Here is a 72,089-nt window from a genome sequence, read left to right on the forward strand (position 1 = left end):
ATGTACCAGGAACTGTCCATGTGATGGCTCAAGGGAAAGGAGAGTGGTGCCAGTTTGACACATGACATCTTAATGGCATTTCATTCACGCCTGTGTTCTTGTTTATCTTTCTTTATGATTCTGAAGCTGAACATTCCTCTAACTCTGGGACTAAAGGGATACTTCTTTAAAAACAAAGTTTAAACACACCCGTGCACACACACTGCAGCGCACAATTTCATGCTGTTTAAATTTTATCTTGGGATATTATCTGGAAGCTACACACACACATTTTGTATTCAGTGCTGAACCAAACATCTAGACTAATCTTGTTTTCTGAAAGAGGAGAACATCTGCATCCCGTTCAGTTGTTCTGTGGCCTTTAAGGGGACCTCTTCTCACACAGGTTTGCACAAGGCTTGCACTCCTTTTGATGGTGACCAGATCAGTTTGGTGGGAGTTGTAGTCCAACAACATCTGGAGGGCTTCATATTCCCCATCCCAGGTGTATTCTGGGATGTCTGAAGACATGAGTCTGGTATTTCCATTGGAAGGCAATACATATTGTCTATATATTGTCTTTGAGCACTAAGCCATTTTTTAAAAAAGTGACTGTATAGCACTGAGTGCTAATGACACCTAGTGGTTAAAATCCATCACTCTCTATATTTAAATTGAGATGTGGGGTTGAGAATAATCTAAAGACAGGAAGATTGAAGACAAAGATATGAAAGAAGAGAGCTCATAGGAAGTTCCTTACCTTCAAGAAAAAAAAACAAAGAAAGCAGCAGATCACATAACCCAAAAGCAAGGGCGGGTGATGCTTTATTGGACCACAAAAGAAGGGAAGGGAAGGGAAGGGAAGGGAAGGGAAGGGAAGGGAAGGGAAGGGAAGGGAAGGGAAGGGAAGGGAAGGGAAAGAAAGAAAGAAAGAAAGAAAGAAAGAAAGAAAGAAAGAAAGAAAGAAAGAAAGAAAGAAAGAAAGAAAGAAAGAAAGAAAGAAAGAAAGAAAGAAAGAAAGAAAGAAAGAAAAGAAAAGAAAGAAAAGAAAGAAAACAAACCTCAAATGGACATCTGCCATGATTTTTGGAACTTTGAGACTTGCTTCATCCTTGCTTCAAAGATCCAGAGCCGTGGTTGTTTTCTTCCATGCAGGAGAAGTCATGCAACACATACTTTTGGGTGGAAAGCCATGAGGACTTTTCAGCTCCTCTAGAGGGATCGTGTCTGTCTTCCTTTGAAGTCTCAGGCCAGTGAAGGATGCAGGAACATAGAAAGTGCATCCACTCCTCCATATATTCATGTCTATGTAATAAACATGTCATTTTTTTCTAACCTATAGGATATCCATCTTGCCTAAAGGTCAATCTAACTTCTCTCTCTCTCTCTCTTCCTTCTTTCTTTTTTGAACCAGGAAGATCTCTAGATTCACTGAAAGAAAGAAAAACCCACTGCAGCTTTTTCTATATTGCAGGCTCCTCTCCGACCTGTTGAAAGTCCTTTTACGGTTAGCCATTTATGGGAAAACATGACACAGCCCTGATGACATCCGACAGCCCCATCCCCCAACACAGGAAGGCACATGGTGTCCTCTTTATTTTTTGGAAAAAGGAAACTCACAGCAGCACAAGGATTCTTTCAGCCCACAGTGGCTTCTGTGAAGTGTGAAACTCCCTTTGTTCTGTTTATTCCCAATGGAGACAGATGTAGTGATATTGCTATTTCAAAGAGGCTTGGTGGCTTTCATACTGCACTCTTCTGATGCCGATGGACACCTGTGTAGAGCTTTAAGCATAAAGATTAAATCATTCTATTTTCCAAAAGTCAGCCATAAAAATAAAAGCAAAAAGAGTATGCATAGGAGAAAATGTAAGTCTGTAGCATGAACATCCATTAAATAGTATTTAACACAAAAGGAAGTTGGGGGAGGGGGAAATAAGAAAAAAGGAGCATTAAAAAGACCTCTCAAAATTACTCTTCAATAATGGCCAAAATCCTGTTGCTTAACATAGTCAATTGCACTAGAGTAGGCCTGTTGAATCGTTGGGGATTTGGTGAGTCAATTCCTTCATAGGTCCCATTGATCCAAACAAGCCTATGACTTATTTGAGCAGTCACAGTTAGAGCAGACCCATCTGAATCAATAAAACTTATAGAAATGTTGAGTCCCAAATCCCTATTGATTATTTGGGCCTATTCTAGTGCAGCCCACTTTGCAAAGCAACAGAATTTTGGCCAATGTGCAAGAAATGCAAAACGTGAGCATTTCCATTATCCTGCCTAAAACTTCTTTTCTCATGAGTAATTGGATTTGGCTTGTTTGTTCCAGCCTGCCAGTGCACAACTACTAACAGATTCATAATTGTTAAATTCCAACTGACTACATGTTCCTCAAAGATGCATAAAATCTGCTCTGTTTGGGTTTTCACTAGTCATGTCTTAACTTCCTCCAACTTGATTCCTGCCAAATGTGCTGGCCTAGAACTCCGTCACTTCCCGCTAGGGCATAATACAAGGGATGTGCTGTTTCAAAGAATATTTATGTTGTAGCTATATTTAGCCAGACAGAGGCAGCTGCTTTCTGTAGAGGTGTTAGTTCTTCTTGCAAGATAAAACAATGTCAATCACGTTTCTCATTTAGTAAGAAGTTTTCAACAATGGTATGATTACTGATTAATATGGCATTAATCTTCAGACACAATCTTTTCCTCCCCAGAGAATTAATCATCTCTGTGGATGTTTACTATTTCTGTTTGCTTGATTTTAGGATCTTTTTCCTTTACTGAATAACTTGTGCTCTTTTTCATGATATTGTTGATTGATTGATGGTATGCATAAGCAGTGCACTTTTCCTTATCTGCTGATTGCTGGTTCTTTTTATAACAAAAAGCAAATATTAAAAAAGTGAACATGAGAAAACAAAAATCGGTTCTGTGTATGTTTTGCCTGACATGCTCTGGTCCATGGGGTCACGAAGAGTCAGACATGACTTAACGACTAGACAACAGCAATGCTTTGCATAGGGAAGCGCACTGAAAAGGATGATCTGACTTCCATAAAGAACAGGTATCATCTTTCCCCACTTCTAAAATCTCTAATAGCCTCATGGCTCCCATTTTTCTACTAAAATGAATTTTGGCAACACAACTGCCATTGTTAATACTACACAGCAAGCATAGTTATGAATATTGCTAGATGGTGGACAGGAGGTATATAAAATATTGAAAAAGTAAAACGTGACATACTGCTTTTAGAGTTAAATATAAGCTTCAGCATTAAATATAAAAATTGAACTTTCAAATGTTGATTTCTGTTTCTTTTGTTCCCTATTGTCTTCCTGCCCTAAGAAGGACACTCAGTGGGGTTCACAATACAGTAGTTACATTACAATATGCTTTTTAAAAAGAGAATCAAAGTCAGAGTAAAATAGTTAGAATGAAAATAAAATTAGATTCACTAAAACCTAAGCACAATAAACACATCTTAAATGCCAATTTCAAATACAACCAAGAAGGATGCAGTTAACCGTCCCTTGGAAGAGAATTCCATAGTTGGGGTAAAAAAATGAGAAAAAAACAATACAAATGCAAGAGCAGGTGATCACTAGACATTTAATCCAACAGCTATCTTTTGATGACAAATTCATCTTCCTCAGGCTGAACACCAAGATCTTGTGGGTAATTCAGAAAATTATACCGTATATTGGAGTCCCAAAGTTTCACAGCTACTGTTCTGAATATGAATTCAGAAGGATCTTGGGGTACTCCGACTAAAAAGGCCTTGTGCTGTGTGCCTAGTCACCATACATCTTTTGGAAGCATTATACAGAGAAAGATCTCTGGCAATGACCAGAATGTTAGAACTCAACCATTTGATTTGGGCTTGAAACTAATTAAAAGTCTGGGCAATTTAGTATCCTTAGCACCAGACAGCACAGCCTAAACTTAAGGATAATTCTCAGTGACCACCCTCCTCCATTAAATTTCAGAGGCAAACTGAGGCATCTTGGACTTTTGGTTTAGGACAATTTCCTCCAGGCTACACCACTTCCCATAATGGAAGGAACCTTAAACTTCTCCAGGATTTTTTTCTCTTCCAGACTGTTCAGGAGCCATGCTTCCAAAAGGTTATTGTAGACATGGGGACCTCAGGTTAAGAGATATTGTTGAGTCTAATTCCAGGGTGTCCGTCCTCTCAGCCTCAGAAGAAGAGGGCCTAGATAGCTTAGAAGTGGGTTCGAGGCTAGAAGTCCAGAATCTAATGCTTGTGAAACTCCTTTGTCATGACAAAATGAATTTAGTGTGATATTGTCAGGAAACTGGACATCAGAAATCATCTTAGCATCAACATTCTGCACCTCTAGCAGTTCCTAAACCCTTCCCACCTTTTCAGATAAATAGTATATAGCAGTAATTTGATCTGAATGTCACTTAAGCCCTGTTCAGGTGCTGTGCCTGCATTTGTGAGAGGCTAAAAGGGTGGTGGGGATAAATACACATAAACCCTACCCCTACCCGATCCTATCAATGGTCAGCAAGATCTTGGTGTGTTTAACATACAGGACTGCAAAAACAAACAAGCAAACACATTCAATTCAACAGGCTTTAAGTGCTCACATGATCAAAAGTCGTGCCTGCATATAAGTGTGGCTGCGTCCACTTTCTCCAGCCAAAGTATTTCTAGCCATAGGGGCCACTTGCCCATGCGGAGCAAAACTGGGTTCAAGGCAGTCCTCAGACTACCAATTTGGCCCTTCACAGATAGCTCAGCCTCATCTAAACCAGGTTGTACTTCCAGCCTGGAGCAGCATTTTGCTGACAAGGAATACCTCACCCTTTCTGGACACATTATACAGTATATTCTAAGAAATCAGCTGCAAGATTGCATCTGAGTTCCTCTTTAAACGCCCAAGGAATCAATAATGAAAACAAGGTCATGAACTGAATATCCCAGTCATTTTGTTTGTTAGTTTTTTAAGTTGGCAGCCAAATATATAACTAAACAAAGAATACTTCTTTCTCTCCTCCACATTCCAAGTGGACATTATATGGGAGGACAATCCAGAATATTATTGATCCTGAGTATGGCCACCCATCCTTTTTCTTGATGTGTACTAGCTCATTGCTGTACACCCCAATCTTTGACTCTAGGATGAGTTTGGCCAAAGCAAAAGAACTGAAAGCCAAAGTCTGTCTGCAATTCCTGAATATGCTCTTCATCAGGATTATAGCAGAATCAAAGTACCCTTTTGAATGAAGCCAGATGGGGTACAAAAATATTACTCACAGTAAATTCTTTAGCCCTGGGTAAACTATTGACTTCCCCCCTTCTTTTTGCCAATAAAAGGGCAGATGTGCAAAGCAGCAATCTGAGGCTGAAACAACACCTCAGCAGCAAACCAAGGAGAGTGTAGATGCTGTGGCTTCATGTGCCCTGCTTGTAACACATACCCAGCACAGCAGTCACTGTGGGTGACGGTGTCAGTGGCCTGGCACAATATCACATGATGGAAATGTCACACCACACTCCCTTTTTGATTTTTTTAAAATTGCAAAAAAAATTTTAAAGGGAAACAGCCACATTTATAAATGGAGGTGCAAAGGAGAACAAAAAATCAAAACGGGAAGATGGTTGAGGGAAGAGCAGGGGGGAGTGAATGGGGGAGATGAGGAAGAAGCAGGCAGAGAAGCAGGTGGGAAAGGGGGTAGCCTTGTACCATCCAAAACAATGGGGTATCTGTAAAACTGAGAGCGAGGAAAAAAGGACTGGGTGCCATTTCAAACTGCTGTAGGGCTTGCTATCATGTGCTATGACAGGGGTCACCGTAGATTCAATCCAGTTTTTTCTAGACAACATAGTTTCAGCTTAAATTTTAATTATACCATCAGTTTGGCCCTTATCTTCCTATGGTCTGCCTACTTCACTTTGTCTCGTAAAACTGCTGCATGATTCAGTTCAGTTTTCAGTTCACTGATTTTTTTAAAAAAACTGTAGTTACTCCAGAGATGTACAGGGCAGGCTTCCTAATAACATCAAGAGGGGTCAGTCAATAAGGACTGTACTCTGACTGCTTGGGCAACATTATTTGAGGCTGATATTGTCAACTCCAGCTAGCAGCAGAACTCCAGGTTTCAGGGAAAGATTCCCGGTATTCCTAGTAGTCTCCCATGCAAACATTAGCCATGCTCAATCCTGTTTAGCTTCTAAAACCAGACAGTGGCAGGTACACTCAGAGTGGGATGGTGATTCTGCAGCCTCATGCTTGCAACAAGCCTGTGTTTCAGAGCTTGATCCTAGAGAGGACAGGGGTGGGCATAGACGGAAACATGGGAGAATATGGAATATGGGAGACTACTGTCCCAAGAAATGATGTTTGGAAACTCTGGATGAAATATAGTGGGGAAATGCATTTGGTTTGGTTTGGTTTGTTTTTTAAATGCTTCTCACAAGACAAAGACTATTTGGTTTATTCCCTCCCAGCCCCAGCCACACATTTAAGTCAGTAATTATCTGCTTGTTGTGGTCTCTGCTGCAAGAAGTAACGGTCATGCTGAGCATGTTTCCACCCTAGTTCAGTTGTCTCAGCTTGCTGTCTTCATTGAATCTCTTACATGGATGAACACAGAGGAAGAAAGGTCAGCTTCATAGATCTGCCTCCAGTCACAAGTCAGAAGCGATGCAAAGGAGGACAGAGGGAAGAAGGAGAGAGAGAGAGAGAGAGAGAGAGAAAGCATGAAAGCAAGAAAGCTTACTTGTGCTGAGAGAGGGGACACCTTTTTCCCCTCCCCCAGAGCAGCTGTCCTAGTTGTTCAAGCCCCTCTGCACATTTGGCAATTAGCTGATTGCCCTGACAGAAATGAATATGCTCTTTTCTCAGCTGTAATTCAGACTAATTTAATTTATCACAGAGGAACCCATTATTTACTCAAAGCCTACTGGATCTGAGTGGCTAAGGGTGGGAAAGCGACACATTAGCCCAAGAAATACATGCTCCAGTTTTGATGAGGTAATCCAAATGTCTGAGTTCAGCCTCTGAAGGCAGCCTTTGGCAGGTGAAAAAAAGTGATGCTTAGCCCTTCCAATACAACCAGTTATCTTGTCAAATGCCCCCCTTCCTGAGTCTTAAAGCCCTGGCTGACAGCTGAGTGTGGGGAGAGGTCTAAGGACCTTGATGGTGCATTTTAAAGAGGAAATCTTCAAGGGGGAAAGAGTTAAGTATATTGGCCACAGTCTTCCAGGCAAACATAGCCCATACTTCTGCATTAATGTTAAATTAAGTCCAAAGTCCTAAAGCTGTCCGGTTGATCTCACAGTTCATCTACACATCCTGCTTGTGCCTGTTAAAGAGGTGGTTCCATCATCCATTGATCTGGATCTACATGATATTACTGGAGACTCAAATGGATTCCATCCACTTCCCTTCTACTTCTTATTTTCCTTCACTTGGGAACTTTTCTCTCTCTCTGCATCTGTTTCTTTGTCCTAAACGAGCAATGTTCATGACTCAGACTCTCATGAAATCAGGTGTTATGTCATCTGTGGGAGAGCCATGCCTTTACAGTACCTATCCCTGTGGGAGAGTAAGAGACAAGGGGTGGATACAGGGCAAAGAATGACAAGGTTATGAGAGGCAAAGAGGGGGAGAGATGGGAGGAAGAAGGGGATATCTTATGGCAGTGGTTTCCAACCTTTTTTCACTTGTGTAACCCTTGGCGGCCCATTTCCATAAATTGTACTATTCATATTGGGGGTGGGACCCCACTCTCTGATCTTCAGGCTGCTTTCTCATCACCTTTGGTAGCGGGCACAAACATGCCAGCAAAGGCATTAAAATCAGTAAGAATGTTGTCCCATACAAACTGCCATTGATAGGAAAGGAGCAGGCGACACAAGTCCCTAGGTTAGTGGTAGAACAAGGACACAGATCACCTTGAAGTGAAAGAATGAAGAAGCTGAGGGGTTTCTCACTGCTCAGGAGTGAGTTTACAAGTGACTTACACTGTTGACATATGTTCCATTTCCCACCATCATTCACTACTTTGTGTGACCCCTAAGTGTCCTGGTTCGTACCCCTGGGGGTAAGTGCCCCAGATAATCATTATCTTAAGGTGTAATTTCAAATTGGAAAAGTCTAGATGACATTCAAGGAATATAGTAATTAAAACTTTTATGGAAACTTGGTGTGAGTGATTCCGGGTCTATTGATGAAAAGAGACCACTCTTCCTACTTGCCTTTATCCAAGCCACATCACTTATGTGGATGAGCTATCAACTAGAGTAGACCCACTGAATCAATGGCTGACTGTATGTAGAAGGGATACCTATGGCAAAGTGCTCATGAGCAGTGATGCAAACTGTAGCGGAATCCAAAAAGGTGATGTCATTCCTGCCCGTCCATCACAGCAAAAAAGGGGGAGGAGCCAAGGATAGAGCAGGAGGGGCAGAGCTGGAGTGACAGTTAGGGACAGTTGGAGTTAGGGAGAGGTAGAAAGAGTGAGGGACCAGAAGATGTATAGAGTGTTAGGTTTTAGGAATAGATCAGAGGGGGTTTAGGAGAGGAAATTGAAAGTATAACACATGGAACCAGAAGGAATGAATGTATAAGCATAACAAGAGAGATATAAAATTGATAGTAAAGTGATTGACTGCATGATCCTAAAAGTATTAACACCTGGACCAACTCATATATGATTTTCCTGTTGAATAATAATAAAAGAATACTTAATCATAAACCCTGCTTCCTAAAGTATATGACCTTTTGGGGTGGCAGCTCCTGTGTGGGACTTGAAGTGGTATTAGAGAATACCTGGTGGCACCGAAAAGGGCGTGTGTTCCTTTGTGAGGCCCAAAGAAATAGGGGCAGAAAAGGGGGATTGCCACACAAACCATTCCCCCAAAATATTGAGACCATTTAAAATAATCATTTGTGGCCTCGTGTTACAGATGCAGTAAATGAAGCTGAGGAGTTGACTAGATGTCACAACAGGGGGCATGTGTGAGGGAGATTCCTGGGCAAAACATCCTGGGGGACACTTCTGAGAGGAGAAGGGGTCACCAAGGTTTCATGGCTGTTGGATGCTGGGAGTTGTGGTCCAAAAAAATTGTTTTTTTTTTTTCAATTTTGACTGAGAATTAGCACAATGATGGAAGTTTTTAGAAAGAATGGAAGTCATGCATTTGAACATATATACCTACCTAAGTCCCAGAGATCCTGGTTTGGGCTGCAAAGGTACAATGAAAGAAGCATAAGCAGAGTGGTTTATTGTTGTATGTATGGATAGGATTAATACAAATTTCTCACTACTTTAGGGCCAAAACTGTGTACCAATTGACTTAAAAGAAGCAAGGAGTCCTCAAATGCCAGTCCTCCAGGCTGTGGGTACTTGATGAAAAGGGGGCTTTCATCCCCATTGGGCAACCTGGATAATTACAGATCATGAATGGAGAACGTATGGCCCTCCATAAGTTGCTGGACTGCAATTTCTATCTTTTCTTTCTTAGCCTGCTGTTTTTAACTATATATTTAGTCAGTTTTAATAGCTTTAGTGCATTTCAGTGATTTTAATGGTTTTTATAGTGGGGGTTGGTTTTATTTGATGTTATATGATCTATAGCTAAAGTTGGTTTTTCTTGTTTTCATTCTTTTATGAAGACAATAACCACCCTGAGTGCTGCTTTATAGTGAAAAGGCAGGACATAAACAAACAAACAAAAATTTCCATCATCTGCATTTTTGGCTGTTCTGGCTAGAATGGACAGGAGCTCTGTTCCTACATCTGGAAGAGTGGACCTCTGCTTTAGAAACAGAGGCACGTAAAGAAAATAATGAGTCACCCTTGAAAGTTCTGCTGTGATACTCCAGGTGCTTGCTCAATTGGCTCTCATTGCTTGTTCCTGGTTTGATAATAGACTAGACTGTATTATGCCTGTGCATATTATGCCACCTTCCCTCCCAACCAGGGCATTAATCTTTCCATGTCAATTAAATTGAAACCTCTAATACCTGTTTAGCATTACACTGGAACCAAATTTGATAGATGGAGCTGGAAATCTGTTCTCTTTCTCTTTCATCATTTTCATTGTCAAATTACTCAGTGCATCTTGCATGTTGAAGTGTCTGGGGATATGTTTTCTCTGGAAGATAAATGGCATCCATTTTATCTTAATTTACACCTAGTTAATTTATGGCATATGAAAGCTCTGAAGTCCCATGAAAAACAGGAATACACTCTATCACAACACTCTATTCTACCTATGGTTTCCCACCTTTCTGCAAAATGGATGTATACAGTACTTCCTATCCTTTGTTCACTTACAGTGAAACTGGACCACTTAAAGAGTTCAGTAGTCTTAATCTATTAAGTGATAAGAGTTGGTTCAAAGTCCCAAGTGAGAATACCAAATGCTGGCAAAAGGTGGTAAAGTGAGGGAACACAATCCAGAAGCAGCCAGGGTCAGAGTTCAGTAGGAGAGGCACCAGGACCCCGTCCAGGGCAAGACTAGAGGAACAAGGTAGAGCCAACCCAACAGAGACCAACCAGCTGGGGTTTTGAGTCCAGACAGTAGCCAGGTAGAAGGATGATGCAAATTGTGGTCAGACAGTCCAGGAATCAAAGCTGGGAGGAACCGTATCAAGGCATCAGGGGCTAGGGATGTGGGAGAGGCAAGGCAGGAACCACCAGGCAGGCAAGGCCCCAGTCCTGACAGCCAGGTTTTTCATCTATAGTATGTGTGTGTGTGTGTGTGTGTGTGTGTGTGTGTGTGTGCGTGCGTGCGTGCGTGCGTGCATGCGTGCGTGTGTGTGTGTGTGTGTGTGTGTGTGTGTGTGTGTGTGTGTGTCCAAAAAAGCTAGTTTTCCAAGCTTGGGTACTTCACTTTATCAAGATAGGAACTTTTGTGTGCATAGAGTACTAAAATAATTAAGGGTGATATTGAAAAAAAATGTGGTCCTAAAAGTATACATTGGGCTTTAAAAATTATGTTTGAACAGCAGTTTACTAAGTCATTGTGAAATAATCAGCTAGCTTTCCAGCCAAGTCTGGAAACAAGGTTCATATATAATAACGTTCCTTGCAAAAGAATCTCTTTCATAGCTGACTGTTGAATGTGCAAACAAATTATAAGAAACACAAAACAGAAGAACAAATGATGAGAGGAAAACACTGCTAGAGGGGAGAAAACTCTGTTGGTGGATAGCATTTTTTTTCAACATTAAACAACATTCTTTACGAGGATGCTAAACACTGTCTTGTTTCAAGAGGCATTCAAAGACATTCTCGCTTAAGTTAACTCATATATGTTCCCTCTTTCTCCATTATTTGGGCTATTTTTATCTATTGTCTTGTTTATTTAGAGATGTTCAGTGTTGGTTTATTGGGTGGATGGGTTATTGTTGTACTGTCTTGTTTAAACTGCTTAGAGTAGTGTTTTGCAGTGGTGTATAAATGTGTGGAACAAACAAACAAACATTATAGAAATATGCTGATGTGATTCTGCAACTGCTTATGCTTTAGTCTATTAAGATACATAGATGTGACAATTGAGAAATACTTTTTTAAACTCGGGTATCGTACTTTTGTACTTTATTAGGTGTTGTAATAGGTTAATTAAGGTATTATTCCATTTTGTAAATCATATTAAGTTTTGTCATAGTGCTTACTTATAGCTTTCTTTAAGTTTTCATAGCCATATTCTCAGGACATCATATTAAGGTTTTGTAGTTACAATTTTTAGTTATTCAATAGATAAAGAACAATATTACAAATGTATATCTGCATATACCTGTACAATAAAAAGAAGAAAAAGTAGAGATTTTTCTGGACATTCAGTTTATCTGTCTTTTATGATGCAAAAGATTTTAAGGATATTCAGAAGAAGAGAGTAAATTGTACAGGGTGAAAAATATTCCTCTGATTCATACTGGAGTTAACTCTTTCTGGGATAAATGCCAGCTGTGATGAACACAAGCTTCTGATTTTTCCCCAGAGGTCTATTAAGTTCTATAGGACTCTTAGGGAGATGCTCAGGCATTAGACTCTCTGACCTGTGTCAGTGTTAAGGTGATGAAAATGATCAAGACCATGGAAGAAGAACTGATGTGACAATTCAGGTATACTCATTTATTTCTTCTCTGAATGCTGTTTTTCCAAAATGGTGTTTTGAGGTTTTAGAAAAGCCAATTTTGAGATTCAGCACATGTGCTCTCAGACTTAGTCTTAATAGGTTCCAAGAGCAGCTAGTTGACTATAAAAAGTAATGGATCCTCTTACAGTGTTTATGCACAATGTTTAGTTTATCTTGCTTTACCAACCTATCAACCATTTGAAATAAGTCACATCCACTCATAATGCATCTGTCAGTATTTTGACAGAATTCCATTTACGTCTGTGGTCCAGCTAATATAACACAATCATCTCCTGCACATCTGATCTTCACCTCAATTTATAATCACGTTACTCCTTGCTGCTTCTCTCTGACATTTATACCAGTGAACTCAGGATAACACTTTACACATGTAAGTAAATGGGCATTGATCCATGAACGATTGTGCCACAGTAAGTGTGGTACCCTTTGAGGTATCCCAGAACTCTTTGGTTGTTACCACAGCAAAATGGCAGAGACACCCCTCTTATATTTTACAGTCAAGTGAGGGCCAGGCCTGACAACAAATCTCAAATAATATTACTGCCCCCCTTGGGGTTTTGTACAAAACTGTTTATATTATTAATCTTCTGTTTCTTTGTGGTTACTACTACACACAGCCCTACTCCCTAGTGTCATCCATCCTACTAGATTGGTCTGTGAGAACAATCTGCACCCTACAGACCAAACATTTTTCTTCCCAGTACTGTATTTCAGTATGCTCCTCAGTGACTTCCATATAAAAACAAGCACAATCATTTTTTCCATATCAAATTTTCCTTGCATATTTTTATCCTCCATCCTAAAGGAGTTCTGTACCTTTTCACACATTATGCAACAAGACACATAGACTGCTCTGAAGTGCAAATTCAGCAGGGAGCTGTAGCTGATTGCGTGACCTAGACAGATTTATTTATGTACATACATACAGGCCTTTAGTTAACCTGGAAAATATCTGTCTGTATGTCAATTATACACTTTGCCATACCTTTGCTAACGAAGATTAACTGACTTAATTTAAGAGGGACATATATGCCGTGTTGGAAGAAATTGGCAGTCTGTACTGGTAATAGTAGGTCTGTGAGCTGGAATATCTGGGTCAGAGTTTGACCTCCCACTGTGCCTTGCAGAAGGAGCCTGCCTGTATGGCCTTAGACAAGCTATGCAGTCCCAGAATGCTCCAGAAGAAGAAGGAAATTCCTACTTTTGCACACTCTGTGCCTAGAAAACCCTGGAAAGGGTCACCATCATTGACAAATTATCAACATCCAATAAGCAGATGGTAAAAATAACAGTATAAATAGCCTTCAAAGACTATTCTGTTAAGTCAGAGAGGTTTGTCTCTGTTTCACCGTGTATAATAGAACCAAAACAAAAGAGTTATATCTCATGAAAGACTAATGGATTTATTTCAGGGTGAGTTTTCAGGGATTGCAGTGGATCAAAGTGGATTGTAATCTCCAAAACTCACATTGAAATAAACCAATTAATCTTTAACAGGACATAACTTTTTTGCATTTAAACTCACCAAAGTCAGTGAAGTAACTAATGAACATAGTCTAAAAATGAACATTAAGAAAATCAGGTTCATAATAGGCATGAAAGGAAGCAGCTGAAGAAATTCAGTTGAAGACCCAAAGTAAAAGAAGGTTGACAAGCAGAAGCACTTCAAAATTTAGTTGAGCGGACAGCAGAATCCTGCTACTGTAATAAAAAGCAGAATAGAGGCAGGTTGAAACTGCTTATTTAAGATGAAGGATGCAATGTGCAACAAAAATCTTATACTGCAATCCGCTTTGAGAATGTGCATAATAAAGTGATGCTCTGCTATATGTTATGGAATTATAGATTTTAATACAGGTAACTATAGAATAGACAGGAGTATCTGGAATGCGCATTTATCACAGGATATTATGAGTCTGTTGGATTGCGAGGTGGACTACAGAAGAAGTACTAAGGAGAACAAGTAAAGACCAAGAAATCCTAAAGCACCCACAACAAAGAAGGCCGTAATATTTTGGCTGCATAATAAGAAGCAAAAAGTGCAGATTGTGACAGCTGGTTTTCGAAGGCAAAATAAATGGGAAAATAGGTGTAAGAAAACTTTAGAGATTGGTTTTGGTGGAATGCAACACCATTGTTTAGATTTAGAACACCTGCATCCAAAGTAGAACAGTTGTGATGGTGTCCAAGGTCTGTTAGGAGAGGAACTAATAGAGGTAGTGGTTTGCAATTTTTAAATCTTACCAGAATATTTACTCTGAAAATTACAATTCTGATTTGAATAACTGTATAAACACCTCAATTAAAAGTAAATTTTAAAAAATCCCTCCTCTCCCTTATAGAATACTTCCCAAATGATTTGCTATTCAAATAGCTAACCAGCAGAGGGCGCAAAAGTGATAAAGTCTAAAACCCATATGCTTTAATATTCTCTGAAACATAAATCCCTAATACAGTTCTATATACAGTTGCTTGAGATGGAGTCGTCTTGGGACACAAATATTTTGTGAGCCGTTTTGACAGTAGATGTGCTGAAAAGCAGGTATTTGAAAACTGTGCTTGGAACAGTATTTCTTTAAACAATAATTGTGCATATGAATTGACAGCTATAATCTACAATGGTGTGAAGAATCTTTTCTATGTATCTCTTTTCAAACTGAGATGTCCTGCCTCTTCCTCCCGCTGAGCCCTGCCTTATTTTAAATAGAAAATTTCAAAAGAATTTTGCACATTAATATATGTGTTTGCCTGTACATTTTAATTAGTACTCTAAGAACTTCCTGTCACGACCCATTATTTGTGGAAATATCTGCTTGAATTGCAGCCACATGTTGTTAGAAATTGCAAAACCAACTTTTTTTTCACACACATGACAACTCTAGATAGCCACCAAAACCAGAGTACTGTAAAATGCCTGCGATTCACAGCACTGCTAATGAGGTAAATGTTCCCCTTGACAATTTTTGTCCAGTCGTGTTCGACTCTAGGGGGCGGTGCTCATCCCCGTTTCCAAGCCATAGAGCCAGCGTTTTGTCCGAAGACAATCTTCCGTGGTCACATGGCCAGTGCGACTTAGACACGGAACGCTGTTACCTTCCCACCGAGGTTGTCCCTATTAATCTACTTACATTTGCATGCTTTCGAACCGCTAGGTTGGCGGGAGCTGGGAAAAGTGACGGGCGCTCACTCCGTCATGTGGATTCCATCTTACGACTGCTTGGTCTTCTGACCCTGCAGCACAGGCTTCTGCGGTTTAGCCCACGGTGCCACCACGTCCCACTGCTAATGAGAGGTTGTACAAAAATGTGAAATTTTACTAAACAGCAGGCACTCACCTGAACTGCTGCCCTTCTCAGTTTACCAAGATCTATGACTTGTCATTTTGTTTATTTCATAATCTCGGAATCTTTTCTCCCTGTCTATGGTCCATTTGGTGTTGCTTAGGTCAAGGCTACAATCCTTTTCCGTACAGCTAGGCTACGCAACTCTTCGGACTTCAGAGTTGTTTAAGCAACGTAACTGTGTGCATTATTGCAATCTATGTTCCTAGGTATTGTGAGGAGTTGGAGGTATTGGTTGTTGTGGGTTTTTCGGGCTCTTTGGCCATGTTCTGAACGTTGTTCTTCCGAACGTTTCGCCAGTCTCTGTGGCCAGCATCTTCAGAGGACAGCACTCTGTGCTCTGGTGTAGTTGGCTGGGGAGTGGAGTATTTATGGCTGTGAGATGGGCTTTTGTCCTATTCAGTCGATGGGTGATTAGTGTGTCTTATTGTGGGTGTATTGTTGTGATAAGGAGAAGAGATTATCTGTTACTGTGATTGATCGGTGTCATTAGCTGGTCTTTTGTGTGTAGTGATCCCCAGTCTTTGTGGCTAGGTAGAGGTCGTTGACCTTTTGCACGCTGTATTTTCATAACTGGAAGCCAAGTTTTGTTGAATTTCAAACTTTCCTCTTTTTTGTTGAAGTTCTGCTGGTGCTTGTGGATTTCAGTGGCTTCCCTGTGCAGTCTGACACAATGATTGCTGGTGTTGTCCAGTATTTCAGCATTTTGAAATAGAATTTCATGTCCAGCTTGTTTTAGGGCATGTTCAGCAACTGCAGATTTTTCTGGTTGTTTTAGTCTGCAGTGTCTCTCATGTTCTTTGATTCTGCTTTGTTTTGTGGTTCCAATGTATACCTGGCCACAGCTGCAAGGTATGCAGTATACTCCTGCAGTGGTGAGGGGGTCCCTTCTGTCCTTTGTTGACCGTAACATTTGTTGTATTTTTGTGGTGGGCTTGAATACTGTTTATAGGTTGTGTTTTTTCAAGCACCAGCAGAACTTCAACAAAAGAGAGGCTTTTGAATTGTGGTGCTGGACTGCAAAGAGAACAAACCTATCCATTCTGAAGAAAATCAACTCCGAATGCTCACTGGAAGGACAGATCCTGACGCTGAGGCTCCAATACTTTGGCCATCTCATGAGAAGAGAAGATTCCCTGGAAAAGACCCTGATATTGGGAAAGTTTGAAGGCAAGAGGAGAAGGGGACGACAGAGGATGACATGATTGGACAGCGTCATCGAAGTGACCAGCATGAAATTGATCCAACTCCGGGAGGCAGTGGAAGACAGGAGGGCCTGGCGTGCTCTGGTCCATGGGGTCACGAAGAGTCGGACACGACTTAACGACTAAACAACAAAACATAGAGAATCAATAGGGGTCAGTCACATATAGTTACACTCCTGGGTTGTGAGAACAGGGATGTGTTAAAAAACATAAGGCAGCGGGCATGAAGCAGGTAGGGTTGGAAGGCTGCACAAAAAGGCAGAGGCAGCAGGTAGTCCAGGAAGAGCACTATGGTTCTTTGTCGTCAGGTACAAATCAAGAACTAAGAGCATGTGAGAATCCGTTTTAGCGGAGGGCAAAGTGAGCCCAAGATTTATCCACATGTCTTCTTCATACCTACTTTGGTCACACCATGAAAAGGCAGGATTTTCTGGAAAAGATGATAATGCTGATAAAGTCTGAAGGCAGCAGGAAAAGAGGAAGACTAAATATGAGATGGATTGGCTCCCTGAAAGAATCCGCAGACTTGCGTTCACAAGAGCTGAGCAAGGCTGTTGAGAACAGAGCGTTTTGGAGATTGTTCATTCATGGGGGTGCCATACGTTGGGGGCCACTTGGCAGCACATAACAGCAACAACAACAACAACTGCTGCAAACCACTCTATTCATTTGACTATGTTTGTTAAGTGGGGAAAAAGTCAGGAAGGCCCATCTCTGTTCTGAAACCATTTCCTGTGTCTGTTTTCCTTTTTGACTTTCCTTTAATGATAAACAAATAGAAAAGTACAAAGTGTCCTTCATCTAAAGCGACTGTTTCACTGCTGGCACTTTGTTCTAAGGCGTATCAGTCTGTACATATTTTCTAAATGCTCAGGTAAGTTTACAGGTTTACACGAGGAACAATGTTTTTGATTCTAATTGTGAGGCCACATGAGAGGAGAAGCCACCCTTCTCCCCACAAACTGCACTAGAGCTACCGAGTGTGCTCTGCCGAGATCTGCATGTTTGGGATGAAGAGCTGGGGGAGGGGGGGAAAGTCCCTGAGCGGAAGGACCCTGCCCTCTTCCTGTTCGTACAATTCAACGAACCTTTTAATTCAAACAAAACCGCACCACATGATATGTTGGCATTGTGATCTGGCAATAGGAAATGCAAACCCCAAAGGGCATTACTAGCCATAGGCTGAAGCCAAACCAAACATGCCACAGGAATCCAAAAATAGCATTGAGCGCCTGCTTCATCAACCTGACTCAGGCAGTGAGATAGCCAAAAGCATGCATAAAAAACAAGCTTGTTTATCTGGCCAGCATCGGAAGGGAGGGCGCATTACACAGGGAGGGAGTGGAGACAAGGAAAAACACACACACACACACACACACACACACACACACAAGAATTGCTTTGCTGGATGAAAATCTGTCTTCCCCCTAGTTCATTCCTCTTGTTTTTAACAACAGCCATTCAGAGATGGACAGCAGCCCTTCCCTGCTCTTTATGTACACAGTGTTTGATATGCTACCTCTGAATTTGAGGTATCCTGGTATCTCACATGCTGTGACTGTTCAACATCTAGCACTGGAAGGTCTTTAGAAATTTCAAGATTTTTCAAATTTACCCAAGTGTTACTCCTTTCTACCTCACCTCAATCATCTGTACAGTCTTTTATATGTTTTATATTGTCAGTCTGCTTGTGGCAATGGTCTTCGTTGCACCTGCCAAAAGAACCCCACATGGCCAACATCAGTTCATTTTCCTGGCCAACAGTTTATTTCCGGTTTATTTATTTCTCACTGGAAGGGTAATTTAAAATTGTAACAATTATGAATTGCTTCATTCCTTATCATTTTAGCAACTATGAACGTTGCTGTTAATTTATTTCCTTTGCAAAGGGGTTGGGTTTCTGGCTGCTGTGGCCACTTAATGGCCACTGCACTTGCACTCTTTTTAAAGTTATATCAATACATCAAAGCAGCCATCACACACACACAAAAAAAGGAATACATTGTCCAGAAGCGCCCTTGCAGGTGGGAAAGAGAGCTTGGCAGAATCATTTCCTGCTTGGGATTGTTTGAAGAGATAACGAAAGATGCCAGGGATGAAAAACAACAACAGGAATACATTGCTCAGGAGGAGACCACTCCAAGGAGACAGCCTTCCCTCTTCCCTTGTGGTTGAAAGAGGGCTAGAAAGAGAGATATTTCCTACTTTGAATGGTAGGGAAAGGAGCATTGCTTTAACATCTCTCTTTTTAAAGCCCTGCTCTTCACAATACTTTGCAGGTCTTTCAAAACCTGCTTCCTCCTCTGGACCCTCAGATGGACCTCTCTATCACTGTCAATGTATCACTTTTGTAATTTTTTTTAAAAAGGACAAGTAGGGGCCTGATTTACCCATGAAACAGCAGAGAAAATGAATTGATACAAAATTAAGAGTTTAGCCTGCTATACCATTTCAAATAGAAAGAAATGAATTAATATTGTTAAAAACAATGGGAAAGCCCATGCCAATATATATACGAGACCAGTGAAAAAAATGGATTGTACAACAGAGGTATGAAAAGAATTGGTGTAACTGGGATTCTTTTCTCATGTGTAATTGAGCCTAATGTTACAAAGCCAGTTCAAAAGGCACCACCCTTCTTCTGAATAGGCAAATACTTCCATGTCTGCTCAGAACGCTTCCATATGAAAAATACTAAAAGGGGTGGGACTTTTTTTTTTACAGTAATGAAAATGTTTGCAAAAAGTACTCCCCTCAGTTTCAGCTCACGACAATATAGTTTTATTTTTCCATGTAATGCTACTTTTGTGGGAATATAATTTGGCATTCACAACAGTTCGTTGCTTGCATGTTACTTGAAATTACACCGAAGTTTTTCCTCATTCTGTGAGTTTTAGTCTTAAAAAACTAACATTTCCAAGCTCTGGGTAGCAGCCAGAGTGCATTGGTTCGGTGAGAAATGAGCTTTGCTTTGTAAGCATGAGCTATAATGAAGAATTCTGACCTGGCTCAGATGTTTCTGTAGATATAGAATTCAAATTAATATACAAAATATGCTGTTGACATTATAGACATGATCAAAATCTCCGAAGGACAGGCTTGTTCTTGGGGGTACCTTAGTATCACATTTTCAAACACTTATCAACATTCACTATCAAATATATGGGAAACAGGTGTAAGATGATAAGAGGAAAAGATGGAAACAACTGGTGGAGCAGGTTCTACTTGTTCTGTGAGAGTTCCACACCTACTTTTTTACATATTGGCAGCTGAGAAGGTGAGACTGAGAGTCTTTCCTCATAAACAGCCTTGTTTGTGATTGGCACCCCAAAGACAGCACTGGCTAACTGCCAATCGCAGACTCAAGGGGCCCGTCATCCTCCTCATACTAACTTCAGATAATTTTGAATAGGCACAGAAGAGAGGTCTGTCATGGCACCAAAGCAGCAATGTGCCAGGCTTCTTTAAAGAGGCATATCCTATTTCCAATAACAATCTTTGCTTTTCCTGTTACTGTTCCTATTTCCCATCAGCTGTGGTTCATCAATCCAAAGTGTGGGTATGCCTCATATTTAATGCAAAAAATATCCTGTTTGTTTGTTTGTTTGTTTGTGTGGAGGGAGAGATTGCAGTTCCCAGAATCCCTTGGGTGTCATGGTCAGGTGCTTCATTAAACTCTGGAAGATTATCTTGCAACATGTCCTGTCTCCTAAATCTGAAGAGTCTTGTGGCAATCTGAAATCAGAGGCCAGGGTTGTACTGAGTGAAAGCCCCATTGGTGGACAAAAGCAAGGTAACACTGTTTATGCATGTGTTGCCTATTACACAAGTAGTGGTTCCCAATGAGAAAACCTGACTTACACTTGTGCAAGGAGATACTAGATGCCTCCATGTGCAAGTGATGTACATTTAACTTTCAATGGCCCATTGTACACTTGGTTTGACTGATAATATACTTAGCAGAATGGCTTAGTAAGGGTTATCAGGTATAAGCTTTTGTGGACTGTAGCTGATTTCTTCAGATACACAAAGAGTACAGCTTCAGGGGGCCAGAGATTCCTGGGTTGGTTTCAGAGTTCCATAACTCAAGTATGAGGTGTTAGATGTTAAGGTCATGCCTTCTGACCTGGAAACCATTATGCCTAATTCTAGAACAGGTCATGGTAGTGATTGTGGTTTTCAGTGACAAGAGAAAGAGGCTTTTTCTCATGCTTGAAGACATATTTTCATTACTTTACATGTGTGAGACACGAGGCGAGGGGGTAGAAGCCCTCGCCAGAGTGTCGTCCTCTCGTAAGAAAGAACAGCAGGCGCAGACAGACCCACTGGCTTAACCCGTCGCAACGGTACAGTGGGGAGTGGATATCAGGGAACTAGAAAGGTGGTTGGCTAAAGTAACCATTGTAACAGCCTCCTTATACCTCACAAAGGGGCTATTACGTCACACACAATCACTCTTCAGTACCACTGCCACCAATCATTCCCTCAAATGAAGCTTCAGGCCAAAGTATGATTTCAAAATAAAAATAAGATTTGTTGAATACAAACAAAAGGAATGGTAAATCACTTGTATGTAAATAATAAGTCAATCACTATAATAATATAACTGTCACACTCACACACTCACAGACTCTCACTATATAGCACAGTATCACCAAGCCCTAACCATTCCTATCTCTAAAACCCTATCAGACCCTATCACCAAACCCTATCTAACTCTCTCACACCATTCACTCCCCTTATATACAACAGCTCCACCCCTTAAGTCCCACCCTCTGTCACGCCATTGGTAGATGACACATAGCTTCAGCAGTGACGGGCAGGTGATGTCATAGCTGTCTGTAACAACCATAGCCACTCCGACTGAAGGAGAAACAGCGGGAAAGGGAGAGAAGGGCAGAGCCATCATAGAGGCAGGAACGGGGGCTATAAAAGGGGGGAAGAGATGATATACCGTGGAGTTGGGAGTTAATCTGGTTGGAAGATCCCTGGATCGGGAGGTATGAAAAGGTCCGGGTTCCAAGGGAGGAGGCAGACAATAGAAGGTTTGCCTCCTCGACCCTCGTATTGGGGGTAGTCCGAGGCGCGTGAGTGGCACCAGAGATTAAGGGAGGAGAAGGAAGTGATGGAGAGAGAAGAAAGGGACTGAAGAGCATGGTGACTGGAGGAAGACTGTCGGAGAGGGTACTGGCCAGACCGTGGGCTCCCCTACAACGAGATGAAGACCTCTTCGACTCCGAGGGGAGAGATGAGGAGACCATACCCTTGATTGACCCAGGACTCTTTCGACTTGGACAATAATAATTCCTTCATCAAGGGTCCTTGGAATGACTCTGAGTTTAACCCATTTAATAAGGATATTTGGATGCCCTCGTGAGACCCATTGGTAGTGAGAGATGATGTTGGAGTAGAGTTAGAAACCAAGAATCTGTTGTTCAATGTTCCAATAACACCTGGTTTGGATTTTGCAACACGAGAATCTCGGGTGTCTATGTCCAAACCTGCAGAGGCTCCATTTGAACCCTCACAACATGTTATGTGGCTAAATGTCTCAACAGAAAATAGTTTCCAAGGCAATGCTCTGATGAGCCCTGGCTGATCTACTGCTTCTGTCTATCGTAATATTGTCCTTTATTTTGGGTTAGAGAGAGCCACTCACTTCTGCACAAGCCTAGGTGGTACTTACACATAGTTCTAATTTCCACTCATACAAATAAGTTTGTTTGTTTGTTTATTTGTTTATTTATTTGTTTGTTTGTTTGTTTAACTTATATGCCGCCCACACTACCCAAAGGTCTCTGGGCGGCTTACAAAAAAGTTTACTGCACATCATTAGGGAGGGGTCAAGATTCAGTAGAATTCCCAGGATAGTTTATAGGATAGTCACAACTCAAGATGAAAAGGTCAAATGGGAATTCAAAGCCTTAAACGAAACTGTTAGTCCCAACTAGAGCAGACCCACTGAATTAATGAAACTCACATAACTGCTGACTTACCAACTTCCCACTGATTCAATGGCTGAAATCCAGTTGCTTCAACTTGTGCCATATAAGGCTGATGATATCATCAACTATGGCAGATTTTCAGAAATTAAGAACTTCTGATTCCCATCACTACCCCAGAGGTCCTGAGTCTCTCTTCAAACCCCTTTTGTCATGGGAAAGCCTTTGGGTGGTGTGGGACAAAGAGGAGGGTGTGATTTTCAGATACTGTATTAAAGACTTCCCCCTGTCCTGCAGCCGCCTAAGATGTCCCCATCATGAAAAGAACCCGAAGGAGACTTGGGGGGGGGGGCGAAATCAAATTTTTTAAAATTTCTGAAAAACTGCAGAGGCTAATTATATCCTCAGCCTTACACGGCATTAAGTTTTGATTTCAGCCAATGGGACTTCTCTGACTGGGACTTACAACTGGATTCAAGTGTGGTGGTATATAGTCAGAAACTCTGGAATGCCAAAGGTTCCCATGTTCTGACATATGGATTGACTGAGGTTTGATTTACATAGATAGTGAAGAGGTTTTTAGAATGGACTCTTATCCCTACACACTGCAGCTAGGAAAATACCATTTTTAATGATGGTTGACATTAAAAACACACACTACAGAAACAGACACATAACATGAAATTCTAGCCTATGAGAAGATTAAAAGTCACAACCTCACAAAAGCTCTATACAGAATCATGCTGCACATAATATAAGGTTTTAAGAGACATAATTTGTTTTGGTCTCCACAGCCTAATGATTATCAAACATTTATGGTATGTTTTTTTAAAAAAGTTTGTTTAATGCTCTGATCAATCAGCTTGGCAACTAGTCTTCTTGGAAGGCACCTGTGAGACATGAGTGAGGGATGGTTCTCCCCTATTCGTCCAAAAGTTTCTGAAATGAAGTGCTACTTTTTTATGCTTTAACTTCATTGTGTGTGTGTGTGTGTTGAATTAGTCCACAGGTATTGGTTGCTGATCCATGAGTGGGGTGACCATGTATAAATCACAAAAAAAGAACAAAAGTGGGCACTGATTTATATAACATTCAGTATGATGATTTATATGTACAAAGGCAAAACCAGAATGTCTATGATTTAAACAGAATACAGTGCATCTCACTCAAGTGGGAAAGACAATGAATAGGTGACTTGTGTGCCTGCTGAGTCTGCTGTCCAGGCGCTGACTGTAGATGAGCAACTTCAAAGTCCCTAATTTCCTTCCTTCCTTTTAAAAAAAAACAAAACAAAACCTATAGATCAGGCCATAGTATAGCCCTTCAAGTGAAGAGCTCATTCAAAATGAGCTTTGTCCTCTGACAGCCCTAAAATAGAATCCTTCCTAAAAGAGAGCAGGTGGCCATTCTCCCTACAAATAGAGAACGGCTCTTGCACCATGTTTTGAACACATCAAATACAAAATACTCATGGGCACTCTCAGATATGAAATGTTTGTTCCATGTATTACAGCTGCTATTTCTCTATTTCAAATGCACACAATATACATTGGAGGCAGGAATGATGGAGCTCTGCTCAGGAGTATTTGGAAGTGGGAAGCAATAAACTAAAAACTTCTTTTAATTAAAGGTCTTTTTTTTTTTACCACTCATCACTACCACCTTCACATCACAGTAAAGCTTAGAGAAGCACATTCACTTCTCCACTGGCCTAACCTGGACAAGTGTGAAGCTGTTGGCAGTAAATATCTATAGGCATCCACATACCTAAAATTTGCCATCCAAAAAGAGAACACATGGTGCATAGTAATTAGAAATCACACCAGAAAAAACCAGGGGTGAAAATCACATTGCTTGTTCCAAGTAGCATAGAATTCTTCAACCAATGGGACTTAATCCATCCCATTCATTCCATCTGATGCCCACAGATGTTGACAGCCAACAGCTTCACACTTGTCCACGTTAAGCAATGGAGAAGTGAATGTGGAGAAGTGAATGTGCATAGTTTCTAACAAATACAGACATAATAGACTGGGATAAGGCAGGGTCAAGTTTCCAAAATGAGAAGTTGCGAGTTCTGTCATCAGGTCAGGGCTGTTTGTAATCTGGTTTCCTTTATTCCAATCTGAGGGACAGTCCAGAGTTTGGACAGGTTACTTTTTGGATCACAGCTTTCATAGTGGCTGGAGGATTCTAGAACCCAGAGTCTAAAAAGAATAGATTCTCTAAGCTTTACTGTGATGTGAAGGTGGTTGTGATGGGTGGTAAAAAAAAGGCCTTTAATTAGAAGTTGTTTTATATATCTTACTATATATACTGTATATAGTACGAACCCTCTAAACTGGCTTGCTGGCTGGCTCAATGAGATGGAGTACTTGGCCAGAAGTAGGGAACTAGAGGCAAGAGCTAAATTCCCCATTACAGCTTACAGGTGAAAGGCCAGCTCATGTGGTTTTAGGCAGATTGCACAGTCCCAGAGTGTCCCCCAGAAGAAAGGAATGTAAACCATGTCTGACTACTTTATAACTAGAAAACCCTGAAATCAATTTAATAATCCTAGAACTACAGAGCTAGAAGATACTTGATGGTATGTAATTATTTAGTAATCCTTTAGGCTGAAAATAAATGGAGAAAAATGTTGTCCTATTATATGTTTCAATTTATTTCAGTTTGTCTAGGCACTAAACAGCTTGCTGTTACTTATGCTTAATCACGCTGATGAGAGATACTATCAAGTGTGCTGGGAGGATGGCATGCAAGCTGTTCCCAGCCTGGGTGTTGCAATAAACACAGAATCCTGGCTCTAAACCTGCTCCCCTCCCCCTTCAGCTTTAGTGTGTGCAGCAATTAAAGCAACACATTCCCTCTTCCTGTTAATCAGGGCAAAGCAGCCTCAGGCCTCTGTCTCTGACACACTGAGTCTCCATTGCTGGATCTGGGCCTGCAATGGTTCTGTTGTTCATCCCATGGTCATAATCCATGTCTCATTTAATTCTGCTTCGTTTCTCATCCTACATTGCACACAACACATCCTCCTTCCAACATAACCCCACAGTCTCATAGACATCCTTTAGTCTCGCAAGACCAAGGTAACATGCTCTGAATCGAGGAGTGTCCTCTCCAGAGCATGAAGCCTGGGTAAAGTAATATGGAGGATAGGCTGTTACCCAAGCAGCAGATCCCCCCTCTCCACGTTGCTGAAATGGTCCAATGGGAAAGCAAGAGCCAATACAACTGGTTCCAGCAACATTGCAAGAGTTGGCAGAACGACACGGACTGCCTTCGGGACTCCAGCTCCGGATTTTGCCTCTAGGTTAACTCCTGAAGCCTTTTCCATGAATGGATATAGCCACATGGCAGTGGAGGTTTGAAATTGGAGTTTTCCTTCCCCTAACCCCACAGTATATTGCCCTTTAAGTCAGTTTTTAGTAATTCTGATCTAACATGAATTTTTTGAGGAAAATATGGATGTGATTTCGGGCATGACGGGCCTCTTTCCAATTCTGGAGCATCTTTACAATGTTCTTTTACATTTTGTGGTTATTTTATTTTTATTAGATGGCTAGGAATAAATTTGTTACAGCAACCCTAACAGGGCTTTCAGGTTAAGCGAGATATTTAAGGAGAGGTCTTACCAGTTCCATACTCACACTGATAGAAACAGAGAGTTTCTATCACTCTATCCGCTACTCCACATCAAGTATCTAGGGATATATACACAAATGTATATATAGGTGTTACTTTTTAAAAAAAAAAAAGGTGACAGAATGAAAGAAGACTGGTGTTCGATCCAGTGTTTAATCTTATGGTGTTTACAATTTGTGTGCTACTTGGAGCTGAGAGAGGCTAGGCAAGCCTCTCACTTCAAATTATTCCTTTGTCACAGTTATTTAAATGCTAGTCTTTTTTACCCTACAGTAAATATCCCAGGAGGTCTTTGCACCATCACAGCAGCTTCTTGGATGTATCCTGTACTGCAAGGTCAGAATATGTTTTCCAGAGCCTGTTCTGAGACAACCTTCCCCAGAAATAATATATCGGCCAGTAGTCTTCTGGAAACTGCAGTCTAAAGAAAAAAACAATGTTTCTAAACTTTGCTCTTATCATTGGGGGGGAGCAGTAATCCACACTTTCAAAATAATCTGTAAATTTGGGCGGTGTGTCCTCACCTGTTTCCCAGCCAGGGGAGACAGAGAAAGCAATAATCCTGGAGGGTTTAGAGATGGGGTATTCATATTCCTAGAAATAGAGATGGGATATTCGTATCCTCAGGGATACGAATATGAACATCCTATCTCTAGTTCTACTCTTCTTGCCGAAGAGGCGCAGAGCAGGGAGCGCCCTGCCGCTAGACCGGGTGAGGGGTCGCCTCAAGAACCGGAGCGCGAAGGGGAGACCAAAGGCACCGCTTCTCTTATGACTGTCGCCGCCAGATCCCAGCGTATGTGAGGAGAAAACTGAGCAGAAGCAGAGGAACCCGCATGACTGGTCACTGCAGACGTTCTTATTTTCCGCCAACTAAGCGAACTTCGCCTGCACCCCCCTTGTTTCTTTCACTTCGTCAGGAGGCCGCGCTGTAGTCTTGCTCCCTTTCCCCTCGTACGCAGGTCTGCTCGACTCTCCCGCCGCCCCTCCCAAGACAGGAAGGGCGACCAGGCGAAGATGGCTCGTTTGGAAAAGGCGAGCGTAGGCGATGGTGGTAGCAGTACTGACGGATGGCACGCAAGGGCGTCCAAAACAACCACCCGGCCGGAGGTGGCGGCGGGGGGTCAGGCAAGCTGTACGCGTCCCGCCAAAAGCCGCGGCTGTTAAAACCAGGCCATTTCTTCGCTGCGGGCCTCCGAGAGGGGCGCCTCCCCAGCGCCAAGGCACTACGGCAAGCAGAAAACTGCCTGGCTGGGAAGCTTACGAGGCGACCCTCCCGTACTCTCGTAGCCCCAAGGAAGATGGATGCCTCGGCGCCCGACCCTAAAGAAGCCGTCTGCTCTGTATACCGAGCTGCCTTTTGGCGGGACGCGTGTAGCGTGTGAGGGAAGCGCTGCGGCCTTGGCTACGGCTGCCGGTCATCACTCGCCAGCGCCACCAGAACCCGTATTTACATCAAGTCGAGCCACTTGCTCTTGCTCCCCTTCCTCATCTTTGTCTGGTGGGGGAGGCGCTTTTTCCTCCTTTCTGAGGAAAGGGCCCTGCTTTTCGCCCGCCGCCTCTTGCTATGCCTCCCTGACCTATACGGTGCCTGGCAAGTTGTAGAGTGCGTTGGTTCCTCCCTCAGGCGGCGGGAGAAGAGTGCTCCTTCTTTTCCCTGACAGCCCATTCGCTTTTCTGCGAGGAGAGTTCCGTATACCGTAGTTGCTTCATGTAAGGCCTTGCGGTGCTTGAATAAAAGGTTGCAGCAGAGTCAGCCTCACTGAGCCCCCTGGGACTTCTTTCTGAGAGTAAGCATAGTAGGGCCCTCAAATTTGGGGAAGCGCCTTCTGAGAATCAAGAGGGTGGCACTTGTTCAGAATCAATGGGGCACTTAGTTAATATTGGCCCAGGCAGGTGTTCAGCCTTTGTCTCAGCCTTCTTCCGGGATCTCCCCGGCAACTGGGTTGGAGAGTCGTAGGGGAGAAGTGATAAGTGCTATGGATATGCTTTTGGTACAATTTACAGTAATGCTAATATTCTATCTGATCTTTTGTTGGTTATTGGTGGCTTAATGACAATTTGCTATTCTTAAAATTCTGATTTTTCTCCCTTTCATTTTGTTTTGGCCACATGGAGCATGATTTGTAAAATGGTAATCTTTAAATATGGATAAAGAAAGGGGAGCATAAGAGAAGAGAAAGTTAAATTTAAAAAATACAGCCTCAAGTAAGCCAGGTATCCAAATTAAGACAGAAGAAATGAAAATCTCAGGATGAATACACTTTGTTCTTATTTAGTGAACCGTATTTAGGATTTTTTTGACCAAACTCCAGGAGGCAGTGGAAGACAGGAGGGCCTGGCATGCTCTGATCCATGGGGTCACGAAGAGTCCCACTGAACGACTAAACAACAATTTAGGATTTTGCTCTTGCACCATTGCCAGAATGATGTAAGTAAGGTCATACCAGGGGTTTGGCCTCATGGTGACTAAACTGAAGATAATTAATCACAGTACATTTCCAGAAGGTACAGTGGACCCTCGACTTACAGACGGCTCGACTTACAGAATTTTCAATTTACAGACTTCTCTGGCTGCAAAATTTAGGTTCGACTTGCAGCCTGCGAATCAACCTACAGACCAGAAAAAAAACAAAATGGAACAAAAACAGCCGGTTACGGGATTAATCGGTTTTCAATGCATTGTAGGTCAATGGAGACTCAACCTACAGACTTTTCGACCTGCAGCTACCTTTCCAGTACGGATTAATTCCGTAAATAGAGGGTCCACTGTACACTCCTTTAATTTCCCCATATAATCCTGAGCCAGATAAGTGCTTATAGTAATAATTAGCTGTTGCTTAACTGTCATATATCATTTTGATGCTGTACATTTTGGGGCAGAAGTGTGAGAAATGTCTAGGTAATAAGCAGTATCAGAATGCATACATACATATACAAACACATACAGATTGTGGTGCAGTTTCAATGGGAGTCTGTCTGACTTCAAGACTGACCTATGAAGTCAAATAGAGCAATGGATTTATTGCCGTCTCCTCACTGCCACGTCTGCCCTGCTTGGAACAGAATTACTGGAACATAGTACTTGGTGGCATGCATGAAACATCTGCTTGGTTCAGTCATAACTGGGCATGTAATAACTTAGAAATGCCTCATCTGAACAGGCCAATAATTCATCTAGGGTGTTTTCAGATGAGGTTTTTATTGTGCAATAACCTTGCTTCTTACAGAGAATTTGAGGTCCAGATAGAGAAGTCACAGTTTTCTTCCTTTTTAAAACTCTCTTGTGTTTTTCTTCCACTTTTCTTTTCATATCTTTCCTTATTATAAAAAAAATCCACAGAGGGAGAGAGAGATTGAGAGAGAGAGAGAGAGAGAGAGGTGACAGAGATGAAAACTTGTCTATCTATGTGAGGTGTATGTGCATGACTCTGTCCCAGAATCCTAAATATATTTGTTTTTTTATACACAGATGCTCTGTGTTGTAGTGGTGCATGCTATATATACAAATTATGCAAACATACCACTAGGCAGCTTTGCCCATTCCATCCTGCAGATACTTATATGGGAATATGAGGTAGCTACATGGTCCTTTTTGATTGGCAGCACAGAGTCATCCAACTGGAAGCAACTTTGTCAAAGTCTTTATACAGCGAATTTCTGCACCATTATTATGTGCCAAGTATTTTGCAATCTTTTGTTTTAAATCATAAAAGAACTTTATATCAATTTTCAAGGAGTAAACCAAAGTGGATTAAAGGCAGGCCCAGTAAGTCCATGGTGGAGATGAAATTAGTCCTCTGAAGTGACTAGTTCTATGTTCTATACCGTTGTCAGGTCAGCAGTATCCTGACTCTTGAGATTCTGGGTCAAAATCTGAAGCTGGGACTGAGTGTGTATGAACCCTTTCAAATAGGTGGACCTGGCAAGGGTTGGCTTTGATTATTTCTGTTCTCTGTCTGGGCTTGAGTAACAAGAAAGTTTATGAGTCATGATGCTGGTGATCCCCTACTTGCCTGTCCACTGTATGCTGCTTTCCTGCTACATTTGGCAATGCAAGACTAGCATTGATAGCCAAAAATGGTTACAGCTTGGCTTTAAACAAAGTGCAGTTCTTCTTCAAAATAAGGTGTTTGTGCCTCCTGCACCTAGTTTTAAGGTGGACTTACATTCCCCCCTTCCCTGTTAGGTAGTGGAGGAAGTAGAGGCACAAGAATGAGTGGTATGTGCTAAATATTTTGCTGCAAAATTGTAACTGCCTATACCAGTTAAATTTTTCCTCCAATGTACAAATATCTAAAGGCCTGTTTTGGGGCAAAAAACCAATCAATCAATCAGTCAGTCAGTCAGTCAGTCAGTCAATAAAACGCTTTCAACAGCTGTAGTCCAGAAAATGCAGACCAGACAAGCTGCTGTTTTGTAAATCATTCTTGACTGGCAGTCATTCTTCCTTGGGCTTAAGTCTTGTGATTCAATATAATCTCACTAAGGCAGGTCAGGCTAAGCATTGTTATGAATACACTCCTGTTTCATGCTTCCATCAGAGGGATTTCTGTAGTTATCTGGGATGGGGGAACAATAAACACTTCTCCCACCTCCAGTTAAAGAACTAATTGTGACTGTCCATGCAGTTTACAATGTGGATGGCAGGCATCTAATACATCTCAGTTGACAGTTTAGTAAGCACACCCATGGTTCTGTGTCATTTTGGAAAAGTCATAAATGAAGTTGCTTCTTTAATGGTTGGGCACATGCCTTATTATATCACGGGAGCACATCCGTGCTTGTGTAATCTGTTATACAAAAGCAGACAAACAAAAGACAGATGTTCTAAAAGACAGACATTCTAAATCCAGATCTTGCAACAAATCTTTGCCATTTTGTCTTTTCCTCATTTTGTTTCATTAAATAGTTTTGGTCTCCTTTTCTGAAGTACAGGACTGTGTTTTGCATCTTTAAAAAGAATTGATTCCTAAAGTGCTAAACTGAGAAGTTACTCCAAATTCAGTAGTGCCTAGGGACAGTGTGCCATGACATTGTATTGTGAGTAGCTTACAACAGCATTTACAATAATATGACCTTTTTTGTTTTTGTTTTCCATTTCTATCATTTGGATAGGGGCTCAGACTAGATTAAGCAAAGATACTAGTAATTGACTGGGAGGGTCCTAGAATTCCAGATGGTGGGGGGATTATGTGAGATAGGTCAAGAGTGTTATTAAATTATCTGATTAGATCTGCAAGACAGAGAGACTTTCTCAGCTAGGTTAGGTGTTAAAGGATTACAAAGAGAGGCTGGAACATACCAAAATGAAAAGTCCACAGGCAACTGCCACATTTGAATAGTGAAACAAGAAGGGTCCCTGCAAAGCAAGGATGGAAAACTTCCTGGGTTTGGGGGACTGAAATTTTGGAACTCTGAAAGCTCCTGGGACTACCACCATTGCTACTATAGCCATCATATATCTGGGTAGTTTTGCCTTTACTATTGTCTGGAGGGTTGCTACATCAGCAACATGCCGCTCCTTATTTCAGGGCTAAACCTGACGAGGGGTGGTGTGACCTTGTGATATCACAGGGGTGACCAGGCATGGGTTGTGGGGAATTGATTCTAGGCCAACTGATTGTGGAAATAGGCATAAGGGAATCTGAGCAAATGGCCAAGATCTGGTTAAAACCTAAGTAACCAGGTAACAGACAAGCCAGAGTTGTGGAAGAAAGCAAAGTGTGTGAGAGAGTGGGTCTGGCCAGCTGGCAAAATGTGCACACCAACTACAGCTGTTGCCACCACTCGTATTATGGCTGACATCGTACAGAATTTACCTCAGCACACATGACATATGGGGACATTTTCCGGGCTCTATGCTGCTGCTGAAACTTGTGGAAAGCTCATCATTAGTTTGCGGGAAGTTGTTCTTTCCCCCCAGCCACTGCCCCTCTTCTGCAATAGCTCATGCAACAAGAAGACTCAGAAATTGTGATACTGGTACTCCACACTATGTCTTGCTCCAAATGACATAGTGTCTATGTATCCACTGGCTTTCTGGCTTGGTGTGCAATGCATGTGCAAACATCTTTTCTCGGAGTTGCTGAGTCCTAGTGCCAGCTGGGGATGGATTACCACAAGTTCTTTGCTCACCTTGCACATATCAAACAAATGTTCTCCTATTCCACTGCTGCTCGCCCTGGAAATTTCCTCTGCCTGGAATCCTAGAGGAGTACAACACTTCCCTGAGAGCTGGTGCCCTGACACCTGACAAATCTGGATGATTATGGTTCAGCTTTAAAACATTATGTTGTCCATCTCCACACAGGCCTGTTGCCAGATTCTACCTCTCATCCAGCCAGACACCAGTAAACATCCTGAAAAGCAGTTTTATTGAAAAGAAAGATATTACTCATAAGCATTCTCTCAGATCTTAAGCAAATTTTATAGGCTGCCAGATGCAACACATAGTCTATCTGTCCTTACCATTGAGGTTATCCAGGGGCCTAGACATGTACATTTAGATTGAGGGGAACTGACAGAACCTGGGAATGTAAGTAAAGGACTGCATGACACATTCTACCCTGTTCTTCCTAGCTTTTTTGCTGGTGAGAAAAACAGTATGACTGTATTGAATTAACTTTTTTAAAATAGAGGCTAAATAATTGGCGCTCAGCTAATAGCCCAGAGGATCATTGGTTGCATTCTTTGTTTCTGTTAATGCTCTGGGTCACTTGCCTTGAATGATATTTTAGATCTTTTTGATTAGGCAGAACTGGATTCTTCAGAGAGAAACCTGCATCAGAACTAGATACAACCAGCATTTAAGGACCTTAGCTAAAGCAATACCCCACGAACCTGTATCTTCAAGGAGAAATGCTGAATTTTCTTGAGCTGCGAAATATCATAGAGGTCAATGTGTACGGCAGATTTCCCCAACTCAAAGAACTCTAGGTATATTGGACCATAACTCCCAGTCATCCACAGCTGGCATGGCTATACTGGTTGTTATGATGAGGCTACAGTCAAAACTGTCTGGAGGGTACCAAGCTAGGGAAGGCTGATGGATATTAAAGATGGATATCTCACCTGCCTTTTATGGAGCAAATATTTACATAATGCTGATATCCCTATATGTTCTCCAGCAACAGGCCTATGGCAGAGATGCCAACTGTGCCTAATAAAGATATAGGAGATCAGCACCGTCTCTTCAGCAACACATCACAAGCCTATTGTACTATTTTGACTAAGGTACCCTCACCCTTTGGGTGTTAATAGCTGAGGGCCCTTTCCTTCACACATAACCAACAGCATGCCTCGGAACAGCTTTCCGGCATAGCAATCTCATGCCACAAGCAAAATGGAGGGTACAAGTCTGTAACCATATGAATAGAGTTGATGGTGGGATTTTGCATTCCAGACACAATAGAAACTAAGGGGAAGAGATCCATGTGGTCTGCCACACCGTCAGACCTGTGATGCATCACGCACACTCTACTAATAATGTATCCTCACTACAGTTTATGGTTCTGGTAGTGATGTGAATGCTGATGTATGTGCCACTGTCATTGGGAAAGCTGTTATCTTGACACAGCCAGAGGCTCCGATTCCTCTTCAGCTGTTGGAGAACAAAGGCTGAAAAAGTTACCTTGTTGAATCATAACTTTTCTAGGCTTTATAGTCTGAAAATGTAACTTTTCCAAGCCTTGCTCAAAAGTACAGTGTGGTCTTGACTTAAGAACGGCTCGAGTTAAGAACATTTTGACTTAAGAACCACTCTCATAGGAAAATATTGACTTGACTTACATACTTAGATTTGAGTTAAGAACTGAAAAAAAAAAAACCACGTGGGAGGCAGGGAAAGTGCAAAATTTGAACTTTCAGTTAACTGTTGACCAGTGAAAAGGGTGCCTGTCTGCTTCCTCACTCCTCCCAGCGTTTAGAGAGTGGACTGGGAGACAGTCTTCGGACTGCCTGGTACTGTACTGCCTGGACTGTATTTTCCCTGCCTTCCCTGAACCTTTCTTGACCTAAGAAAAAAAGAAACAAAATATCCCCCTCTAGTGGTCGAAGGCAGAATAGCAGCTTCCCATTAGTTTCTATGGACGGAAAAGAACAGATACGGATCAAATGGTTTTCAATGCATTCCTATGGGAAATGCAGATTTGACCTGAGAACTTTTTGACTTGAGAACCGCCTTCCAATACGGATTAAGTTCTCAAGTCAAGACCCCACTGTACATCTGACTGTCAGAGTACTTTCCACTATGCAACAATCTGAGTAGCAATCACAGTAGCAGGTCAAGCCACCTCTAAATGGAAAAAAAGAAAAATCTACACCTACAAGAACAGCTAATTGGTATATAGAAGAGATCTTAAAGAGTTGTTGCTCTGTGCAATATTACAGTATTTATTATTTTATCAGTTTTATTTATTTCATTTATACACCATTCTTCAAAGAGACACACCAAAAACAACGCATATAACAACAAAACACTCTATTTTAATGATAAAGTGCAATAATGCCTAGTAACAACATAAATAGTAGTATATAAAATGCATGCCACATAAATGGTGGAAGAGCAGTTCCTAGCCTCTGAAGACCTTCCAAAACAACTCCACCTTACATCCCCTTCTGAATGTGAGGATGTCATACAATACTTCACAGAGACTCAGGAAGGGAATTCCAGAGCATGGGAGCAACAACATATTTTTCAATCATATTCAAACCAGACAACTTTCATGGTTGGCACCTTTAGAAGAAATGGAGATATAGGGAGATATTGGTTGAATTAATTAAACATAAACACACTGCCATTCCTCTGAAGCAAATGGCCAAAATGAGCTATAAAAGGCTAATCTTGCATTAGGTGTAAAAAGATCATCCTGATTTTTAAAGAGCATTCTCATTTTGAAAGGACTTTTGAAGTCAATGAGATTCAGCTTCTCATTGTCAGCTTCTTTCATAGCAAATAGGATGTTTTCCTTTCTATAATATGGTTTTTATCATGTTTACGTGAACCACTTTTCGCCCTGGTTCTTCCTCCTCCTGGATTATATAATTTATTTCACTCATTTTGGAGATTATTCTGTATGGACCTGCCCAATTTAATTGCAATTTATTCCCTTTGATGGGTCTTAGGATCAGAACCTCATCTCCAGGGTTGAATGTTCTCTCTCTGGCCTTTCTGTGATACCATAATTTTTGTTTCTGTTGCTGGCCCTATAAATTTTCTGCTGCGATCTCTAGAGATTTCTGCAAAGTGTTCATTAAGTTATCTACGTATTGAATTACTGTTTTAGGATCTTGCTCCCCCTCTAGTTCCTCCCAATTTTGTCAGAGTAAATCTAGGGGTCCCCACACCTTCCGCCCAAACAACAATTCGAAAGGACTGAATCTGGTGCTTTCCTGGGGTACAGATCTATAAGCATACAGTAATTGTTGTAATTTGTGGTCCCAATCATTGGGATTCCCTGCAGTGTATGCCCTAATCATACGCATGAGTGTTCCATTAAATTTCTCCACCAGCCCATTAGTTTGAGGGTGATGTGGGGAGGATGTAATATGCTTGATGCCACACAGTTGCCATAGTCTCTTCATTAATTTAGAAGTGAAAGAAGTTCCCAAATCTGTGACTATCTCGGAAGCAAAACCCATTCAGCACATGTAATTCAGCAAGGCATCTGCGACTGTCTGTGTTTCTATATTTCTCAAGGGAACTGCTTTTGGGTATCAAGTGGCATAATCAATGATAGTATGAATCTGTTTCCCCTCCTGCTGACTTTGGGTAAACGTCCCCCTATGTCCAAACCTATGCGTTGAAAAGGGGTGGGGATGATAGGTAAAGGGCACAACTTGGCTTTGGTTTTATCATTACTATTTCCTTGCCTTTGATATATGTCACAACTCTGACAAAATGCTTTTATCTGCTTTCGCATTTCTGTCCAGTAGAAATTCTGAGATATTCTTTGCTTAGTTCTTGTACTACCTAAATGACCAGAAAAGGTGTCTGCGTGTCCTTTTTGTATTATTTCCCCCCTGTATTTAGAAGGGATTATTAGTTGTTTATGAAGGCTCTCCCCTCCCCTCCTGGGATTTATTAAGATCTTCCTATATAAAAGGCCTTTCCCCTCAAAGTACGTTTCGGGGTTCTCAGGGGTTACTGGACATTCGCTGACCATTTTAAAGCATTGTTCCAAGGTAGAATCTCCTTTTTGTTCCTTTTTAAATGTACTCTCATTTGGATTCCTCATGGTTACTAAATCAGCTATCTCATCGTTCCATCTTACTAGTTCATTAGGGAATTCATGTTTTTCCTCAGATATTTCTTTATTTTCTTTCTGGGAGCAAGTATTCACTAAAACACTCTTGACATGTTCAGAGAGATCTATCCCTATTAGGCATGGAGCTGGTAGTTGATTCATAATTCCTGTTTTCCACAACCCAGTCCTTCCTTGATATTTTATTGGTATTTTCGCCACTGGTAATGTAATTATCTCTGCCCCAATTTCTTTGACTGTTAGGCTTTCATCTTTCAATATACTTGAGGGATTATTTCTGGGTGGCATAACATCACCTCAGAGCATGAGTCTTTTAGAGCTAGATATTTAGTCTCATTTATATAAATATTATCCCCAGAACATCTAACAAGTTCCTCGTTACTTTCAATCAAATAACAATGGAGAATTTTAGCTATTGGGAGTTGTTGTTCTTGTTGTTCTGGGCTCTCTGCTCTAGCAGTAACTGGGGGTGCTATGGTGTCCACTTCAACTGCTCCTGTGGGTACATCATTCTGCTGTACGCAGTATACTTTCTTAGGCAAATTCCCTTTTTGTTGCCCAAACTCTCTATTCTTAGCACATTGAGCTATGAAGTGTCCTTGTTTTCCACAGCCAAAACAGGATCTAGAAACTTTTTGTTCAAAACTTGGGGATTTATCTCCCTTTCCTTCCCAGTTCTTATATATCTGCTGGCTCTGCTCTGAGGGCTTGCCTCTAAAATGGCTTCCAACTGCCTATTGATTTTTGAGGTATTCTCTGGGTTCTTTCTTTCTGTCATCCCAAGCTTTCCCTCTAATTTTTACCTCAGAGTATCTTGGATGTTTTATTTCTGTGATATGGTCAGCTTTTTTGCTGGTCTCAAAAAATTTTTTAGCCTTTTTATCTTTTACCAAATACCTCAATTCCCCAGGTACAACTGAGAAAAATTGTTGAAGACCAATGATATTTTTCATATCCTCTAGGGTCTGGACCTCTAACTGCTCAAGCCACTTCTCCAAATATCTCATCATATTTGCCCCTAATTGAGAATAGGATTCCTCAGGCTTTTTGGTCAATGCTCTAAATTTCTGCCTTAGATGTTCCGCATTGATCCCAAACCTCGCAAAAACCAGCTTTCTAAAAGCTTCATATTCTCTTGCTTTTTCTTGGGGCATTTGGGCATATATTTCAGCAAGTTCTCCACTTATTTGGGTTCTTAAAATGACCATTCCATCTCTTTTCCCCTCATTTCTAGTTGTTTCCTTTCTTATTGCATGGCCATCTCCCTTTCTCTGGCCTCTGCCTGTTTGGCTTCAGCCTCAGCTCTGAGCTGTAATTCTTTTAATTTAAACTCCTTCTCCAATTTCTGTTTCACAAAATCTAGGGATCTTTCTCTCCCTGAGGCATCCTCCTCCTGAGCATCATCATCTTGCTCAGCTAATTCAAGAGGGCTTTCCTCTTCGTGAGGTAAACTTTGGACATCTGATACCTCCATTGTTAACCGTTTCCCTCTCCTAGAAGGCATGGTTTATCTGTTTTCTCACAGATTCAGATAGACAAGCCTCATTTTAAAAGGGACCTATTTTTTTCCTTCTGTGTTAGAGAGAGATTGATTGATACTTAGTAGCTTTCCATTGACAGCCTAGGTTTGCTACTTTGTTACTTTAGGCACCTAGCCTCATTGTTCCCTGTAGGATACATTGTTTCTTTTGGCCTCCAGCCACCCAGATATTTCAGCTTATTTTTATTTTTCTCTTTTCCAAGCCCCTCTGCTTGGTCCAGTTCCCTCAGATCTGTGCCTGACCTTGGCTTCCGCTTTTGTCCCCTTCAGCACTCCCTTCTTAAAGCCTAGGATCCAAAGCTAGCCCACTAGTCTTTCAAAATCTTGAGGTAAACCTTGAACTGTTGAATTTTCCTCAGAGCTTTTCCCTTTCTTTAGTCTTTCCCAGGTCTGCAATCAGGAGTCCCTTTTTTCACCAAGCCACTTTTCAAGGGTCCCACTCCTGCCCTTACAGCACCAGAGTACTAGGTCTCTTAAGCTCGGGAAATTCACTTTTTTCATTGGCTTACTGGACTGTATTCGAATCCCTTTGGCTTACTGGATTCTCACTCGTATCTCTTTGGCTCACTGGATTATCTTTCATATCCTGTCGCTGCCACCACTTGTGGCGGTCAACCTTGTTGTCCCTGTTTATTTTGGCCCTCACAAAGGCTCACACCCTTTTCTCTTCTAGCTGCCACCAGGTTTTATCCTCCTAATACAAATTATGTAGATGATACATGTGTGCTGCCAAAGCTAAGGTTTAGTGAACTTAGGAATCAGAGGTTTGAGTAACAAATAATTGTTTATTGTCATGTAAATCACAAAGGTAAATCACATATGAACTGTATCAGGTATTACCAAGAATTTGATTATGTATGGTTGCAAGTACTTTTATGCCGAACTACTATATACAGTACTTTTAATCAATATCTATCTTATAGTACTTATAATTTCATTCCTGCTTGTTCAATATACTTTAACCTTCTCAATTCACTAACCCTCTTCTTCTCTCTCCTAAACCCTAGCTGCCGTTTCACATTCCCAACTGTCTCTCTGACTCCGCCCCTCCTGTCCTATCCTTGGCTCCTCCTTTTTGAGCTTCTGTGATGGACAGACAGGAATGACTTCACCTGTTGGCATTTTGCCACACTAATCTTGCATTAGGTGTAAAAAGATCATCCTGATTTTTAAAGGGCATTCTCATTTTGAAAGGACTTTTGAAGTCAATGAGATTCCTGCCAGGATACCTTATGGACCCTCAGGTCATATCTGAGAGATTTACCTTTTGGTTGTATCACTACTCAACTCTCTGCAATGTTCAAAGGGAGCTCACAAGCCGTTAATGAAATGAGCATTCTATTTAGGGCTTAGAGCTGGGTATTCTCTTTGTCTTTCCCCTGGAGGTTTGGCGTATGAGCAAAAGGCAAGCTGATAGTTTATTAAGTTAGGGTAACTTGTAAGCTTTTGGGTCTTTCCTATTTTGTTATTTGTGTTCACATACTGTATCTGTAACCTTGAAACAAGAATGGCAACAACCTCTGCCATTCTATTACTGTATTTTTCTTTATATGTTTTTTCCCCAGTAAACTTTCCAGAAGTCACAAGTCTCTTTCGCCAGCTGACAGAGGGGGGGGGTAGCTCTAATTCCAGTCTTAGCCATTTGGTCATTCTGCTGAAGGGTAGGTAACAATGAAGGATTCCCAGTCCCCCAAAATTCTTGGGAGGTGGCAGAAACTGGGACAAGAACACCTGTCCCAGGACTTCCTGACATTTTGGTCTTGTGGCAGAGAACCCTCACTCTGAGGTAGTGTAGGGAATGGAGAAACCTCAAAGAAGGGCAATACCAGATGACCTTAGTTGATACAGGAGCCCATATGGGTAGAAGCAGTCTGATAAGTATGTGGGTCCCAAGCTATGTAGGACTTTAAATATAACAACCAACATATTGAATTAAACCCAGAAAAACACTGTCAACCATGCAGCTGTCACAAAACAGGTGTAATAGGATCAAAGCAGGAAGAACCTCTTAATAGCCAATTGCTCTATGTTGTACCAGTTGTAGCTTTCTAGTTGTCTTTAGGGATAGACACACATAGAGCAAATTACTGTAGTCTAATCTTGAGGTTACTGCAACTTGGCCATATCAGCCTTCTCCAAGTAACGGTTACCTCTTCTGGATCCACTATTAGATCAAAACTTCTTCCTTGGTTCACAAATGGATTTTTTTTTCTCCACCAGTCATTTGAGAAGTGACAGCTGGATATGTCAGTTGCTGAGTGATCAGCATTACCTTGTCTGGGTTCAGCTTCAGTGTGTTGAACTTCATCCACTTGACCACAGCCTCCACTATCACTACCCACATTGGCTGACACTGTAAACAGCATAATGATCACCATTATGACCCTGTAGGTGAGCAGGTGATGACCATATTGGCTCAGTGCTGTGTTCTACAGGTGTGAAACCCTGCACTGGAAGTCATAATAACAAGGCCTGTTGCGAAAGTGCATAAAATTATAATGGTTTTACATATCTTTAGCAATAAAAAAGTGCTCTCATATCCTCTCCTTTCATGTGGTACATGTTTTCCTGTTGTACTAAAGGTGCTATTAAACCAGCATTTTCACATCTGAAGGCAATGATGTCATCTTTAGCTTGCATCCTCAGTGAGAGCTCTCTGTCTTAATTTTTCTTTAAGATATACAGTACAAAGAGACAGAAGTTAAAGCCTCCAGGTTTGATTGCTTGATTGTTTTAATGTGCTTTGTATTGCTTTCATTATACTGTACACTCTTTCACTGCATTTCTACTGATCTATTGTTTTATCATGTTTTGCTGATACCTACCTTGTGTTTCTTTGTAGAGAAAAAGGTAAGATACAAATGTTGTAATTAGACAAGCAAACACAGACATGAGATGGGTGGAGGCATGACAACAGCATCTTCTCTGGAATTTCACGATCAGCCTGGGTCAACCAACTAGTTTTTCAGAACCTTCAGGACATTTCAGAATATTATACTGTATACTAATTCCCATCCGGGAATCTGAAGCTAAGTTACCATGTACACATTTGTGTGACTGTGACTGCCTCTTGGATCATGTTGCTATAAAGGTATGGATGAGAACCATACTTGTTGCCACAAAGGGTCTGAAGAAGAAGAAGGTGGCCCCTGTTCCCTGTAACTAATTGACAGGAGAGGAGCAGAATGAACTGAGTGGCTCCATCATTCCTCCCACCATGTCCTCTCCCTGCCCCAAGCTTACCAGGGAGCACTGAGATGGTGAGGGGTTTCCTTTCCTTTTTCTAAAGAAAAACAACAATAAAAGATATGGCCTGGCAATAAGTGGGCTGTCTAGCCAATCACTAGCTGAGCCTGCTTTATTATTTGGCTAGATAGTGCATCTACCATTGTGTGTTTTAATCAAAGTAGACAAAACAAATGCAGGACAAGGCGACACCTTTGTCCTGCACTTGTATTGTGTAAAGACCACATCGTTCCCTTTATACGTTTGTGCTTTTTAAAAGTGGACAAAAGAACCTTTTCCCTTCCCAATATAGCCTAATAAGTGGGAACTGAGAGCAGGGTGTGATGACCAGGATGATCCTGGCACTTATCCTGCCCTTTGTTTACTCAGCAGCATGGGAAAAAGGATATCAGTCTTCTCCATAGTTGTGCTCTCCTCCAGGCACACTGCCTAAGGAGGTACCTTCCCAGTCACCTCCACCAGGGCTGCCAAAGGAGTAGGAAAAAACATATGCATACATATTTTGTGACACTCCCAGCTGGGAGGGAAAAGGAGGAGGCCAATGAACAACCCAGCCAGAGTAGGGGGAAGGTGTGTGGTGTGGGTAAGTTTGGGGCATTAACGGAGGGGTTGGGAAGTGGGAACCTTGTGTCTGTCTTGTGCAGTGTGGTACCACTGTTAGCAGCATGCCAGGGGGAAAAAACCCATTTAAAAAAGCAATTGTACAGGTTATGGGACTTAAAGGTTAGAGCCTAATATGTTTCAACTTTCACATTGTCTGTCAGGCTCAGTTTTCTTTTGGTAGTGCAGAAAAATACACACAGACCCATCCCTTTAGGGCTCTTCCCAAAGTCTGAGACAATCATCTGCAAATTTAGAAATGATTTTAATTGGACTGTAGTCCACCGAGCACAGTTGACCTGGTACCCTGCAGTGAGAGATGTGCCCTAGCAGTGCTTGTCATACAGTGCCCTTAAGGGCTTCTTGATTAGTCTCCTTTACATGATTTAATACAATATCATTCATGTGTTTGTATTAAATGTCTGGTGACCCTTTAGTGCATATCACATTCATTGTTATAGGGCAAAGATAAACTGTTGTTCTCATATGAGTTTTATCAGGCTGTTTGCTCCACTTTGACATGATATACAGGAGAAATGAAAAGGGATGCCAATTTTTCTTTAAGAAGGACATGTGACAGCTTGAGTGCCTTCTAATGGAATGTATAGCAAAGAAAATATTGCTACCAATAAAAAATGTCGGAAGACTTGGTTTTTGCTTTTAATCGAAAAGTTCCTGCGATAGCCACAAAATCTGCTTTCAATTAGATTTATTCCCTAATGCAAGATTTTCAGAGGGTTTGATGCCATCATTTATGATAAAGGCCTTTGTCTACTTTATCATAGACTTAAATCAATTTCAGTAGCCATTCTGTTTTCCCAGAGAATCCTGAAAAGCATAGTTCTGTTAGAAGGTGATCTTTACACAATTCACCAGATTACAACTACCACAGTTCTTTGGGAGAAGTCATGATAGTTTATCTAGTATAATGTATCTCGATGTTCCAACTTATCCCAACTCTGTATGTCCATATCTGTTGACATTTAACCACCACTGATACCATCATGTGTATTATTTTCTATTATGTGCAACATTTTGGCATTTGAGCTGAAAATGCATATGTGTTAAATCATAACGAAATCAACGGACTACCATAATGAATAGAACAGAGCTTGGAAAATATACTTAGAGGACTGCATGGACTGCAGACTGGGGATTCTGTGACTACAGTCCAAAAAAAGGGAACCTTCCCAAGCTCTAGAATGGAAAGGGTCAATAGTGCTAGGTTTTATGTTCATATGGTCCCAAGGTCTATCTATTGGATGGGACTGGTCAACACAAAGCCCACAGGCTTCATGCCCTTTCTGTCTGTGGGCCCCAGACCCTCTTGGTTAACTACTTTAAAAGTTTCATCCATAATAAAAGTATTGCCAGTCCAGGAAGCTTTTCTCTCTTAAAACAAGGTGTTGCCTGCTCCCATGCCTTCTTCCCCAACCTCTTAGCTTGTTACAAAATTGGAAATTGACTTCTGTTGACTTCTCATTTGGTCTTGGAGGCATACTCTGCATAAGGTCCTGGGCAAGAAACCTACTCCACCAAACTGTGTTGACTCCTGCTTTAGAATCTCAAACTGTGAAATAGACTGGCTTGTAGTCTATGACCTTGACGAGCCTCTGCCAGTCAGAGAAGACAATACTACTGGCCTAGATGGGCCAATAGTGAAACTGTAAGTATTATGTTTGAAAATGGCAAGTAGGGGTGGGGCGGGAATGAAAGCATATGGATGTTTTGTCATCAAGGCTGCTTTTTAAATTTATTCAACAGATTGTTTTAGCTCATCATTCAGTCTGAGGGTCCCTAAAGTAGATTATATTTTAAAAAACATTTTCAAACAACAACAAAACTAATAAACACAGATGAGTAGATAAACTTCCTAAATGCTATCTTTCTTCTGACTTCACGCTTTGCCCCCATCCCAGGCACCCCTCTCAGTCTTTTAGTCACTGAAGACCAATGCCAAAAGCCACCCTCCCAGCCTTCTCCACTCTTTCTTTCTTTCTTTCTTTCTTTCTTTCTTTCTTTCTTTCTTTCTTTCTTTCTTTCTTTCTTTCTTTCTTTCTTTCTTTCTTTCTTTCACTTGCTGACAAAAGGGGAAGTGTGGCACAGTTTCATTTTCTGAGTGCTGTGGCTTGGAGGGGGACAAATGTTTCGGTTTTGGGATGTGGAGGGCAGAATCTGTTCACTTCTGGGTCAGGGTCAGGAGAGATCAGTGAAGGGATCCATCTACCCATTTTGATATGGAAATGAAAGCATTTTCCTGAAAGGGCCATCCACTTGTCTTGCCTCTTTCTGCACCCACAGGAATCATTCCAGGAAGCATCTTGTCTGTCCTTAATATGACACCAGAGCTGGTTGGCTCGCAGTTAGTTTTTTCAGCTTCCTCTGGGAGTTTTCAGCAGAAAATCTGCAGAAATATTGTCAGGGTAACTCATGAGGAAAAGAAGCATTTAGCTGAAGCCTGTGGCCTTGCTCAGGGAGGAGATCCTTTCTGATTTAGACAAATGGCAAGAAAACCACCCCCTTCCAAATTTTACTTCCTTTAGATTACAATCCTTCTAGAATTTCTTTTCTGCCCAGAACAGTCCTTCGTATGAACAACAGGCATAAACCGTTCTCTTGTGGCACTTTGCCCAGAATGGTTCATGATGCCATCTCCTAGCCAAAGAGAAAGAAGGCTTAGAAATTAAGTGAGAGACAAGATATGCTGAATCTGATTACTTGTCCCTCTAGTCCAGTGTTGTCAACTGTGACTAGTATCAGTTCTCCAAAGGTATAAGAACCACTCTTTCCTAGCCCTACCTGGAAATTCCTGGAGATCTCCCATTCAAATACTGTTCTGGATGGCGTTACACTCCCCCTGAAAAGTCAGGTCTGCAGCTTGGGTGTGCTCCTAGACTCAACTCTGAGCTTGGATACGCAGGTCTTAGTGGTTGCCAGGAGTGTATTTGAAGTTAAAAACTGGTGTGCCAGTTGCTCCTGTTCCTTGATCTGGTGGTGGTGACACATGCCTTATTTACATCCTATTTGGATTACTGCAACATGCTCTGCATGGGTCTGCCTTTGAAGCGTGTTCAGAAACTTCAGCTGGTTCAAAATGCTGTAGCCAGACTGTTGATTGGCACTGGTCGTAGGGAGCATGTAACTCCTTACTACAACAGCTTTGCTGGCTGCCATTCCATTTCTGGGCCCAATTTAGAGTGCTGATTATACAGTTTGGGTCCAGGCTATTTGGAAGACCATATCACCCCTCCTGAGCCTTTTCATATGGAGTGAAACAAGAGGCCCTTCTCTCAGTTCCACCACCTTCCAAACTCATTTGTTGAGGACACAAGAGAAGGCCTTCTCAGTGGTTGCTCCCCGGCTTCGGAATGCACTGCCCTGAGAAGCCAGGTTGGTTGGCTCACTCCCTCTTGCCCTTCTGTTGTCAGGCAAAGACCTTCCTCTTCAGGCAGGCCTTTAAGCAGTAAGTTGTCTCAGGAATGCTGGTTTTTAACTTACAGGATTTTAAACGTTTTTGAATTGTTTTTAAACTTGGTTTTTGAATCTTAAGGAATCACCGATTCCGAGCTGGCTCTGATCCTTCTTGGAGGACTGTCCCCAGAGAGTACAGCTTGGGGAGAATGTTTCAGCCCCGTGGAGTCTCAACTGTGGGGTGCCGCAGAGAATGATCATCACCCCAGTGCTGTTTAATATCTATATGAGGCCACTGGGCGGGGTCATCAGGGGGTGTGGGGCATCGTGCCACCAGTACACTGATGACACGCAGCTCTACATCTCCGTTTCACCTATTTCAGTGGATGCCGTTCTGTCCCTTCAGTGCTGCCTGGAGATTGTACTGCAATGGATGCAGCTGAATGGGTTGAGGCTGAACCCGGACAAGACGGAGGTCCTGAGGGTGGGTGGTCCCTCCCTTAGCGGTTTGAGTAATTCCCTTTCTTTTGCGGGGACGACTCTCACCACAAAGAGCGAGGTTCGCAGCTTGGGGATACATCTGGACCCGGAGCTTACCATGGAAACCCAGGTGGCGTCCGTGTCCCGCTCCGCCTACTTCCATCTATGGCAGATTGCCCAGCTGCAACCATATCTTGATGGGGGGGCCCTCACTACTCTTGTCTATGCGCTCGTAATCTCAAGATTAGACCATTGTAACACACTCTACGTGGGGTTGCCTTTGAGATTGATGCGGAAACTTCAAATGGTGCAGAATGCAGCAGCCAGGCTTCTTAGTGGGGTGAGGAAATATCAGCATATCTCCCCCACTCTGGCTGCTTTGCACTGGCTGCCCATTCGTTTCCGCATTGACTTCAAAGTTCTAATGATGATGTACAAAGCCCTAAATGGTTTGGGACCTTGATACTTGGCAGATCGTCTTCTCCCACCTAGATCTACCCGAATCACCCGACATACCCAGCAGGGATGGCTGAGGGGCCTCACGCCGAGAGAGGCCCGGAAAGAAAGAACAAGAAACCGGGCCTTCTCGGCAGTGGCCCCTCGGCTATGGAACAGCCTCCCAACAGAAATCAATCTGGCACCCTCGCTGGTTGTTTTTAAAAGCCATTTTAAAACTTGGCTCTCTAGGCAGGCCTTCCCTCCAGTCAATTAGCTGATCTCTATTCTTTGTTTTTTGAGTTATTTCATCTTGGCAATGTTTTAAAATAAGTGTTAAAGTTTTGATGTTTTGGATGATTTTATGATGTTTATTACATTGTTATGTTTTTTTTATCATGTGTGTAAGCCGCCCCGAGTAGACTTTGTCTAGGGGGGCAGGGTAAAAATCTAATAAAAGTAAGTAAAAGTACAGTAAGTAAGTTCCCCTTGACATTTAGTCCAGTCATGTCCAACCTTAGGGGGCGGTGCTCATCTCCGTTTCCAAGCCGTAGAGCCAGTGTTTGTTTGTAGTCAGTTTCTGTGGTCACGTGGCCAGTGCAACTAGACACAGAACGCCGTTACCTTCCCACAGTGGTGGTACCTATTTATCTACTCGCATTTTACATGCTTTCAAACTGCTATGTTGTGAGGAGCTGGGACAAGCGATGGGAGCTCACACCGTCACCTGGATTTGATCTTACAACTGCTGGTCTTCTGACCTTGTGGCACAGAGGCTTCTGTGGTTTCACCCGCAGCGCCACCATGTCCCTGGTTTTGAATCTTAACGTATGCTTAATTGTTTTTAAAATAAGATGTGAATACAGTGTTTTTTAAATATGTTGTTTTATCTGTTGTGACCCAACGTGGGTCCCCTATGGGGGGGGGAGGTGGCATATAAGTAGTTTAAATAAGTATATAATTAAATAAAATACTAACCAGACAAATTTTTGGTAACGTTCTGAAATCAGTCAATATTGGTACATTCAGGGATCTGTTTCTCATGTGGGGCAGAATGAAGTGGCGCCTGTTACCAATACATACACATATATATTCCCCTTCCCTGTTCCAGAAGATCAATAAGGGTATTTGGGAACTTCTGCAATATACAGAACTTTGCTTATGTGTTGGATATACCTTTCAATGGGAACATTCCCTGAGTAAAATTCTTTTCAAAACACTTCTCCTTGCGAAACTGCTATGACACTGGAGGACAAGAGAGGTTTGTTTTAGTGTCTATGGTGGCTTTAATGTATGCCTGGACACAAAGAAAAGCTTCTGATGTTTGAAGGTAACATTGCTTTTCCACCTCTCATATCTACATCCCATCCACCACTGAATTAAAGAATTCAGGTACCACCATAATTGGGGAAGAACCACAGCACTTTATCTGGCATTTATCTCTATATATTCAGGCACTATGCAATATATTGATGGTGTAAATGGACATAGATGGGTAGAAGATGTCACAGCTTCAGGTGGGCATGGCCAGTGAGGGGCAGCAAATAATTAGTGATTGTTGTGGGAACCCTGCCTTCCACCTGCACCCCACGGGTGGCACACATACTGTTTGCTGAGAACCACTGATCTAATTCACTACAGGTTATTTTATGTGTCTTCTAGACTCTCCGCTTACTTAGTCCAGATCAGCTGAGAGCAGAGTTTATGACCTTGGGATCACAACAACATCTGGTGCTCCTGTCCACAGAGATGGTACTCCAAATTCCAGTACCAACCTCTTTCAACATAGCTTTCCCCAGCAGACTTGCTTCCAAATTCTATCGACTGTTCTCACATCTTTTGTCACAGATGGGCGCTCAATATTAATCGGAACAGGTGACTATTTATTATTTATTTCATATCCCAAATAGAGATAGGTTCAGCAGTTTGGCACAGTTCATTTCCCACCCAAACAGCTGATCCAGTTTGGCGTGTTGCCCCCTCCAGCAGGCACCCATTCAGCAGCAGCACCCTGTGCTGCGTCCTCCAGTCACTGCTGCTGAATGGGCACCCACTGGAAAGGGCACAGTGCTAAACTGTGGGTCAGCTGTTTGGCCAGGAAGTTAACCACCCTGAATGGCTGAACAAGTGAGTCATGCCCATCTCTAATCCCAAGTTTCCACCCTTCAAAAGGTGGAAGGTATAATCTCTTGGGGGGGGGGCGATCTTAATTTAGGGCAAGGTTAACCAGTTGACCTTCAGGTACATCAAAGTTTGCTGCATGACACTCTTCTTTTACTTTCAAGGCAGGACAAAAGTAAACATGGAAGGAAGACCCAAGGAGAGCCCCAAATGTTTTGCTGCCCAAGATAAGCAAAGTCAAAGTTCATGGCACCCAAAGCCAGCCAATGTTTGGGGTTTTGTTTGGGGTTGTTTTGGTCCATCAGGCAAAATATTCCAAAGGCACCTCTCTTCATCTGTGCCAGTAAAACAAATAATAAAAATACAAAATAAAAGATTAACAACTTGCTGCTCTTTCGTGGCATTCAAAATCTGCTGGTATGGGAGGGCTTATTCTTGCACCTTTAATGCTTGTATAGAAGAGAGGATTTTAGTAGGTAGAGTTTTGCATCACAAGTCACAGCAGCTGCTGGTCCCTCTTCTCTACAACAAGATGCAGATGCCTGGTCCTCGTCTGTATCTGGCCACCCCACGCAAGATGCCAGCCTACAAAGGATATTTCAGGGGTCAAATTCCTTGACTCCATGTCCACATGAGTCTTTGGTGAGATTTGTTTTACTCTGTGTTTCAATCCAAAAGGCTTGCAGTGGCTTGCAAAGATTAGTACTGTAATAAAATAGTTCATTCCTTCAGGCTTACATTTTAAAAGGCACAAGAGGAACAGGGATTGGGAGGGACAAAGTAAAAGACAGACCTAGATGCTGAATCTTTTTACAGGTATACTTTTTGGCAAGAAAGATAAAGCAAGAGCCCTTCTTTTGCTGATGGATGGGGCCAAACTAATTTCTCTTTTCTCCTTATGTTCTTCTCGGGAGGCAAGGGTGTGCAGCCTTCCAGGGACTCTTGGCCAATCTATGAGATCAGAGTACCCTTTCTTTCAGCTCTGTGGTCTTAAGACAGGATGAATTCTGGCCTCTTCTGGCAACAAGGCAGCAGTTCTCTGTTCTTATAACGCTAGTCTACACTTTTTTAAAAGATGTGGATGGTACATTGTGATACAGATTTGTTGTCTGCTCGGACTTCCGGGGGATGGGTGTGGGTGTTATCATGCTCAGAATATGACTCCTATTTCCCTCCTCCTGTGTGCTCCTTGATGTGCTCAACCAGGAAATGATTCCTTTGCTGCTGGGCAAACTCACTTGTTATAGCCTCTTGAAGAAGGGGGAGTGGGGAAAGCCTTTGACAGATATATGAGCAAGTGAAACCTTCTTCTCTAACTCACCACAGGAAATGTTACTGGTGTTCATGCTCTCAAAACAGATGCTAAGTAGTGATTTAGAGTAGAATGGCTTTGGACTGTTATTGCTTCAAATGCATTGCTCACTTCCATGCCATCAGTTAGATCAACCCATTTTGTTTGCATAACACTGCAAAAGCTACCTTGGGGGGTTTTTTTTTGGGGGGGGGAGGGCTACTGCATGACTGCCTTGACGCCTGTGATATTGGTGGTAATGAGACAAAAATAGGAGCTCAAACCCTGGTTCCTGTTGTAGTGTTTTGAATGTTTGGTTAAATTCCTGTTGCTGTGCAGCAGAAGTGCAAGGAGTGACAGAATGGGATTATCTTCAAATTCCTCAGATTAGTCCACCCCTTTTGTCTTCTTACCTGCAGCCACAGTCTCAGTAACTCACTCTGAGATATTAGTTGGAGAAAGAATAGAAACATGTTTCTTAACTTACAGTTGAACAGATCAAACAGCAAACTAAGAACAAACATGACTGCTTATAGCAAATGCCTCAACAGGCTTACTGACTGCTACAGACTATTGACTCTAACAGATGAAGGAGAGGGGGGGATCTCTGAGCAGAGAGGTGTAGCTCTCTTTGAATCAGAGGCAGGGAAGGAAAGATTGGCTAGTGCTGGATAAATTGACAGTTACCCCGGCTCAGAAAGGTCCCTCCCAGCCACACCTATTACAGTTAGCATGCGAGGTTGCAATAACTCCAGCAGTTCCAAGAGCAGCAGGGTGCAGAATGACCTAACTGCACTCTTGAGATTAGTTACTGTATCCATGGCACCAAACTCTAGCTGTAGTGCTGATCGGCATGGGTAGGGCACAGAATCCTGTTCAGTTATTGCAGCAATTTTTACAGAACCTGAATGTCGTCCCTTCCTATTTAGCCACCGCTGCAACTGGTGGGCTGTAGGGTTGTATAGTTAAAAGAAACACTAGTATATCCAGCAATATTGTAATTTGCCCAATTTTGTTTTAGAGACACTGGGTCCTTGGCCAAAAGTGCTCATCTCAGAACTCAGATTATTGTTGAGCTTTGCTCTACTTCTACTTTCCCTATGCAAAGAATATGGGTGTTCACCAGGGAGACAAGAGGAAGCTTGTGACCCCCTGGAATCCTATATTATTCATTCATTCATTCATTCAATTTATGCCCCTGCCCCCTAGACAGCGTCTACTCGGGGCAGCTTACAAAATCATAAAATATCATTAAATAACAATAAAAACATCACTATCAAAAATAAACAACATTTATAATCGTAAAAACATTTGAACAATAGTATAGCATGATCACGATGGGGAATAAAAAACAGAAAGATAGAATTCAAGAACTGACAGGAGGAAAAGCCTGCATGAAGAGCCAAGTTTTTAAATGGCTCTTAAAAACTCCCAGCGAGGGAGCCAGGCGGATCTCTGATGGAAGGCTGTTCCATAGCCGAGGGGCCACTGCCAAGAAGGCCCACTTTCTTGTTTTTTCCTTCTGGGCCTCTCTTGGCGTTAGGCCCCCCAACCGGCCCTCCTGGCTATGCCGAGTAATTCGGGTAGATCTGGGTGGGAGAAAGCGATCTGCCAAATACCGAGGTCCCAAACCATTTAGGGCTTTATACGCCATCATTAACACTTTGAAGTTGATGCGGAAGCGGATTGGCAGCCAGTGTAGGGCAGCCAGAGTGGGAGAGATATGCTGGTGTTTTCTCACTCCACTAAGAAGTCTGGCCGCTGCATTCTGCACCATTTGAAGCTTCCGCATCAATGTCAAAGGTAGCCTCACATAGAGCACATTACAGTGGTCTAATCGCGAGATTACGAGCGCATGGACAAGAGTAGTGAGGGACCCTCCATCAAGGTAGGGTCGCAGCTGGGTGATCTGCCACAGATGAAAATAGGCGAAGCGGGCCACAGACGCCACCTGGGTTTCCATGGTAAGTGCCGGGTCCAGATGTATCCACAAGCTGCGGACCTCACTCCGTGTGGTGAAAGACACCCCCCCAAAAGAGAGGGAGTCTCCCAAACTGCCAATGGGGGGGTCACCCACCCTCAAGACCTCTGTCTTGTCCAGGTTCAGCCTCAACCCATTCAGCTGCATCCATTGCAGTACGGCCTCCAGGCAATGCTGAAGGGACAGAACGGCATCCACTGAAAAGGAGATGTAAAGCTGGGTGTCATCAGCATACTGATGGCACGAAGCCCCACACCCCCTGATGACAGCACCCAGCGGCCTCATATACAGTAGATATTAAACAGCATTGGGGAGATAATCGACCCCTGTGGAACCCCACAGTTGAGACTCCACGGGGTCGAGACACTCGCCCCAAGCTGTACTCTCTGGGGACGGTCCTCCAAGAAGGAACAGAGTCAAGCAAATGCCAGGCCACCGATTCCCAAGTCAGAGAGCCTCCCCAGGAGGATAACGTGATCAACAGTATCAAAGGCAGCTGAGAGATCGAGGAAGATCAACAAAGACATATTGCCCCTGTCAGCCTCTCTCAGCAGGTCATCCAACAGTTCAACCAGTGCCGTTTCTGTACCGTGGCGCAGCCTGAATCCCGACTGAAATGGATCCAGAGCGTTAGTCTCATCCAGAAGCGCCTGAAGCTGATCAGCCACCACCGTCTCTATCACTTTGCTAAGGAAGGAAACATTGGCAACGGGCCTATAATTGCCAATTTCATCCACTGCCAAATTTGGTTTCTTCCTAATGGGTCTAATGAGTGTCTCCTTGAGGGCAAGAGTTACCTTGCCCTCCTGGAGAGACCCATTAATTATCACTGTGGCCCACCTCCGTTATAGGCCTGGCTGCTTTGATTAGCCAGGCCGGGCAAGGGTCAAGAGAGGAAGTGGTGGCCCGACATCAATCAAGCGCTTTGTTCCCTATATCTGGTGTCACAGGCTGAAAGTGCTCGAGTGTCACCGGGCAAGGCGGAGCGCTAGACATCTCTACTCAATCCACTGTATTTAAAGAAGGAGGGAGATCCTGGCGGATGGCTTCCACTTTTGATTTTTAAAATGCTGCAAATTGGTCAGGTGATCTATTAGAGGGAGGCCCATCACCCATACCAATTTCAGATAGATCACGAACTATACGGAATAATTCCGCCTGCTGATTTGGAGCTTCGCTTATCCGGTCAGCGAAGTGTGAACGTTTAGCAGCCTTCACCTTAGCCAGGTAATGGTTAGTTGCAATCCTGACAGCTTTCCTTTTATAATCCATCGGTTCCTCTCTCCAAATGCACTCTAGCCATCTCCTGTTTCGCTTTATTGCTCGTAGGTCCCGATTATACCAGGACCCTGGCTGAGCTCTGCACCTGAGAGGGCGTTTGGGAGCGATCATATCTACAGCCCTAGTGGCGGTGGTAACCCGCTGTCGGCCAGAGCTTTGATGGGGCGCCAGACATATCAGCTGGAATTCCTCTCATGGTATCCTGGAATCGCAGAGGATCCAGTAACCTTTGAGGGCGGACCATTGAAATAGGTCCATGCTCCCTGCTGGGAGGGAGTGCCACTGAGAGGTTACATTTTATTAGGTGGTGATCTGACCATGACAAGGGGACTGACACCAGGTCAGTCACCATCAGGCCATGCTCGCTGCAGTCTGTGGAAAATACCAAGTCAAGCATATGGCCGCCCATGTGTGTGGGACTGTTGACATGTTGGGACATGTCCAAGGAAGCCATGGTTTCCAAGAACTCAAGAGCTGGACCAGAAACCTCTGCCTCTGCATGGATATTGAAGTCACCCAGGACTAGAAGCCTTGGGGACTCCAACAGTGCCGCGGACATAAAGTCCACCAGCCCTGGCCCCAACCGACACATGGAGGGCCTCCAGACCCGGCTTAACCACAGTAGAGCACCTAGTAAGCTTAAGAGTATTTCTTAAAAAATGGCTACACCCCCCGCCCCTCCAGTCTACCCTGGTGCTGGACTGCATAACTAGGAGGACAGGCCAGGGTTAGGGGTACTCCCCCTTCCCCGCTCATCCAAGTCTCAGTCATGCACGCCAGGTCTGCATCCTCCTCCAGAATAAGATCTTGAATGATCTGGGATTTATTGGACACAGACCTGGCATTTATCAGCACCAGTTTTAGAGTGGAGGGCCGGCTGATCTTTAATCATTACTGAAAAATAAATGTAGAAAGAAAGATACTGTGTGTTGTACTGGGATGCAGCATAGACACAAGTTATGCTAACCTGGCACTATACAGCTTTCCAGGACCCCCTTCTGCCCCCCAAATTTACAGACAACCTTGAAAAGGAAGGGAGAACCAAAGTGACTGTGCCACAATAATGAGGCTGTGGCTCAGGTGCTCATCCATCTTCTAACAGGGCAGGGCTTTGGATAGTGGATTGGGCCAAAGGCATTGATCTTTAGAGGACAGATTTGAGGCCCCAGTGAGGCAGATCAGGGACATGGGATTGGATTCCCTGCTGCTGTTTTAAAGGATACAACATGAAGCAAATAGTGTGTGGGAGCACAACAGTTGTTCAGGAAGAGGAGGCAAAATGGGAAAAGGAAAGCATTTTTAATAACTGCAAAGGCATTTACAAATATTCCAGGTTTGTTTTTGTTTAGGACAAGAATTAAGGAGGTAAACAAAATAGCTTGGGGAAGCCGGGCTTCAAAAATTTGGAGATGTAAAGAAAGAGAGGAAGCTGACTGGGAGACTGCCTTGTATAGAGTCGTATGATTTGTGCATCTGCCTCAGTATTGCCTATGTACAATAGTGGGAGGTAAAGGTAAAGGTTCCCCTTGACAATTTTTGTCCACTCGTGTTCGACTCTAGGGGGCAGTGCTCATCGCCGTTTCCAAGCCATAGAGCCAGCGTTTGTCCGAAGACAATCTTCCGTGGTCACATGGCCAGTGCAACTTAGACATGGAACGCTGTTACCTTCCCACCGAGGTGGTCCCTGTTTATCTACTTGCATTTGCATTCTTTCGAACCACTAGGTTGGCGGGAGCTGGGACAAGCGACGGGAGCTCACTCCGTCGTGTGGATTCGATCTTACGACTGCTTGGTCTTCTGACCCTGCAGTACAGGCCTCTGTGGTTTAGCTCACAGCGCCACCACGTCCCTTCTACAATAGTGGGAAGCAACTCCCAAATGTATCAGGAGCCTTCCCAGTCCTCTCTGGAGATGTTGGTACTTCAGCTTGAGACCATCTGTTGCTGTTACAGCTACTGATGCCTTGCTATTATTCAGAAGAATTCCATTGATTGATATTATTAGGCTGTAATATCTAAAAGGTACTCACTGGGACTGCGGAGCTGGTAAAACCATTCCTAAAACATCTCACTTATTTTGAAAAGCCCTATTAGCACGGCTGTAAGTTGTTTCCAACTTGACGTCACATAATACCTAACACAGCAAACACCTTGCATACGAAATAGAACCCACCATATCTATGAATACCTTATGCCTTAAGGGGGGAAAGTGGCAGAAGGGAAGCTCTACTGGTAAACTTGTGGATAATTTCCTCTCAGTATGGGTTTGAGTCCCAACTGTTAAACAATAGACAAAGATTCCTCTGCTATGATTGTCCTTGTGATGTTTGCTTCTTTCTCAGTGTTTCTCCTTTTTAAAATATGAATATTAATCATAGAATCTTAGAGAAGTGAAGTTGGAAGGGGCCTGCAAGACCATCATGTCCAAACCCCTGCTCAATCCAGGAATACAATCAAAGCATATCTGCCAGGTGATTATCTAAGTTTTTCTTGAATGCCTCCAGTGTTGGAGCACTCATCAACTCCTGAGGTAACTGGTTCCACTGTCGTACTGCTCTAACAGTTAGGAAGTTTTTCCTGATCTTCAACCAAAATCTAGCTTCCTTTAACTTGAGCCCATTGTTGCGTGTCCTGCACTCTGGGATGATTGAGAACAGATCCTGCCCCTCCTCTGTATGACAGCCCTTCAAATATTTGAAAAGAGCTATCATATCTCCCCTCAGCTAACCAAGCCTAGTTCTTTCAGTCTTTCCACATATGTCTTGGTTTCCACCCCCCTAATCATCCTTGTCACCCTCCTTTGAACTTGTTCCAATAAATTGCAATTGACCTGATTTTTGTGTAATAATAATAATTTTATGCTATCAAGTCAATTCTAACTTACGGTAACTCTTTTCAAAATTTTCTAAGGAAGAAGTATTCAGAAGTAGTTTACCATTCCTTTCTTCTGAGGGTGCCTTGGGATTGCTCAAAGCTATGCGGGCTGAGGGTGCCTTGGGATTGTGCAGCTTTCTCAAAGCTATACAGGCTGGCTCTTCTGGGAGGCACATTGAGGAATTGAACTCCCAACCATACCTAGCTCATGGAGCTATCCAGCCAGTTGATTTTTTGTGTAGCCCTGCAAAAAAAAAAAAAGTTTGTCTGACTTGATTGTTAACAACTGAGATGTGCATGTATGGATCAAGATGCTGACTATCTCAGCATGTGGTCTGTTCTTCCTCTGGTGCCACTACTTTCCATCTGACACCGAACGATTGAAGTTCTAGAAGAAGAAGACAGTGCAAAATTTCACAGCTCCAAAATCTTCCCGTCTCTGGATTAAGATCAAAAAGTAATTAATGATCAAGACTGATAAAGTTTGAAAACAGAATTAGTGAAACATACAAGGAAAGCTTGAACAAATGAACTGGGATATATCTCTGAGGTGCTTCTTTTTTTAAAAAACAAGATCATTTGTTATCCTGCGTTATGAGGAGGGGGCAAAAGAGGGTATCAATCACACATTCAGAAAGTATCACAAGTCCTTGCTGTTCCACATCCTGTCACCTCCTCTCCCCACAGATTCTTCTTGATGTATTTAAAGACTACAATCTCTACAGAAAGCAACTGTCTTCTACTTTCTTAGCTTATAAAGCTCAGAACAACCACCGGGCAAATATAATCAGCACTTTGGTAAAAAGCTAGAAAAGTAGAAGGAAGGCTTTCTGATCTAGTCTTGTAGGCCTGCTAACTATCCTTTACAAGGCTTTCAGTTTCAGTTATTTGGCACTATTTTCCATTCATCTTCCTAGGTTTCATCTGCCTCCTGCAGCCAACAACTTGGAGAGTGTATAATATTAGGCTGGCTCCATCTGTAAAATACTCATCATTTCCTTCCAAGCACAAAATCAAATCTCTTGGTCGTTGAACTGTGCTTATTAGATCAAAGGAAAGGAACTTGTCAGGGACAATGTGTCAGTCACATAAAGACTTATATACAGTCTCTACTCTTACAATAAACTCCCTCTTAATAAGCAGGGGTGCCATTTCATGAAAGCAAGACATGTGTCTTTTAGGGAAAGATGAAAATTGTAATCCAAACAACATCTGGAGGGTGCAAGGTTAGGAACACTGCCCTATGTTTTCATGACTAGAATCTGCTTCATCCAACACAAATTGACTCTTTAGTTTGTTTACAATAAAGGACAAAATAATGCACTAGTTCCGAATAAAATAACATTCTTTAAAAATCAAGATATAGCACAGTCATAGGTCTAGGCACTCCCATTATGAGCCTGCTCAAGTGTTAAGGTCATCAGAAGAGGCCTTTCTCTCAGTCCCACCACCTTCATAGGTGTGTTTGGTGGGGATGCAGGAGAAGGCTTTCTGTGTTGCTGTTCCCAAACTTTGGAACTCCCACCCATAGGAACCCAAATTCACTGCCCTTCTGCAAGCAGGCAAACCCCTTTGTCTTCAGGTAAGCTTTCCATAAGTGACTAGCTGCCTGAGTGGGATTATTTAAATAGATTGTTGTGGCTTACTGCTTTGAATGTGTTTTTAGTACAGTACTGTGTTTGCTTATCGTTTCTTAGAGTGGTATTTGTTTGATCCTTTTTAGTATTTGTATATGTACTGTTTTTAGCTTCAAATATTGTCTTTTAATGATTTAAACCACCTTGGGTCTTTTTCAAGGAGAAAGGCAGGGCAAAAACAAACAAACATTTCATTATTCACATGATACAACTTATTTCCGTGAAATTCACATGATCACATTAGATACTGATACAGTATATGAAAACTAAAACCCTGTTGTTTTGCATAGTAAATTGCAGTAGAGTAGGTTCATTGACTCAATGGAGACTTGGAGAGTTAGTTCCTCATACATTTCATGGGTTCAAATGAGCCTACTCTAGTACTGACAGTTAGAGTAGGCCTATTTCAACCTATGAAAACTACAAATGAGTTAGCTCAACAAATCCCCGTTGATTCAATGGGTCTACTCTAGTGCAGTTTACTACACTGAGCAAGAGAATTCTAGCCCACATAAGGTGGATATGACGATGAGAAATCAATGTACCAACATCTGAAGTGATGAACGGACTGTGAAAGACAATACAGTAATTAAGAATTGCAGGTTTTATCACTAATTTTTCTTTTCAGAACAAACCAACTAAGTGGAATAATCTAGATGGGGAACAAAATAGACAAAGAAAAGATGACCACAAGCAGCACTATGGATGAAAACAGGGTTTGCTGAATCTGCAAACACTATTTAATTTATTTAATTTAACTTTTTCTTTTTCTTATCTATCATTTATTATTTTTAGTATGTCTGTTAATAATGGATGTTTATGGATTAATTTTTTAATTGTATTTGTTCTGTTGTTAGCCGCTCAGAGTGGTATAATTATACCAGATGGGCGGGATATAAATCAAATAAATAAATAAATAAATAAATATGGGGTCTTCACGGCAAACCTTGGCTTCTGGATCTGGTTTCCAAGTCTGATACTTAACATTATTTAATCCTCATCTTTTCATTCCAGTTTCATTCCAGTTTTATTTATTATTTTCTGAAGACAAAAGCAGTAATTCTGTCTTTAAAAATAAAAAAATGTGTAATTATTCTGAGCACAGATATAGATTTCCTTTGAGACATCCAAAATACAGAACTGTCAGGGAGAAGAAGAGATGGGACAAAGGCCTGCCTGATCACACCCTTTCTCCTGACAAAGCAGAGGTGTTTCTGTTCAGTCGGAAAGCAGATGAGGGAATAGGGACTTAACCTGTGCTGGACAGGATCACTCCCCCTGAAAACTCCGCCTGGCCCTATACCTGCCACAGGTAGCTGGCATAATTGTATCCTCTCTAATTAGAGAGACTTTATTTCGTTCATCTACGCTGGACTAGTTTAGAGATGTGCCTCAATAGCTGTGATATGGGAGCCAGCTTGCTGATTCCTGGATCTTCTCCCTCTTTGATTTTTCCTGTTAAGGTTCCCCTTGTCTTTAAGGAGAAGTTGATAACAATAAAAAGGTGGTTAACAGAGATCCTTATATTTCCAAAGAAGTAGCCATTGCAGTCTATCTCAACATGTTGGCAAAAGTAATGAGAAAAAAAGAAAAGCAGGGAAAAAAAGACAAAATGTTGTAGCACTTTAGTTTTTAAATCCGTTAGTCTTTAAAGTGCTACACTACGATATTTTGCTTTTCCCCTCCCCCTCTTTTTCCTCTTTACTTTTGCCAGCATAAATCCTTCGATTAAACCCCACCACTTCAAGAAATTCAGCAAAAGTTTGGGGATGCACTTCAGATAATGTTTCTTTGAGATGTATGATGTGGAGGTATCAAGTGGTAGCCTCTTTTCATTTGGCTGTATTACAGCGAATTAATTTTTTATTAGAAAAATCCTGTACATTTGTGGATATCTATGTACTTTAAAACGATGTTCCTGATCGATGTAGTTGGATTTTACAAGAACTTGACATTAGCAAAAAGAATATCTTGCATATCAAAGCTGGAAAATGACCATGCACCATCAATGGACAGAGGACGTTACCATTTTAGCCACACAAGAACATTTATTCTACTGATGCCAACTCCAAATGAAATCTTTTTGACATACAGTTAGTTTACATGAATATATACATACAGTCCATTATTATATTTTAATTAAATTATGTTATTTTTTAAAAGTCCAGCTAAAGCAAGAAAGGTATGATTTCACATAAAGTTATGCTGCCCCAATAAATTAATACAACTAAATGATCTGACACTGAAATTAACTTTTGGTACTTGCTTTCTTTACCAGACTCAATATCAAAATTGCATCCCATGATTAATTAACACAATGCTTTTTTAAAGAAAAAAAATCAGATTCAGTGACATTTAAGCATTTTTAAAAATCCAAAGAAAAAACTATTTTACACCCTTTTCTCCTTCCACACCCTCCTCCTCTTGCTGCTGTCGTTGAGAGGTGATGTTTTTACATGAAGTCCATCAGTCCTTCATTGTAAAACATCAAATTACACTGCCACGTTGAGGATTATTTAAACAACCCCAGTAAGTAGGTCACTCGGTAATGTACCCATGGTTTATTAGGGAACTGCTACGCTGCCATTTTTGCCAGAGAACAGCTGGAACTATCTTGTGAGGAAAAACAACAAGGCTGCCGGCTTGGGGGGGAATGTTGTTTTGTTGCGGTAGAAGTTGAAAGAAAGTATGGGAAAGTCTCTCTTCTCTTCCAACCTCACGATGTTGTGAAATGGACAAACAAGGCTGAAATCTCCTTCACAAGAATTACATGAGAGAGGGCATTTGTTGTGAACATACTATGAAAAGCATAAAAAATCCAGCCGATAAAATGGAATACTTATTTGGACCTAATTGCCCTCAGCATTGAGGTAGCTGCTTATAATTCAAGTGAAGGGAATTTGAATAACCCCTCACCCACCCAACCCTTAAGGAAAACTGGGCTCATTAAGTTGCAATTTTGACATCCATAAAAGAGGAATGATTAACTTCTCCTTGTTAAACCAGAACATTCCCCTGTGGCCAAACCTTGGGAACCTCTGCTTGTGAAATAATCTCCAATTTCCTCTTATTCCCACTGGAAATCCTTTCTGCTTTTCAGCTGTGCTGTAGGAATTTTAAAGAGGCAGGCTATTGATTTCAGAGTGTTGTTGAGGATCATGTGGCAAAATAGAGGGCTCCAGTGTCCCCTGAAAAAGATGGAAAAGACAGATTCCTGAAAGAAAGAAAGCAATCAGCCCCAGATAATTTCTCAGAGGGAAGGGAAATTGTCACATGATTTTAGAATCTTTCTAAGTTTAGGAAATTACATCAGAATACTGTATACTAATCTTGTCAGAAGTTTTAGAACTAGGACTCAGAAATGCTGTTTTCCAGGGGGTTCTGGAAGATATAGTCCAAAAACCTAAGTTTTCCAAGTTTTGGGTTCAGCAGAACATTAGCATGAACCAACAGAGCACTTGGGAGATCCAGATTCTAATTCCTGTGAAGCCATGAAGAGCCTGTCCAAACAATTATATAGATTGGTTGGTTTTGGATCGTGTTGGTACGATTTGGTTCAAATCAAATTATGACATCTGCATTATGTTTCTACTTAGAATTGATTCATCCTGTCCCTTTAAGAAATATTGCACACTTTTTTGGCACAGCACTAGGGCATGTATTATTTTTGGTATGATTCAGCATGATCCTAATTAACTTGTTGTGCAGACTGTTCTTACACAAATGGAGTTGTGGGTGGGGTTATCTGAGATGACAACCCTGTGACATAACAGGTGGGTCATGGCTTTAATAAGGAAGACAGAGAAACCCCCTCTTCTATTTTTGTTTTAATATTTCCCTGATTGATGCAGCCCAATTCTAATATCATGCTAGGTTCATACATTGCTTATTACATTTACTACTTTAATTAACAACAACAAAAAGGAAAGCCAGTGTGGCTGCCTGAATGATGGATGCAAGAAGAAGTGGGAAAGGGGACTATGTGGACCCCATGGGCTCCACCCTCACAAGGCAGCACAGCCTCAGTAGAGCCCTGGTTGAGGAGTAATACTGTACGGCAAAAGGGGAATTTCTGTTAAGATTTGGGGTGTGGGAGGTGGTTTCGAGGCAAGTCAGTCTTCCAGGTTGACAGCAAAGAGACTCGCAGAGACAGCAGGTTCCTTCCCCAGCAGTGTATTTACAGACTATGTACAATGGAACTATGGACACCAGTCAACACACTCAATTATACACTTTCAGCAAATAGACAGCATCTAATTCAGCAACTCTCCAACACAGTACTCCACACATCACCATAGTGCGCAGCACTTATATACAATGGTGCCTCGCTTAACGACAATAATCCATTCCAGGAAAATTGCTGTTAAGCAAAAACATCGTAAAGCAAAATTAAAAACCCCATTGAAACGCACTGAAAACCATTCAATGCTTTCCAATGGGGTAAAAACTCACCGTCCAGCAAAGATCCTCCATACGGCGGCCATTTTCAGTGCCTGTATAGCGAGGAATCCGTCCCTAAGCACAGCGGGGAGCCATTTTACGCACCCGATGGCCATTTTGAAAACCTGCCAATCAGCTGTTTTTGATCGTCGTAAAGCGAAAATCGGTTCCCGAAGCAGGGAACCGATCATCGCTAAGCAAAATTCCCCCATTTAGACCATCGTTTTGTGATCGCAATTGCGATTGCAAAAAGATCATTGTAAAGCAGATTCATTGTAATGCAGGGCAATCGTTAAGCGGGGCACGACTGTAGTCTGAACAACCAATCACTGGGCGCATCACCTGATGTCTTTTCCCATATATTACCTCATGTCCAAGACACATTTCATGGATTGCATCAGCTTCATGTGCTGACTCTGCAGCTGCACACCTGTTTTGAGATGGAGGCCTATTAACAAACTTTGGTTCATGTACTAAGAGTAAATTCTCTATTGTGGGTCATAGTATCCTGGTAGTTTCCTCCTTCCATCTCTCTAACTTGCACCTCAACATTTTCCCTCACATCAATACCAGTGCTGTGAGTTTGCCCCAGGTAGACTTCCTCATGAGTAAACCAGGTCACCAGATCTTATTTGTGAGTAAATCAGGTAAACTTACAGGCATGTTAACTGGTGATCCAAAGACTTCTCTGGACTTTTCTCACAGCAGAATAAACCTCTCCATTATGAATGAACAGACTGCTCAAGTGAGAGATGAAACTGATTGCACTGAAGATAAGAGCCTTTTAAGAGCGAACCAGACTGCTCCAAATTCTCCATGCTGGACAGGCCCAAAGTCATTGGTGGCTTTTGGCCAGTCACTTTCTTCCAGCCTGAGTTATTTCACAGAGCTATTGTTAGCATAATGTGTGGAAAACATCACCTCTAGCTTGTTGGACAAGGAGCAGTATACAAATGGAATTAATAAATAAATAACAAACAGAATAGGGGTCAAGATTCACACCCTTGGTCTTCAAAGAGGGTGAGGTGTAGGCAACCTGGGATCAACTGATCCTCCTATCCCTGAGAAAACTTTCCAAACAGTGAATATACTCATCCTTATCAACATCAAATCATGTGGGTGAGTTTCACATCAGTAGGAGTTAGGCACAACTGATCTGTGACACAATTCATGCAGTTCAGATTACAAAGGGCAGTTTCACTAGCTACCATTCTCCTTCTGTTCAAAGTGCCAATTATGACCTATAAAACCCTTTACAGCCTTCTCCCAAACAAACTTCCATGTCTTAAAACCATTTGGACAGATTCTTCTCTTGGTCCCATCAGCAACAGAGGCACATTTCCCGCCTACAAGACGGGATTGAGAGATGCTCCCGTTCTCTGGAAGTCCTTGCCCCTTCCTTGGCACCCATCAACAGCAGGCAACAACATTTTAATTCAGAGAGGCGTTTGGCTGCTAAGCTGGGTTGCTGTTCAGCATTGTTTTTGACTGAAATCCAGGATATAAATATGAATAGAAATCATTCTCACACATGTTTTACAGTAGTGGTGGTGATGTGTTTGGGGGCTGCAAGACCAAATGGAGAGGGGGGGGAAGTTGGGGGCACTTGGCTCTTGTCAGATAAAGTTACCAGATCCTTGGTTACTGCAAAACCAAAACAATAGTACTGGGTATGCAGACCCATCCATGAAATCTCACCACAGACATATGCCACAATCTTTTTGTTAGGATCGCTGTAAATTAGTTCCAACTAGATGGCACATAACAACAAACTATTTGTTCAGTTTTCTCATTCTGCTGTGTTAGCAGCAAAATATATACTATCTAACACTTGCTGTATATCTTAGTTGCAGCTGACAGATACAGTGGGGTCTCTACTTAAGAACGTCTCTACTTAAGAACAATCCAACTTAAGAACAGCTCCATTTGCTAAATTTTGCTTCTACTTGAGAACAGAAATCCAAGATAAGAACAGGAAAAAAAAACCTTTCCTGCTCTTTTTGTAACCTTAGGTCATCTTAGGTTAAAAAAAAATTCTCCCCCTAGTGGTAGAGTATGTATTAACCAGCTTTGCATTAGTTCCTATGGGAACTAATGCTTCAATGTATGAACGCACCTCTACATAACAAAAAAACAGCCAGAACGGATTAATTGGTTTTCAGTCCATTCCTATGGGAAATTTTGCTTCAACTTAAGAACGTTTCAACTTAAGGACACCATTCCAAAACGGATTAAGTTTTTAAGTAGAGGTTCCACTGTAGTTTCTATGGACGGAAAAGAGCAGATACGGATTAAATGGTTTTCAGTGCATTCCTATGGGAAATGCAGATTCAACATAAGAACTTTTCAACTTGAGAACCACCTTCCAATACGGATTAAGTTCTTAAGTAGAGACCCCACTGTAATGCCTTTCAGCATACAGTAGACCCTCGATTTACGGAATTAATCCATATTGGAATGGTGGCTGCAGGTCGAAAAGTCTGTAGGTTGAGGCTCCATTGACCTACAATACATTGAAAACCAATTAATCCGTAACTGGCCATCTTTTGTTCCATTTGGGGTTTTTTTCTGGTCTGTAGGTCGATTCTCCAGCTGCAAGTCAAACCTAAATTTTTATGGCCAGAGAAGTCTGTAACTCGAAAAGTCTGTAAGTGGAGCCGTCTGTAAGTCGAGGGTCCACTTTAATAACCAGCCAACTACACTTTGATTGGGGGATGAGGTTCTCCTCCTCCCCAATTTAAAGTGAGGTACTTGCAAGCACATACACTCATCCACTGAGCAAAACCCATACCTCGATTCTGTTGCTAGGCTATGGCAGATAACAGCAATTTAACCTTTCCTCTTATCTGTACTGCAGTTTGGGCTGGAACCTTAAAGTGGGAACCAGATACTGCACATGTTAATACCTATTAGAATACACCCTGGCCCACAAAGGATATTTTGTGTGCACTTGGTGAAGCACATGAACCTCAGATCTCTCTCTGTATCAGGATAACTATATTAAGGCTGCTATGTTGAAATGTTTAAAAACACTTTTTAAAAATCAGAGTGACTTCAGTATGACATCAGATTTCCAACCTTCCTCAAAATCAGGCCTTTCTTATGCTGATTTCTAAAACTGAATTTAGCTTGGATATCAGACATTTCTGGGGCCTTCTCGGAAAGTGCATCTAACTGAGAGCCAGTCGCTCTAATTGAGAGTTCTTCACAGGCTATATGGCTTCCCAGTTCCAGGATCTTATTGGCAAATGAAGAGAAAAATGGGAGAAAATAATTTTTTTAACAGTCTGCTACACAGAGGATGCTAATGGAACAATGAACTGTAATGTTCTATAATAAAGTCAGAGATTGGTACAGATGCAGTGTTTCATATTATTACTGAAGAACTGCTTTGCAGCTTTATATTCCAAAAGAGTTGTAAAAGAGAACTGGGAAAGGAGACTTTGCTAAGAGTGTACAGTATATATTTAGGCAAATCAAGGTATTCCTGACCCTGAGCATATTATTTGTGCTTTAGAACCAATATGCAAGTTTGGCCATTGCACCTTTCATGTTATTTTTGTGTATTTATTTTCTGACAATAGGAAAACAAGAAGGAACAGATAAACCATTTCCATTCTAATTTTAAAACTGGTTTTAAAATGGGACCTGTTCAGTATTGTGTTGGAGAATGAGGACCTACTAAAAGGTGGCTGTTGTTTGTGTTTGTCTTTGCTTCTCCGGGACCTCACAGCATGATGCTGAGGTCTAGGGTTAGGCTGTGCCTTTGAAGAAACTGGAAAATTTGGGGATTCTCACACCTCTGAGGAGTTTTTTTCCTTAGAGAAAGCACCATGAGACAGATGCCTCATGCAGCAGTCTGCCTACACTGTTTCGCTTGGAACAACAAATACCTTTTCTGTATTAACCAACAATTGCCACTACAACGGTGCTGGCAGATGTACTTCTCCATAGGGCAGGGGGCAACAAGACGCTCCTACATTAGACAGAACAAGACAACTCAGTTGCCTTTGTGGGCCTATGGCTGAGCCAGACCCGGTACCTCCCCCAAACAATAAATACATTTCACACTTCAAACTGGAAGTAAAAAAGCCACAACTTTATTAATTCCATACCAGTATTTGGATCAGATCCGGATCCATCAGGACGCCCTAGTGCATCACTGATATAGCCCCTCTGGAGCTGATGAGCCCTCTGGGAAATGACCTGGGTTGACAGTTCCTTAGAGCAGAGGTCGTCAACGCCCGGTCCGCGGCCCAGTGCTGGTCCGTGGCCTGAGCCACACCAGCCGCGGAGACAGACCTCTCCCCCCCACAAGCACTCCCCTCCCCACAGCTGCTTTGCACGCACACACACGTGTGCCAGTGTAAGCACTCTCCCACCCCTTCACGCATGCACCTGAGTGCCCACACAAAGATTTTTATTTATTTATTTATTTATTTATTTATTTATTTATTTATTTATTTATTTATTTATTTATTTATTTTATATGCCGCCCACTCTACCCAGAGGTCTCTGGGCGGCTTACAATAATGATAAAGATATGGGCAGGTGCGCATTCATGCGTGCAGGTGCTCCTGCACATGCGCAAAGGAGTGGGGGAGTGCTCACACTGGTGCTGGCGTGCGTGTGGGCGCTCCCCTACTGCTTCGTGCATGTGCCTGAGAGACACATGCGGGGGGGTGCTCTGCCTTCCTCAGAGGCTCAGCCAGTCCGCAGTCCCAAAAAGGTTGGGGACCACTGCCTTAGGGACCACACGGGCATATGCCACTCTGTGGCTCCTTGTCACCCAAGGGCAAGGCTGAAGCCCTGGCCCCCAGAGCCGGGGCAGCCCTGGTCCTTGCCCCTACCCCCCCCAAAGGGAGGGGGTTCAGTGGCAGCCACAGGCAGGACACTGCCTGCCCTCCATCATCCCCCAGATTCATCCCCAATGCTCCCAAACCGCCAGCAAAGCTGTGACATGGATACAAACTGAGTTGCAATAACAAACCACATGTCAATATAAACCGTTCTTAACAACTCTTTAACTGTACCAAGCACAGGGTCAGTGGGGAGGGTGAACACTGCTGAGTATGTTTTGGGTACTGCAAAAAAACAGATGTAAGAGGAAGCAAAAAGCAATGTAAATCCACAGTAACCCAAATATTATGCATATTGGCTGAAATCCTGTTGCTTTGCATAAGAAAATGTGTAACTTTCATCCCATTCCTATCCAGCAAATAGAGAATCTTCACCTTATAGGTTCTTTATTTGCCTGTTAGGAAAGGACTGAAAGTTACGTACAAGCTTTCTTATATCAAGTAATAGGATTTCAGCTGTTATCTTCATATGTCTATCCTTTTAAAAGCTACCTTCACTTGTTAGTGAACACTGACATAAGAAGTCCATGTGACAAAATCATCTGAAGTTGAGAGAAACAAACTCCTTTTTGTGTTCTTCCAACATTTTACATACTTCTTGTTATGCAAAACACATGGCCAAATACTAGGAGGCTAACAGTACAACAGTTGTTGCCTGCTTTTTTGTTTTGTTTTGTTTTGGTGCTTTTTAATTTTTTTAAAATTTTTAGCAACTAGGGATAAGGTAAGGAGTACAAAAGGTAGAGGGGGATTTGGGGGGTAAAAGAGGGGGAAGGAGAACACAAAATGTACTGTCATCCAATCTGTTCATGTTGCGATATCAAGTCGACTTTCTGCTTTTCTACAATTTGATTGCCCTCCAGGTTTCAACTTACAGTTACATCTTAGTTTAATTCTATGTTATTCAAGCACTATCTGGTGACTCAAGCCATTTATATAATAAATCCCATTGTTCAGTTGCCTTTTGTATTGGACAGTCTTTCAATATTCTGCCCCTTCCCATATCTTGTCAATGAGTTCCTCTTGTTTCGGTATCTCCAATTTCTTCCAATTCTTAGCATAAAGAATTCTGGCTGCAGTGACTATATAACTAGGTAGTTCTTTGTCTTATCTATATTGACTGGTGTAATGCTCATTAAAAACAATTCTGGGGCTAGTGGAACATTACAAAGCAGTATTTTTTTGTAACAGAGTATATACTGCTATCCAATACTGTTTCGCTACTCTACGAGTCCACCACACATGGTAAAAGCTTCCCTCTTGTGCTTCACACTTCCAACAAACATTTGACACCTCTGTATAAATCTTTGACAATTTTTTTGGAGTCATATGCCACCTAAGAGCCTCGTGGCGCAGTGGTTAAACCGCTGTACTGCAGCCAAAACTGTGCTCACGACCTGGGGTTCAATCCCAGGTAGCCAGCTCAAGGGTGACTCAGCCTTCTATCCTTCCGAGGTCGGTAAAATGAGTACCCAGCTTGCTGGGGGGGGGGGGGAAATGTGTAGCCTGCATAATTAATTTGTAAACCGCCCAGAGAGTGCATGAAGCACTATGGGGCGGTATATAAGCAGCACGCTTTGCTTTGCTTTGCTATAAAACATCTTATATATGTTCTATTTGAAATTTACCGATTTTGGGAGCTTTATGTTATTTTTCCATATTTGCAACTATTGATTAATATCAATATTATGTCCTATATTTTGTGCCCACCTAAACATACATTCTTTTACCATCTCATATTGCATTTTAATTTCAAGCAAATAATCATACATTTTCTTAATTACTTTATCATTTCAGCCCAGCAGAAGTTTATTGATTATCATTTGTTCTGTGTAAAATCCCTCTATTTTATCTTTTCTATACTTGGATTCCACTTGTGCTTTGGACCACCATTTTGGTGCTTTCTTAACAAGAAAACGGTTATTTAAGAACCGCTTCTATGAAATCCAGGGCAAAAAGTTCATTAATTCTATGGATCCTGAAGGGGAATAACAAATATACTGTTTCTGTACTGTTTCTGGTGATGAGAGAGAAATCATCATAATCCTTCAAGAAAATGTTTACCTAAATTCAAGAGGTATGTAGGAAATTAGTAGAAAAAAGTGGTCAACAGTTAGATATTTCTCTGTATTAATATTTTATAGATAACTTATAGTAAGTGGATTATTTATGGACAGTGTCTTGCATTTGACTGATGTCTGCTAAAACAAAAGTGAATTGATAACATTTTAGATATTAGTGACTGAAATTCAGTAGTAAATTGGAACTAAAATAGACTCATTGAATTTATGGGAATTTAGTCAGTCAACACCTATGTAAGTTCCCTTTAAGTAAGCTTTCTCAATGACTTTTATTCTGTTGTTCCTGTTGCTGTTTCAACTGTTTGTAACTTATTGTCTGCTAGACTGCATCTTATTTTTATTAGCACCCTTTTAATCACATTCTTTTAAAAATGAGGTCAGTATAAAATAAATTAGGGACGTGGTGGCGCTGTTGGTTAAACCGCAGAAGCCTCTGTGCTGCATGGTCAGAAGACCAGCAGTCGTAAGATTGAATCCACGTGACGGAGTGACATCCCGTTGCTTTTCCCAGCTCCTGCCAACCTAGCAGTTCGAAAGCATGCAAATGCGAGTAGATAAAGAGGTGGGAAGGTAACAGCGTTCCTTGTCTAGTCATGCTGGCCATGTGACCACAGAAATTGTCTTCGGACAAATGCTGGCTCTATAGCTTGGAAACAGGGATGAGCAACACCCCCTAGAGTCGGACACAACTGGACTAAATGTCAAGGGGAATCTTTACCTTTACCTATAAAATAAATTAAAACCAATATGGATAGTTTATTGCCTCATTGATTTCTACTAGGAGAATTAAGAATGTGCTTATTTTTTTTTCTTTACTGAACATAGTGGGAGTTAAGGCTGAAATTGCAGGCACTGAGCATAGCTGAATGGTTAATTAACATGAGAAACCAGACATCCACAGTAACACTGAAGTATCAGTAAATAGCATGGTTCTGGTGACCACTGCTTAGTCGCTTCATCATTTACTTATGGTATCATCTGAATGCAGGCACTTTCCATTCTCTGGTTTTGTTCCTCTTACAATAAGCCAGAGAAAGAATCCAGGGTTCTTTTTAGGTTTCCTTTACTTGTTTGTTGGGAGTGAAAAAAACAATACAAATGAGAGAACTCCATGTTCAGAAAATGTAATAAACAAACCACAGTGGTAGTCTGTGATTCATTGAGCTGCTCACACAGCAAAGAAGGGTGATTAGGCAGCAGGCATGAGCATGGAACCATCGACTGTAAGTTGAGTTCCAGTCATTCACTGACTTACCATGTCTTATGATTTGGGCCATTTTGAAGTATTGCTGAACAAAACCTTAATAATTCTTACCACTGGAAGGATTTTGACAAATGTTTTTCATTAATTTGCTAAAACGTTCACGTTTACACAATTGGATTTTTAAAAAAGTTTCTGATTTAGAGTTTGGAATTCCATCTTGCTTGATGTTTGCACAACTCTACATTCTAACTGTTATTAATTAAAAATAAGGCAATCATGTTAAATGATGACTTCCCAATCCACTACTATTATATTCCACTCCCTCCACAATACTTTTTTAAACCTACCAAAAATACTGCAGAGAACAAGTATGTTGTGACATCCTGGAAACCTTATGACATATTCATTCCCTTCTAAGAATCCTAACCCAGAAAACTTTCAGCAAAAAAATAATATTTGTTTGAAATACGGTACTGAAGGATCTGAATTTGTCAATAGGAAAAATGTTGTTATTCCATGCTTCTACAAGGCATTCATTATCAAAGACGGATTAAGTGGGGGAAATCAGAACATCTGTATTCAGAAACTCAGCTCTTCATGAAATTATGGTGCTGATTTCATATTATGAATCCAGCAGTTACAGCCTGGGGTTCAGAAATTACTTCTGACGGTTGCCAATGGCTACTAGTCATGATATATTACCTCTGATATCACAGACAAGAGGTTTGCAAATACTAGTTGCTGGGAAACATGAATGGAAATGTGCCACTGTGTTAACATGCTGGTAATAGTGCTCTCACAGACATCTGATTGGCCAGTGTGGGAACAGAACACCTTTGGTCTGATCCATCTAATACCACTCAATAAGGAAATGGCTTACAGGGCTGTATGGTGACCACATAGGTCCATCCATAAGAGGCACTCTTAAGGGTGGGCAAAAGATATATCAGAATCCATTGGTAGACCTCTGGGCGACTTGCAGTTCATTGGCAAGGACCATTGATTCCTAATTCTTAATAAATTAGCAAACAAAATAACTCTTGTCTGTCCTTGATTACAAAGCTCAAAAGAAGAAAGCTTGGTGATGGGGGTGATGATAACTAAAAGTGAAGATAAAGTGGAATGCTGGGAGGTCTGCAAACTCTGATTCTGGTTGTGTATAGGCATCCTTCAGTCTCGAGAGACTATGGTAACTTGCTCTGTATGGAGGACTTAGAACAGCGTCTAGTGTGGCTGAGAAGCCCAATTCGAGAGTGACAATCCCTTCCACACTGAAGACAAATCCAATCTGTCCCCTGTCCAGCTCCCTGATTTTGCTGGTTTCGGGACTGCCTCTTTGCCTTGGCCGGCTGGACAAGTGTCTCTTCAAATTGGGAGAGGCCATGATCAGGCTGAACGCTCAGACGTTAAGGTTTCCCATCTGTTGAGGTCCATTAAGGCCTTCAGATCCTGCTTGCAGATATCCTTGTATTGCAGCTGTGGTCTCCCTCTGGGGTGATTTCCCTGCACTAATTCTCCATACACGAGATATTTTGGAATCCGGCCATCAGCCATTCTCATGACATGCCCAAGCCAATGTAGACGTCACTGTTTCAGTAATGTATACATACTAAAAAAATTCCAACTCATTCTAGGACTACTCTGTTTGGAACTTTGTCCTGCCAGGTGATACCAAAAATGTGTCAGAGACAATGCATATGGAACATGTTCAGCTTCCTTTCCTCCTGTGCACAAAGGTTCCAGGACTCACTACACTACAGGAGTATGCTCAGGACATAGGCTCTATAGACCTGAATCTTCTTATTGAGCCATACTGTGGTACCTTGCAAGATGACGACCCCGCTAAACGACGAATCCACATAACAATGACTTTTTGTGATCACTATAGCGATTCGCAAAACAGTCAATCCTATTGGGGGATTTTCGCTGGACGTCGATTAGGTCTGTGCTTCGCGAACTGTTTGTTTGCAAGACAACAATTTTTTCCAGTGATCGTCGGTTTTGCAAAATGGCTGCCCTGTGTTTTCCGGACCCATGCTTCACAGGCCAGCCATTTTTACAGCTGATCAGCACTCGCAAAATGGCTTC

General features: G+C 42.0%; 1 long non-coding RNA gene across 1 annotated transcript; it reads right to left on the reverse strand.

Annotated features, from left to right (window-relative positions):
- Window positions 1-1,052: 1,052 nt before the first annotated feature.
- On the reverse strand, window positions 1,053-27,487 carry LOC144586039 (uncharacterized). The gene is made up of 2 exons (XR_013540738.1): window positions 26,781-27,487; window positions 1,053-26,677 (listed from the first exon to the last, which is right to left on the reverse strand). It is a non-coding gene; the product is annotated as an uncharacterized LOC144586039 (long non-coding RNA).
- Between the last annotated feature and the right edge of the window lie 44,602 nt (window positions 27,488-72,089).

This window comes from Pogona vitticeps, chromosome 1, assembly GCF_051106095.1.
Source record: "Pogona vitticeps strain Pit_001003342236 chromosome 1, PviZW2.1, whole genome shotgun sequence".
Classification (NCBI taxonomy): Eukaryota; Metazoa; Chordata; class Lepidosauria; order Squamata; family Agamidae; genus Pogona; species Pogona vitticeps.